Source organism: Simochromis diagramma, unplaced genomic scaffold (genome assembly GCF_900408965.1).
Source record: "Simochromis diagramma unplaced genomic scaffold, fSimDia1.1 OVJJ01000421.1, whole genome shotgun sequence".
NCBI classification, from domain to species: Eukaryota; Metazoa; Chordata; class Actinopteri; order Cichliformes; family Cichlidae; genus Simochromis; species Simochromis diagramma.
In genome coordinates this window covers 7928163-7999662 of record NW_024387250.1, presented here as the reverse complement: position 1 = coordinate 7999662, position 71500 = coordinate 7928163, and the positions used below count along the sequence as shown (strand labels likewise).

At 38.7% G+C, this 71500-nt stretch overlaps 1 protein-coding gene across 1 annotated transcript; it reads left to right on the top strand.

Moving 5' to 3' along the window:
- Nucleotides 1–21555: 21555 nt before the first annotated feature.
- LOC120714903 (VPS10 domain-containing receptor SorCS1-like) lies at nt 21556–70093 on the top strand. The gene is made up of 27 exons (XM_040001499.1): nt 21556–23352; nt 37442–37509; nt 39640–39739; nt 39926–40084; nt 41431–41504; nt 47846–47910; nt 48446–48564; nt 48893–48982; nt 49807–49986; nt 52464–52610; nt 54319–54421; nt 54730–54806; nt 55449–55540; nt 55707–55814; nt 56137–56254; nt 56419–56552; nt 57582–57695; nt 58441–58612; nt 58901–59087; nt 60033–60166; nt 60269–60392; nt 62011–62123; nt 63029–63163; nt 66395–66494; nt 66844–66952; nt 67981–68135; nt 69429–70093. Exons 1-27 carry the CDS (start codon nt 22663–22665, stop codon nt 69485–69487), a joined length of 3726 nt encoding a protein of 1241 aa, XP_039857433.1. The 5' UTR covers nt 21556–22662; the 3' UTR covers nt 69488–70093.
- The last annotated feature ends 1407 nt before the right edge of the window (nt 70094–71500 follow it).

Here is a 71500-nt window from a genome sequence, read left to right as displayed (position 1 = left end):
ACCCACTACGCTGCTGTTGTTGTCTTTGCGCAGGCTGATAAAACATTAATTTCCTGAGCTTTCTGCAATCGCAGAGCCACACCCACAGGACGGCCCCAGTCAAAGAGCGCACGGAGGGAGGTCAAAGGTCGCAGTCGGATGAAGTAAGCAAGTTATTAAAATAATCATCTATATCGTGCGGCTCAGAAAGTTCCTTCAGAGGCGTTATTGATTTTCTATCCTACCTGCACAGACACACTCATGGAGACACTGAAACAGAGAGACTAAGGAAAAGGGAGAAAGGAGGCCCTAGAAAGTTTCTAAAATGATTCCATGTGTGATAAAACTTGTCAAGCAATATCACTACACTACACTGCCATCTAGTGAAGACTTGGCAAACATAATGACAGTAATATACGTCTCCTCTCCTCCACTGTTTTCTAGTGACACACGGTGTATTTCTCTCTCTCGCGCTCTTTTTTTGGTACATGTTAAACCAGCTATCTGGAAAATCAAGAAAACAAGAAACTGAAAGCGGTGGAAGAAAATAAAACATCACTCTGTAGCTGGTAGCTCTGGGCTCTGAGATTTGTGCTTCAGATTTGGGTGAAACACCTTGATGTTTGTAGAACAGTGTTTGTGTTGTGAGGTTGCTCGAAAAAATTGCGACCAATTTAAAAAGAATATATATATATGTGTGTGTGTGTGCGTGTGTATAAAAATAGGTGATTACTGTGGTTGATTTAGCTGATAAAAAAGGAAGCTGGAATTTTTTTTTAAAAAAGGCACTACATCAGTAGCAAAAGGGCATTAAATTGTTTTCCTTGAAGCTTTTTCTGCAGCAACCTTTCACTCAATATCACATTCATGAGTATTTCAGCGTAACCATGACTTCAGTATTTGAAGGATCGTCTTCAGGTCATAGAAAAAAGTGTTGACATGATCACAAAAATGAACTAGAACAGAAAATTATGGAGATATACTTGCACATGTCAGGTACGCTGACTGAATGGCAAAAACAAAACCAGATAGTTTTCATCTCCCACAGACGCTGACGTGCCTGAAAGAAATGTTAAAAGTGGCTTAAGTTTAAATCAGTTTCTAGTTAACAGACTGTTATAAAGCTGAATCCCAAAGCTTTAAATGGAAAGGAGATTTTTCTGAATAATGCTGCACTGAGGTATTATTACTGGCAAAATGCACAGTGCTGCATTACTAAAACAAAAGAAAGGAAGGAGGAGTTAACAGACGAGTGCAAGACAGTATTTTTTTTAGGAAATTCTTTACAGAGGAAAACATTTGTAATCGTAACTCTGACTTTTCAGAAACACTGGTATCAGAAACCTTGGCATCACCTCAAAATATGTACCCAATCACACACACACTTTGAAAAGCCTTGATCTAGCAGTGAGTGGATGATCATCTGATGGCAGTGGCAGGAAAAGTCTGGGACAAATGAGCTGTTTGGTGTCAAGAGAAAAATAAAACATCAAAGATGAGAGTTCTGGTTGTTTCCTGAGCTTTCAGTTTGGCACCAACATGAGCGTGCACCACCAGTTTTTGACTCAGCTGCTGTTACTTATCACAGAGCCCAACAGTTTGGAAATAAATCAAAGCTTCTCTCTTGGGGCTACAGAGTTATGGGTCTTTGTATTCAAGAATCTTTGCAGCGTGCCATTCTACGCTCTAGTCGAGTCGAGCGCTCGCCACAAAGTTTGCTTTGGTAATTTACATCAACAGCTCCTTCGAAGGAAATGCAGACGGGATAAAAATGTTAAGCACACTCCCCCGTATCGATTGGGTGGACCGATCTTGGCTCTCTGCACCTCCTAACCAGAGCTCAGTGCCTGCCTGGCTCACCGCGGAGGCAAAGAAGAATAGCTCTGATCTAAAAGGCAAAGCCCCAGCTGGGGCTTCACTTTATGTTGGAAGAAGGACAGGGTGCTGTCAGACCAGATTCCCAAGTACTTGAAGAAGCTGTCTCAGGCACAAAGCAATTAACTGTTGCTGTGGTTGTGATGGAGCCAACTGGGGATGCGCTGCTTCCTTAATTATAGATGGATTTTATTCTTTATTGATATAATCATAACTGGTGGCACAATGCTCAGCCTCTTTTTTGTTTTTTTGCTGCTTCTTTCATGATTATCCTGAAATATTTGGGAAAACAAAAATCTCCTTCAGTCACTTGTGTAATGGGATTCATTACGTTTGTATTCAGGTAATTTGCTTGACAGTGGGTAGGCTTATTACATCAATATGTATATAATAGTGGGGGATCCACTAAAGTGACCCAAAGTAGGCTATAAGCCGTTCAGTATATAGAGTTGTTTCCTTCCGCAGCACCATAATAAAGATATAAAGTTTCCATTCGTTAAACAATTATGTCTCAGTCATGCCAAACAATAGCAAAGGACACAAACAGACTCACTCAAAGGGAAATGAAGCGCTTTACCTCAGTCTAGCCTTCCAGGTTTAGCCTGTCGTTGAACTTTGTAAAAATGGCTCTTCATTTTATCACCCACTTCACATCAGGAGCTGCCCTCAAACTCCCCTCATTTAATAGAAGGCCTTACCTTCACAACACATGCACACACACACACATATTCTCATGCATATATTACTCCCCACGCTGTGACACAGATTGCCCGAGCTAGCTAGTTTGAGGAGCCACAATATCTCCTTAGGTGACTCCAAACCTTAATTACCCCAGGAACAGAGGCATAGATGGATATCTAAGACAACGTCTTACTGAGTACCGCGCTGCCTCAGAATCCCTGTAAGGCAATTACTACTTCTGCAAAGAATAAGGAGACAGAAGTAAAGAAAGGAAAGCAAACTTCATTAAAATGAAAAGCATTAAAAGCATATCCCCTCCTGTGATCATCATTTTCTTGTCCTGCGGTTCTCTAAACCTGGCTGAAGCCCAGGTTTGCAGAAACATCAGATTTAGCACAATAAAACTTAAGACTGAAGCTAAGCCAAAACCTGCCTGCTAAAGACATCGGTACTATCACATTGTTTATAAATTGGTTCTTTGACCCTGACACCCTCTGAATTTGGAATCAATCCTCTATCTACCTTAAACGCATAGTTATGGATTAAAAATAATAACTGTCTAATGATGGAAATCCCAGACCTGGAGCACTCCCAAGATGTAATCAATTGTTCTTTGGCTCAATGCTCACCTCCCCAACTAATATCACGTATATCCATTCATATCTTTTAAGATATCAGACAGAACATGATAATGGTAATAAGAAGAGGCAAAGACATAACCTTGTTAGTGCAGGTGATGGGAGAGTTGATTTGAGAGCACTTGCTGAAAAACTTTGCCTATTTTCTAGGTCAGTTTCTACCATTTGCTTTTAAAACATAATTATTTCTGGTTATTTCTTGTAGAATAACAGGGGAACATGTCATTAAAAGTTACTTTTACTGACTTTTAATGACTGCGATGATGATGTGGATGATGAGTCCACTGAGAGCTGTAATGCTCGGATATGTTATATAAGTTTGCCGTAAGAGTGGTACAAGAACTTTCTAATGTAAAACAATGTCAAAAAGAAATTTAATGTTAGGACGCGAAAAGCCGGTTTCCCCCTCACAGACAGCATCATTTGTTACCTTTTCGCTATCCCCAGAGAGCTTGATTATTTGTTTGATCTTCATGGGCTTTTTCAAAGGAACAAAAGTATTTGTGATCTTAAATTTCATGCTGTGTTATTCATATAACAAACCCGGTCATCTGGATTTAGATCTAAGAGATCAAAAAAATGCTTTTTGATGAGTTTCGACTGACAGGGAGAAAAAAAATGAATATTTTAGACTTCTTTGGAGCACAAAGTTCTCCTAAGATTCAAATAAACACATCCGTTCTTCTTAGATTAGATTAAAGTTCTTGCAGAAGCAATGACACGAGCGCATTTCTCTCTGCAATTGCTTATTTTCTCTCCAAAGTCCTTGAAGATGGAGTTCAGACCATCCAGCTAATCACAGTGCGTGTGATTTGCGCCTAAACTTGATCCCAGCGTGGCCCTTGATCTAATTGTTATTGAATACTTCAAGCTTTTAACAGTGCTAGAGGAAATAATATTACTGGAAGAGCATCTGGTTTGGATTTCGTGAGGGAGCATAGGCACATAAAGCTTATCTAACCTTAATTTTAGCTTCGCCACCCCTCGTTCTGGCGCTTAGTGAGAGTTTTCTATGAGGTTCTTTGAGGTAAATGCAACCAACACGTTAGGTCACAACGCAGTTACACCAAGTTTCTCATTTGAATTTCACGTGCGCTTGTGCAAACATTTAATTAGCACTAACAGTTAGAATTTACTCAGCGGGATGCATGAATATCTGCCAAATTTCAGGGCCGATCCATTCAACATTTGACATTTAATTAAAAACTAAAACGTGAATAAAATTGTGCCTTTAGAGGAAAAGTTACTAGACTAAATTAAATTAAGAAAATAGTGCGTGCCAATCCATCATGTTCACTGAATAAAGATATTTCAGTAGGAAAGTGAAATTTTTGATCCGCTGACTGACTGTCTAGTGTGCTGTTATTGCTTATGAAACTTTAATGATGAAAGGAGGAAGAGAGAGTCGTATACTTTTTCGAGCAGAGAATAGGCCCATCATTGCAGAATGCAGCAAAAACCGGAGTCTCGGGCTTAACTGACAGTTCAGATTTGCAGATACAATTCATCTCTGGCTGCGCAGTATTCACACTCGAGTGGAAAATATAGAACATGCTTAATTTGATTTTTTTTCCCCCAACTTTTGAAAGGTTTGTTAAACCTAGTGCGAAACCATTCAATATCAATATTCTGGAGATTTTCATTATTCACAAAGCAGCTGCTGAGGTGAAAGAACTGCCTTTTCAAACAATATAAAGAAGTGGACATGAGGTTATTTTTACTCTGGCAAAATATATTGTGAGGTACTTTTTCCCCCACAAACACAGAGAATCTATTTAAATCAACTGTGAATAGATGTTTGAGGTGCATTATCACACAAAGCTCAATCATCTTTTAACAACACCTATCTGCCTTGCGGCACATTACTAGTCTTTTTGTGCGTGTCGGTGTTTCAGATATTGTATTTCAAGAAAATACACTTTTAAAATTGTTTTCCATCATTTCAACTTGTAATGAAATTCTGTCCCGGCTGTATGCACTGCTGTGTGTCGTGAATATTTGTCAGCTATACTGTTATACTTAAGAGAATGTCTACAAATCTACTGCTTATTCTACTATTAAATTAGGGATGCTCGGTGTACAAGCGCATTCAACAAAAACTACACGCTGTAAGTCGGATAGCTTTGCCGCAGGTCTTTCAAAAACAAGTCGATCACACAGCTGCAGCTTGTTCAAAACGCTGCTGCTGGAGTCTTAAAAGACAAGTGCAATACTTACTCTAACTCCACTTCTCGCTCCTTTGTACTGACTTCCTGTGAATTGATTTTTCAAACAGTGCTACTGGTTTTGTAAAGCACTAAATGGTTTAGGGCCAAAATAAGTTTCGGGTCTGCTGATATTTTATGCACCATCCAGGCCTGCTGACAGTTCCCAAAGTGAAAAGAAAACATGAAGCTGAGTTTAGTTTCTGTGAATCACAGACTGGGATAAACTTCCAGAAAGCCTGAGCCTCACTCCAACTCTCCATTTTCAAATTGCTTTTCTTTTGCCGCTGCTTTCAGCCCTGTTTTCGTCTTTTAAAAACAAAATGTCACTTGGGTTGTAGCAAAAGGTGCCACACAAATGAACTTTTCTTACATTTGCTAATTTCCATACCTTCAAACCACTTAACACTTGCTTGGATTATTTTCCTCATTTGTGATATGAGAAATACTACAGGCGGTTAAAGTTCAGGTTTAAAGAAGGGAAAGTTTCAGACCTTGAGCAAGTTTTCCGATTGATATTGGGCTGGTCAGCGGGGTAAATACTTTTTAATCGACATTTGAAACCCTGCTTGTACCGGCTGGACTTTCATTGACATTGTGTGCATCACTGTGTGCAGTGTGTCTCTTGTTTTTTTATTGACTATCCTTAGAAAGGTGCTGCAGAAATGAATTAAACTTTATATTTACCTCGCCTCTCTGCTTGCCTTCCACCTTGCCATTCCGTGCTTGGAGCTCTCCAGAAAAAGAAAAAGTGAAAAAGAAAAAAGACCCTACAAGAACAAGACGATATATTTGTTAACCTATAATTCACCATAATTAATGTAACAGGTTAAATTAAAGTCCTTTAGGTTCATGAAATATAACCAAGGGTTGGGAGCCATATCAGGTGCTGCTGCTCAGCATTGCCGTTATCAAAGAAGAACACTGTTAAATGAAAGAATTAAGGTCATGATTTCAGTATCTTGGCTCTGATTCATGTTAGCCTGCTGATCAGGGATTTGAAAGGTGGCTCTTTGAAGACCAGCTTCAATCATTTTAATGAGTTCATCATATCATTGCAGACTGAGATGTCCCTGATGTCATGGTGGGGTCTCCACTAAATATATTCCATTGTTGTAACCATCGATTTTTCTCCTCTGATACATTCATTTTTAACGAGGCACGTCTCCTCCCTGCTCCTCGGAGGCAATCAAAACTTGACAGATATTCTGCAGGATCCCCAGTGGTACTCAAACACCACACAGCTCTACTGGGTGAAAAGGTGGGGGGGAAAAGGTCAGTGGAGGTATGTACGATAATGCCCTCAACAATGAACTTATGTGGAGTAAATCGTATGTTACATGGACTCAGCATAGTCTAAAAGTCTGTAAAAGCAGGGTTCCTAGAATTAAATTTATACCTATAGCCACTTCATTTGGTTAAAATATGTTTTTAAGAACGGTTCACGCTGCATTTGAGTCATGTTTACACACAACAGATTTTCCAACACAGTTAAAGCTTCCTCTCAGGGTGGTGGCTGTGCGGCACAAACACAGCACATGGATTGCATGTGGGTTTACAAAAGTACTTCAGTTGAGGTTAGCGAAAATGATGGTTTTCAATCAATCATGTTTAACAGTCATGTGTCCATAACAAGACTAAGGCCTGGTGCAGTAGTAGCTTCTGTGAGGTGATGTTTAACTGGTGCCCGTTTAAAAGAAGGGGTGAAAAAAACCCAGCTGATGCAGTGCAGGTGTGATATTGGTTAAATAGATCCTCTCATACACACTCTCTCCTGGTCCGATTGATCGCATCAGACTCCGTTGTTCACATAAAAAGTGACAGAAGTAATTGTGTCTTCGGATGAGAATAGCGATCAAAACCTGGCTCTTTTTCCACCTCTGCACAGCTGACTAATCACTGCGTGAAGCGGGTCTGAATGTTGGGTCGCCACAAGTCTCAAACAGAGAGGGAGGGAAAGGGGAGGTACTATCTGACAAGCAGTTTCAGCAGAGTGTACCTATTGTCCCTTCATTTGAATAATGCGTTAGAGCTAATGGATCTGTGAGGCTGTTGTTAGGCACAGTAGTGCTGATGTTTATCATTTAGTGTTTTACCATGCCAGCTTTGATTGTGATAGCAGGATTTAATCTTAATCATAGTTTACAAAAACTGGTCCTTAAGCAGCACTCAGTTAGCCTCATGCTAGTCATGCAATTATTATAATGTCTGAAGGCCGCTATGACCGAAATATCTATGAGTATAATTCATGTCCTATAAATCACCACATGCCTCGAATCTAACAAGTGAATCAAGTCTTCCTAAACCACTGCTCTGGCTCTAATATGCAAAAGCACAAGAACCATATAAATCTTCACTTTTTATTCATTTCTTTACATGAGGGTAATATGCTCGCAGATGCTTTGATCATCAAAAGGCTACATACTTTGAAAGTGACAGTGGGTTTGTTTGTGCCTCTCACCGCCCCCCACCCCCCTCACAAAAGATCTTCTTGAAATCATTGTAGAACAACCCAGAGAGTGTTTCTTTTTGTTGCTTAAGCACACCCATGTGAATGTCATATTTTATTCATAAAGTCTGAAAAGTGTGCCACAGAGAAGGCTCAGCTTCCTACGTCAGGCTTCAAAAAAACTGGATGGCGCTCATAAAAGTTTCAGCTCCTTTCAGCGTGGAGAGTTCAGACATGTTGTCTTCAATTATTTCATTTCACATTAAAAGTTTTAAAACATTCGCTCCGTGTCCAAAAATGGGGATATTTCTTGGTGCATTCTGAGGGTATGTCCCCTTCCAGACCTTCTAACCCCATTCATAAAACATATGAGAAAGACTGGCAGTTCTCCAGCAACCATATCAGTCTGGCTTTTCTTTTGGTTTTCATTCTTGCTTTATTAGATACAAGCTAAGTTATGAAATGCTAACTTTTCCTCCCCTCCAACAAAGTACATTTCCTGCAAAAGGGGAAAAAAATAGTAGTGTTTACACTGCAGGGGCAAATGGCTTCTTCAAAGTCACACTCTGCAGTACTTTCTTTTATAAAAACCCGCTGCTAACAGATCTCTGAGGACATGCAACTGGATTAAAGATCAGATTAGAGCTCCTGGAATTAGGGAGTAAATTGAAACAGATGCATACTTATGAATTTGTTATGAGGAGATGCACTTTTTTTTAAAATCACATGTGCTTTTTGTCCCCCCACTGTCCGCAAATGCTGTATGAAGCTGAAGAGAATTATGAAAACATAATGCTGGAATTCATCGTTAGGAAGAGTTTGCCCCAAAATTTGGAGCTTTGATGCCAGCAATATTTCCAATGCTGTCACATCAAAAATGTTCTGAGCAGCCACTGAACTCTGATAGTCTCCCATGTGAGACGCTTGTACCTCATTTGTGACATGTTTCTTATTTCAGTCTTTTCACAACAAATAATGATGAAGTCATGGAGTTAAATAAAGCATCGGTGTTATCACCCTAACAGCCAAAACTGAGACTTCCAAAAATACTCCATTGACGTCACCCTAAAACTGCTCAAACAAATTAATGTGAACCTACATGAGGTTCGCGAATGCACTTCTGATGGCCCTGATTACTGTCTCTTCCCTCACACCTACGATAAAACTCGACTGAGGAGTTTGCAAGCCTTTGTGTGTGCTTTTCACAGAAGCAAATCTCAGAGGAGCAGCGGTACGCTGTGCTATGACAGCCGAGCATGGGACGTCAAGAGTCTCACACTTTCCGTTTCTTTATCTTTCTCTTTTCTTTTTCTTTGAGTACTGAGAATAAGCTGAGTCTTCCCAATTAGCACGTTTCTGAAGAGGTGTTGTGACAGCCAGGGAATACAATTTACAGTTGTTACAGCTTAACTGAAGTCACTGTGAGTGTCTAACAAAGATAATATTAAGCTTGATAATAATTCAGAAGACTATATAAAGCAAAGTATCATGATGATTGATTGGACATGCTCGGATCAAAGGTGGTCTAATCCATACAGCACATCTGTCCAAGCTGCTTAAGCATCCCTCCTGAAATTGCTGTCTGCTGCCAGATAATGTAGACCAGTCGCGAGTCACACCTGCCTATTGTAAGCTTGTGGGAGACCTGAACAGCTTAGCGAAAAGCAGGAAGGAAGTTTGCAATGTGAAAACTCAGAAAAGAAATGTGAGATATGCGCTGATGTTTCCTGGAAGGCTCTATTTTTTATCTGGCAGGATACAATGAGCAACGTGTGGGTGAAAAATGGAATAAATTTGTTTTTACAAAGCTTGCAAACTTGCATTATGGAGTCTCTTCACTATGCTCCTCATAGTTATCTCTCAAGCAAAACAGAAGCTCTAGCCACCTCATTTTTCCTCACCTCATAACTAATTTCTTTCACACTGAGAGAGCGTCTGTGAGAAGTAGCTGTATGTCTTCATTTCCATCGAGATTCTTGGGAAATAAATGATGCTACTGCTGTAGACTATATAGGAAAGATGGATGTAGCCATTGTGATGTTATGCATTGGCTTATATATGCCTTTCTGAAGCCTTTAGCTATTACCACCCTGTTTTTGTTTCTTCTTTTACAGATTTTTCTTGTTCTGCCCTAAAAACACAAAAGAGCAAGTTGTGAATCACAGTCACACTACATGAAACTATATCCTAATAAAAAGAACAGTTTGCTTTATTAAACAATCCCGAACCCTTCGATTTCAAATATAAAACCAACAGGAAAGTGTTTACTAAGGTTAGACTAAGTGAGCAGCAAGCTTGTTTGGGCATAGGTTTCAGTTCGATCAGTTTTTAAGCAACCAGAGCAGCTGCCCCCTGCTGGCTATTAGCAGAATTATTGAGAAACTTCACTCTTTCAGACTCAGAGGCAATGTCCTTTGTTTACATACCTTCTATGACTGGAACACCTTAAAAGACAAGGAAATATAAATCAGTTTGCAAACCACTGGCAACATGTGGTTGCTAGGTAAATATGTGTATTCCCCCATCACTTCATGAGTAATTGATGGCTGCTATGAAGAGGGTGCTGCACAAAAAAAACTCTTTTAGACTGCTCTGCTCTCTAGCAGATTGCTGCATTCGCCTGTAGTTTACGTGGAAGATGCCAAGTTGTCTGCAATCACTCGCAAGCTGCAATCACTGGCTGAGCGAGTATTGACACACATTCATATGTGGTGCATTGTAATGTACATTATCTCTGTGAATAAGTGTATGTGGTCAAAAAAAAGCAGGCAAATGCAAATGTGCAACTTTTATTTTGAAGGCCAACAGTATCAGTTTCTTGTTTGAGTTCCACTTTTTACGTTTCAGTGGGTGTTTGCAGGCAAGTTGACATCTTACATGCAAACAACGGATGACTGCTGCAACCTGCTTGTGACCAAAGCAGTCAGGAGGTTTTCAGTGCAGTACCAACTTTGTGACCCATTTCACCTCTGGTAACCACTCGCCAACTGTTCAGAAAATCTCGCTTTGCACTAAACATCTGTAGTTGACAACAGGGTTACTAGCTGGTCTCAGAGTGTGTGAATCTGTCTGTACAGTAAAGCCAACGGTTTGGCTAATCCTATCAAAAAATGCAGAAAAGCAAAATCTTGAAAAACAAGATGGTTTTTCATGGATTTAAAACTCAAGCTGTAACATTAGAGGTGCAGATGGGTACATCATTGCTGGAAGTTCAATTTTAGCTAACACAGAGATATAAAGATGGAAATAGTCTCGTCTGATTCTCAGCAAAGAGGCTTATTTTTAAATGTCAAACATTTTATATCACTGGCATTAAACTTAAAACTTTAAGTATGTGACCTCAGATAGCATTAAGACAGAAGGCTTAGGCCTTCCTGTGTAAAGTAGCAGTGAGGGATATTAAGATTTGGCTCCATGTCTGCTTTGAGAAAGAGACAAGATTCTACTGTAACTCCTTTAATAAGTTGTCATTAGTTTGTTCTATAATGCATTACTTATAAGCTTTGCAGATTTTATGACTTTTTATTGTTTATTGTTGTAAAGTGGAGATGGCTATACATACGCTAACATATTGTTGGCTATCTAAAGACACTTGTTGTTCTCACATTGTGCAGATGAAGCTGTGATCACAATATCCTGTCGTTTTGCTGTATCCCATCATTTATGTTTCTCAAATCTCCAAGAAAATAGAGGGAAACGTGACAGTATCCTACAGAGGCTGACTAATGAAACCGAACTCATTGTTCTTTCTTGGCGACTCTGCGCGCTACTATCTTCTATCGCATCTTACCAGTGGCATCGGAAACAAAAAGACTCAAAAGTATCGATTTCTATTGGTGCCTTTAATCTTAAATGACAGGTCTCTGTGAGTGCCATTATCTCAAAGAAGCTACAATGAACTCCATTGATTAATTTTGTCTTTTGAAATAGTGGTCTTGAGTCCAGTAAGTATACTTCTTTTGTGCTGATACAGAGAATCGATATATGGCCCTTTGTAATATTGTACTGTTTTTTTTTTCCTTCAGTCAACTTCTTCCTCCACTCAGATTTCATTGAGTCTTGGAAACGATGTAGTCAGATAAAAAAAAGTCTGTCAACAGAATGCACACTGGCATGTTCACAATAGAATCAATTTATTTCACTTACTCTTTCTTCTGATGCCATTTATGAGCATCACCTTTATCATACTGTCATCCTCCTACAGATTTTTGATGCCAAAAGATTTTAGATGTAAGTACACAGCGATGCCGTTGGAGCGTGGTAAACTATGCTGCAGTGCAGACCACTCCATTATACCTTGGAGAACTGGGAATTGGAGTAAAGGGACTGAGTTATATGAAAGGAGCTGTGCATTTTAGACCTTCAAGCTGATAAATTAAACCTTCATAAGTGGAGATTGACAGCTCAGCTGCCTTCTGTGCTTGGGGAATTCTTGAGGAAGTGCTGCAAAATGCTATACCTGTGTCCCTGAGCTGCAGTGCAGGGTCAGCGCTGGAGGTGGCCACCTCAGCTAGGTGTAAAATGGCCAGTAAATCACAGGCAAAACAGGACAGTGCTTTTGTGTGAGTCCTGTGTGTGTGTGTGTGTGACTGAGTGGAGAATGTGTGTAATCTTTCGCATTTCAATGCGCTTCATCCTGAGAGTCCCGTCTCCACAATGAATGCATGATCAGCCAGGAGATTATGTGCTTTCGGGTATCAGGGTACTTTGTGCGCTGCTGTATGTTTGTGCTTATTTTTATGCGTGTGCATGTGTGTATTTTCGTGAGTGCGTGCAGGTCACCCTGAAGCTGCCAGACCAGATGTGCAGGAGTCTGGACTGTGTGGAGTGATGAGTGGCTCTCTAGCTGACTCTGCAGACTTGGAACAATGCACACAGGTCTCTCCAACTAATGAGCTCTCTATATAGAGAGCATACAGAGAGAGGCTCAACTCTGCCTACAGTTTCAATCAGGGCCTCCATATCTGGCGAGCTGAGCTTTTTCTGCTTGTGCTGGCACTGGACCAAGGAACCTGATACAAAATGCAAATCAGCATCCAGTACCTGAGGTGGTTCCATTTAGTTTGTGTCACAAGGTGGAGAGTGACAGGTTCTTTGGATCAGGATGGAGTAGGCTAAGGAATGCAGAAACAGCTAGGCTATTTTTGTCTAGACTTTCTAACACATAGGAATACACAGAGCCTTGCTTCACCAGATTTTGTTGCGGAGCACTTTGTATAACTGGGACAGCAACCAAAATCTATTAAAAAAATTCAAATAACAAATTTCTAACAATAAAGTTTAAATGATTCATTGAAACAACACTGTGTCACATTTATAAATCAGAGCGCAAGGACAAAAACGAATAATATGTTTCAACATTGCAAGCCTGTTGTATAGGAAAGTTCTGCTCCCCGATGGGCTTTTAAAACTGACTCCAACTAATATAGGTTACAGGGGCAGAGAATGACGCAGCGCCCCTTGGGGCAAGTGTCCAGACTTCTTACGGAGAAATGACTCTACATTATTCATTTCACCTCTAATGTCTTTGTTTCGCAACAGTGCCTGAAGCAGAGCAGTACCACTACCTTGACTCTGAGACTTCCAATGGGAAGCTTCTAGAAATATCTGATAAGCTCACTCTGTGCTTTGAAAAAAAAAAAACAGCTAGAAAAGGATTTTTTTGTTTGCTGGAAATATGCAATAAAAAGTGCTGTGCTAACGGTGTCTTGTCATGATTAGAAGCAAGCAGGGAAAAAGCTTTATCATCACTACTAGCAGCATAATAAAACAGGACATGAGCTGAAATCTAGCCTTCCCAGTAATAAGCATGACTCTAATGAGACCAGGAATTGTGGGCTTTTAACCTTGAGTAAATGTTTTTACCTGCGTTGTAGTTTTTAACCTCAGGGGAAACAGCAGAAAACACCACATCGCATGTTTTTTGGACTTCCAGGTACATTAAGACATATCCAAGGTAGGATTTTTTTGCACAACAGGCAGTTTAGAATGCAAATCTACTCTTATGCTAGAAATCATAGCCTGGTAGCAATGTCATAAAATATTCATTTTTTTTTACAGGAATCCTATTCTGTGGTGGTGCAAAATCCTCAGCTTCTGAGAGAGAAGTACAAAGATAGACTCACATACCCTACAGTCTTCCTCTGCCATATCATGTACCTGTCAGGGAAATTACAAAGACTCGTGAGCTCATGTCAAATTTTCAAACGCCTAACCTTTTTGTTTTAGGTTTGTGTTTCTGTGGCAGCACTAAATATATGAGATGCCCTCTAGTATCGTACAAGCTTTCCGTTTTGATCTATGAGGTTGTGATATAAGCTTTGGTTAATAATTGATGTCTGGAAGAATGTCTCTCTCCAGCTGCTTCATATGACTCAAAAATGACGTTCCTGAAAATAAGAAGGGGTCTTTTGCAGGATGAAAATGTTCACTTTATGAATCACTGATGCACTGTGTGGGAGTTCCTACCCCCCCCCTTGCTACCTTATTATTGTGCAAAGTTCAGTGTTTTTAAGTTTGCCATGGCCTTTAGACTAGTAAGAAAAGGTTGAGATGACCTCATTAGTGGTTACTGGCTAGCACCTGGAGCTAGTAATGTGTGCCCTGAAGTTTATATCTGTATGCTAAACATCAAAAATGACCTTCTCATTTTCTCTTATGTGTCTCACCATGGTTAATTAATGTCAGGAGAAGGTGGTACCAGAAGACACCTGCTCTGCAAGGTGAAACATGAGAAAAGCATGTTGCTTCCAAAGCTAAGCTGCTACCAAACATGGTGTAATCCCCACTGAAGAGAAACAGCCAGCAGTCTGTTAGTTTAGTTTAGCATACAGACTGGAAGCAGCACTAAACAGCTATGTGTCTCTCTGCACCAAACAATGCATCTAAAAAAGGATTCTTGGAGTGGAGTCTCGGGATACCTAACAGCCTACGGGTAGCCGAGAGGTCAGCAATATAAACAGCTAAAATCCTAATATTATACACAAATACAGATCATTTATGACAATTACGCCCAGATATGTTATCTTGGGGCCAAGAGACATTCTAATTTGAGCTGACATGAAATTACTGAAGGCCTGTTCCTGCTGCTGTGTAGCTTAGCATGTTAACCAGCTTGCTAGCTAGTATTTGATTGCCCCCCACCCATTCCACTGGACTAAAGTACAGGGTGGGCCATTTATATGGATACACCGTAATAACATGGAAATGGTTGGTGATATTAAAGTCCTGTTTGTGGCACATTAGTATATGTGAGGGGCAAACTCCTCAAGATGGGTGGTGACCATGGTGGCCATTTAGAAGTCGGCCATCTTGGATACAACTTTTGTTTTTTCAATAGGAAGAGGGCCATGTGACACATCAAACTTATTGGTAATGTCACAAGAAAAACAATGGTGTGCTTCGTTTCAACATAACCTTATTCTTTCATAAGTTTCTCTTTGTTCACAGCCATTGACACGTCGAAGAGGTTAACACGTGAGGAGCGGATCGAAATTGTGTTGATATCTGGTGAATGCAGTAACCGAGTCATTGCAGCAGATTTCAATGCAAGTCACCCTACGAGACCACACATCTCCCATGCTGCAGTTAGCAAACTGCTTGCTAAGTTTCGTGAAACTGGTTCAGTGTTGGATTTGCCAAAATGTGGATGCAAGAAAACTGTCACTAATGAAGAAACATCAGTGGCTATCCTAGCTTCATTCAGCAAGAGCCCACAGCGTAGCACTCGCCGCATGTCACTGGAGAGTGGCATTAGTCGAACATCTCTTCGGCAGATATTAGCTACTCACAAATGGCACCCTTATAAACTCCAGCTACTGCAGCATCTCAACGAGGATGACCCAGATCGGCGCACAGAATTTGCAGAATGGGCAAAACAAAAACTGGAACAGGAACCTCAGTTCACGCAGAAGATTTTGTTCAGTGATGAGGCAAACTTTTATGTGAATGGTGAAGTTGTGCACCACCACATTATGGGTGCCAGGTCCGAGCATTCCTAGATGAACAGTTTCCTGGAAAGTGGATTGGTCGTCGTGGGCCAGTTGAATGGCCCCCATGGTCTCCCGATCTGACCCCCTTAGACTTTTATCTTTGGCGTCATCTGAAGGCAATTGTCTATGGTGTGAAGATACGAGATGTGCAACACCTGAGACGGACACTGGATGCCTGTGCTGGTATTTCTCCTGCGGTGTTGCTATCAGTGTGTGAAGAGTGGGAGAAGAGGGTTGCATTGACAATCCAACACAATGGGCAGCACATTGAACACATTTTATAAGTGGTCAGAAACTTGTAAATAACTCATGAAAGAATAAAGTTACGTTGAAACCAAGCACACCATTGTTTTCCTTGTGATATTACCAATAAGTTTGATGTGTCACATGGCCCTCTTCCTGTTGAAAAAACAAAAGTTGTATCCAGGATGGCCGACTTCTAAATGGCCACCATGGTCACCGCCCATCTTGAGGAGTTTGCCCCCTCACATATACTAATGTGCCACAAACAGGACTTTAATATCACCAACCATTCCCATGTTATTACGGTGTATCCATAAATGGCCCACCCTGTACTGTTAATTTGCTGTGACCAACACCACTCATTGACAGCACAGAGCAGAATGAATGTAACTATAGATTTACTTGAGTAGTTTACTAGAGTATAGATGTAATGTAGTATATTTAGGTTTTCTCATGGCATGAATGGAAATATTGTACTTTGTACTTTAACAAATGAGACAAATTACATTATTATAGATCAAGCTACCCAGGAAGTCATTAAAAAGCCATCCACATCAAGTGCCATTCTACATAGTGAATATATTAACTTTAGATAGGGTTATACAAGTTGTGCACTGCTAGTAGATTTATAACTCAAGTAAACAAGCTTTTTTAAGAAAAGAAATTCGACTTTGTAAAACAAATAACCAAAACAGTGTTAGTTATGTGCAACTCATGTGCGGCATTTCTTTTCATGTATTAATCCTATCTTTGATAGGACAAAACACAACACATGACATCATTTTAGATCATTTACATTTTTTTTTTACACTTATTTCCTATTAAATTCTCTGACAAAACACTGATGTCATCCTGTTCTTGTCCCTCTCATTATAACCCTATTAAAACAATCTGGAAATGTCCCTGATGAGGAATTTCCCCTAAGGAATCCCATACTTGAACATGTTATAGCTAATGTGTTTATTTGTATAAAAGCAAAAAGAGAGTGAGAGACATGCTGTCTCCTCCTAAGAAAGTCAAGTGAAATGACATTGTCTTGCCAAAAGAGGTATCAGATGAAACAAACTGCCTATGTGTCATTCTAGAGGTCATAGACAAACCGTGGATGTATTTCGTTGATTTAGAGGGCCTGTTGTCATGAGCCAATTTCCAAAAATAGAGCGTATCTTTTCTGCGTGTATTCATTTGTACATTAAACATATAATACCAGAAGCAGATAGATAGATAGATAGATAGATAGATAGATAGATAGATAGATAGATAGATAGATAGATAGATAGATAGATAGATAGATAGATAGACTATTCAAATCCTAGGAAACAGTTTGAATGTGAGCATATATAATTGATAATTACAAGTGTGTGTCACAGTTTGTGGTTCTGCAGCTGGAGGCTGATGAAAAGCTGATCAAAACCGTGACTCCCACTGTGTTGAAATTGTTTGCTTCACCCAGCTAAAGAATAGCGATCAAGCTTAGCTTAAACATTCTCTGAGAACAGTTTCAAATTTTTATCTAGTTGGTATATAAAAATCATGTGGTATTCTCTTACTTGAGAGCTTCTGTCCAGTTGTAAATTACCATGATGATGTCTAAATTAAGCAACAAAAAAAGAAAAAGACACATCGCTTTAAGGAGGGGATGCTCACCAGGACGCCTGGACATCTGTCACTACAAAGTGAAGTGGACATGAAATACTTCTAAAAGTTTAATTACAAGCTACATCAGGAGAACTCCAGACCTGCTGTGCCAACATTTCAATATTTCTCTCAGATATTAATGTTTACAGCCAGCGTGCCCTCAACTACAGGTTCAGCTTTTTTTTTTACTTTTCCCACTTTCTGGTTCCTCAGACCACCTAAAGTCATCCCCCAGGAATCAAATTTGTTAATCTAATGGTGGGTTGAATCACCTAGACAGCAGTTTCCAAGGAATCCATTTTTATAAAAGACTAAAAAAGAAAAGACAGAAGGAAAAAAACCATGGGGCCATTGTCTGCAAACGTGCATGAATTTGCTATCGTACAATGAACTTTTTCATAAAATGAACTCTCTTTTTCCTGCCTTTTTATGAAGTGTACCACATAAAGATGACATTTGTTAAAGGCTATACACTCACGCAGAGAGAACTCTCATTCATTGCTAACATTTCCTTTAACTCCAACAGGCAGGTCTGCAAAAACATAATTTAAAAGATATTTCATTTCTGAAAATGGATGCATATTCTATTGAAACGGGATATTAGGCTTGTACATAATGTGATCTTTGGCTGGGTTTTGTTCCAAAATAACCTGGGGAGGACACCTTTGTCATCATGGCTGCAATAGTAAACGTGCACTATGGATCACTTATGGTAAAAAATTCTTTACATTTCAAAGACTACACTGGCAGTCAGCACAGAAGCAAATTACTGAGTCCGTGTCTAAAGCACATCTTATCCAGAAATAACTCTAGGTGTTGTTGATTACATTGTTTTTTTTACTAGCAGACCTGAATGTAAACACATTTTCACTGTACAAGAAATGATGCAGTCAATAATGAACACCTTCAATATTGCACAGTTGCTATCCTCCTCGATCAGTTCCTGAATGCTAATTAGCACCTGCATTATCTTTTAATATTTAGTGCCTCTGTAGTGTAGTGGTTTACACATTAGCCTAACATTCGTCTAACAAGCAAAAGATTCTCCCATGTTTCCTATGGGAGGAAACATAAATCCCTTCTGATGTGAAAATCTGTCAAATCAAAAACATGTGGAGCTACCTGCTGCGGTGACCCTTTGTGAATAAGGGAGCAGCTGGAAGCAGCTCTGTTGTCTTTTTAAATTTTGTGGTTATTCAAGTCCTTCTAAGTACCTCAAGTTTGGACCTGTAATGTTAAAATATTTAAATTAATGCAGGATTCTCCAACAAAAAATTAATGCAATGATAAAGCAGGTAAACATTTACTCAGTACATTTGTCTCACACTGTAAAAATACCTTTACTACCCAAACCACTTATGAAAAAGTAGTCCAAGCTACATAATTGTTGATGTTATTCTTTTTGTAATTTAAATTATTCTGCTCCTAGTCCTAACTGTAGCTTTCAGCTAAATTTCCTGAGACCAATAATGGGGTCAGATCAAACACACTGTAGTTAAGCAATAACATCAATGCATCTGGCTCTCTGGCGGGAGTAAAATGAGGAAAAATCTATGCCCTGTAGCTCAAAACATTTATTTCTTAGCATTTCCTCAAACTGTGTGAAGAATGAACTCTTTCAGATGCGGATTAATGATGCTTTTGTGATAATATTAGGCTGCTGTTGTTGTCCTGAGCTCCAATAAGGCAGATTCTGCCCACTGAAGGTTAAGCAAAACATTAGGAAGAATGAAGATTAACATAATGGTGAAGAAGTATGATAATAGGGAAATCCAGCTCACTGATTACTAAATTTGTGCTGAATAACTAATGGTTTTAAATTAGACCTCATATGCAAGAACCGAAGGTCAGTTAATTAAAGCTGCACCCACCTTACCTGAAATAAGCAGAAACTAGACTTCAGTACACAAAGTATGCATGTGGTAGGTTTCTGTTACTTACACGTTCACAGCATTTTACACACTGCTTCACTTCACTCACAGCAAAGCAGACACATCAAATGATATATTTGAACGATCCACTGAAAGGTTTGAGCTATCAATTGTACATAGCCTATAGCATTTCAGCGTTTGTTTCAGCGTTTTACCTTATCTCTCAATATTGTAATTGAAATCATTATTTGGAAAAGGTGATTTTCTCTTCCTGGTGCCCCCGAGGTGTGTTCAGCATTAATTAAAGTGGATGTCTCAGGTGTCCGTCATCGAACTGAGCTCGGCTATTCCTACCGCAACACCTTATAGCGAGGCACGAGTTGCTGCATAACACGTCTGCACAGCAGCTACACTTTTTTTCACCCCTTCTCTTTTATTTTTAGACGATCACATTTTCATTATGTACATTGAATTACTGTATGCAAAAAAAGGTTATTTTTCTATGGCAACCGTGTGTGACTTTTGCCATATACAGATACTGTTGCTGCCACCCAACACTTTAGGTTTTAGACAATGTTCTGTGCATGAGTAATGTCCTGACTGTCTTTGCTCCCTTTTTAAAGCTATTATGAGGACTGGAGTAACAAGGACAGTTGTGAAAGTAAACCAGACGTCAACATGGAAAAGACTAATTTCAGAGATGCCCTATACAGTGCTCTCTTCTTCTTCTGCTGAATTCTATTTAATTAAAAACACAGACTAATCCAGCAACATAGATAGCTGTCACCTCTTTCCTTTGTGTGCTTCTCACACTGCCGGCTCACAAGTTCCCATCATAAAGGCAGGAGCTCAGGGAGCATAACGCAGTTTGTATTCAGTCAGTGTGACAGGCAGCAAAGCAGCAATCTTGTCTGTCGAAAGACAATGATTCCACTCAGCTGCCATGTTGTGCACACAAATGTGCTATACGACATCAGTCCCGAAATCTGTCACCTTGCAGTGAAATTTAAAGTCTGCGAACAAGTCTAAAAGATCCTCTGCGGATATTGTTTTTTTAATGCACAATTTATTTTTGCTCTCTTTCACACAAAGTTGGCTTGTACTTACCACAGTTTTTCTTTTTCTGAGACATCTGCAAGTTTTTTTTTCTTACACTTCATCCTCCTACCGTGGCTTCAACAATGCGTAAAGAAAACAAGACTTGCAGCTCAGGGTTTAATGATTAGTTGGCTACTGCTTTATCCACAGAAAATGACTTTCTCCCTGTGACACAACTGCTTGTTTCATTTATATGAGCTAAAATCAAATGACCCCTGGGTTTGGGAGATTTTTTTGAGATCAAGCAAGTAATTTCAGAATGTCACCTTAGACTAAGATATTGTCATGGCCTCTTTTCACTATTTTCTGATTAAAACATTTTTGAATAATATGACAAAGTAATCAGTAAACGTAATAAATCTGCTAAATTGGTGATGCTGAGGATAACTTTTTAGCATTATCTATCACAGAGACGTTACAAGCAAAACAAAAGCTAACTAAGCAGGAACTGCTTATCCACATCTGAACTAAGCAGATAGGTCAGGCATTATGATCACTGGATTATTACTGTGAACTCGACAAAGTCAGAACAAGCACAGAAACACACGTGTAAACTTGTGGAAGTGTCACTCACACACACACTCGTACCTAGAGAAAAAAGAGACCAGTTTTTTCCATTTTTAAAGAAGGTGTTCTGTATTGAAACAGTTGGACTTTGCTTGAGGTTTTCATTACAGTCGAAAGTTGAGGTTTTTAGCCAGTGTTCTCTGTGATTGAAATTCTCAGTCAGCCATCAATCTGCATTATAGACTGGTTTCCCCTTGTCTGGTGGGGGCTAACTGAAACAGATTGAGACAGCTCTTGCTCACTGCATCACTAATGGCTGGCAATGAAAGACGTCTCTGTGCAGTTGACCCGTATGTGGAACAGGATCACGTCGCAGCTCAGAGCGATGGGGAGAACGCAGCTCAATATAGGGAGTCTCTTCGGCATCACTCACCAGTCAACAGCATCCTCATCCTATTGACTAAATGTTGCCCAGAAATAGAATCTAATCACAGAGTTTGGACAGGCTCTAGTTCTCCTAATGGTCCACCATTAGCTGACTGGAACAAAGCCCAAAGTATAGAGAAATATATATAAATATATATTTTTGCTGTATGCACTGCATGGCAATAATGGGATCGTTATTATTGCCGTGACACCTGCGCACTCTTCTGTACTTATACTCAACAGCAGAGATCAGAGATGTAGCAAGACTGATTACTCACTCACCTCTGCTTTGAATTCTTCTCATTATTTCCTGTTATTCAAGCCTCCATTAACCCCAAGAAAGGGCCACAGAAAACAGCAGGTAAAATTTGGGGCATATGCATTTTCTCCATTCAGCTGTATTGAATGGATAATACAGGAGCAAAGCCTAAGTGAAACTATTTCCAGCCCATTTTGCAGGCAGGCCACAGCCGGGACTTTACCTGCATGACATAATTGACAGTGAACACAGGCAATCTTGTTAATTGATTACTCAGACCTGCTAATGGAAAATGCAAAGCCTCATTGTATCTTCCATAAAGCTCCTGTCAGTAACATTTCCTCACAAAGACTGCCAGTGGCAGACCCACTAATGTTTCCAGACTTCCCCCCCCAGGGACCCCATACATCACCTTTCAGGCTGTTTTGATTCTGTGCAGAATTACCAAGACATAAGATGATTATTAAATCAAATGTTTTATAATGACATACTATCTGTCACACTGTTGATCAGAAGTAAACTTAAGTTACACCCAGCCCCTATGCTTGTTTTTATTATTTTGTTGTTCCTTCCTTCCTTCCTTCTTCTTCTTTTTTTTTTGTTTTAATCCAGGTTGAGATGATGATGCGGGGTATCGGCCCCGCTCCCCTCTTGTGCAGGATTCAGCCTCCAGCTCCTCCTCTGATGCATCGTTTGCATCAGTACTTGGGAGCACTTGTCCGCGCGCTGCTGCACCTCCTCACAGTACATTCAACCACTTTACCAGGTGATGACAGACACTCGCTCAAGACTAAAAAAATGATATGTTTTTAAGTAGGAATCAACGTAGAATGGAGACGCGCCTCGGTCACTGCCTTTTTATCATTTTCTCTGAGTGGATTTGGATCTTTACCCTAACTTCCATCCTGGGCGGAACAAAAGCGGAGGTAAGGTGCATTCCGTCTTGCCAGCTGCCGCTCATTTCCGCAGCCTTTCCCCGGGAACTCTCGGCGCTGGATTTGACAAATTTTGGAGAGGCAACAGCTGAAGAGTTTCTTAGATTTACCGAGGGGTCGGTCACCCCCCGAAACGAAAGGCACTACGATGCAGAACTGACCGCGAGCGAAGAAAGTTCGTCCAAAGTACAGCCACGGTTTGGGGGAAATATCTCAAGTTCTCTGCATAAAGGCGCCCCAAGCAGTAACCAGAAACTTTCCCAATCTGAAGTGTCTTCAAGCGTGTCCTCCCCCTTTCTCAGCAATGTAACCGAGAATAACACAGACGATGGGGGAAATAAAATTGGTGATGTGACGGAAAACGAGGACAGGAATGTGACCAGTTGGAGACGTAGTGCGAGGAGCACAGAGACTTGGTCCGGATTCAGACCCGAGGGCGGGGAGGATGCCTCGGTTTCGGACCAGGAGGAGTTTCACCTCACAAGTTCGACATTTGCGCTCACCGAGGACACGGCTCATAACCAGGCGATGGTGCACTGGTCCGGACAAAACAGTAGCGTAAGTAGTTAATGTGCTCCAGATTTACGCACGGACCTCTTTTTGACGCAGTGTGGTCATCATTCATCCACAGGTCTTACGTGGCAGTAAGACTCATTCAGATGAGTCTGAAAAACGCGATGAAAGATTAAAACTGAGAGCTTGCAGAATTTAAAGGAATCAGTCTCTGCCTTTCAACCTCTCCCTTGCTCTCCCTCTCTCTTTTTCTGTCTGTCTCGCGCACGCGCACATACACGGGCACGCACACCCTATTCATGCTGTTGTTTATTGATCGGCTGACTTGGCAGATATGGTAAAGAAAAAGAAAATAATGTTCTGCACGCATAGTTTAAGGGGATTATGCCCCATTTGCTCTTTTGTGCGTGTTTCTCCCATTTAGTCACTCACAGAAGCTCATTTTGCTTTTCCCCGTTTTGGTCAGTCACTCATTTGTAAGTTCTCTGCATACATATTATTTGCAAGATTAAATCAATAAAACTATAATTCTCCTACCACCCATTATATAAGAATGGCTCAGATAAAGTATAGGACGAAAGTTATAATAGCGTAATAATTAAGAATCAATATAATTACAATCATGCAAAGAACCTAAACCTGGAGTCCTTTAGACTAAAAGACAAATTAAGGATAAATGAAGCATGAAATAACATCATAATACAATGACATGCTAAAATAAGGACTTGGAGACAAATGGATTTACAGGTTGAAAGATAACAGAATGCTCAGTGGGGGTTATTCCCTGATATCCAGAGGGACATACTTTCTACAGTTTGGACAGATCCAATTTTCTTGGGTCTGATTGTGGTTCTGAACTTCAAACAACCTACATGGAGGATGTGAGTAAATGTAAAGACACTTAAAACAACAGGGAGCCTTGAGGATGGAAGCTGGTGAAACACCGTCGTGCTTTATAGACAAACAAGTTATTTAATATCTGTAAAATATATATGGAGCTATACCGAGTTCAGCTAAAACCAGAATCACTCAGTGTTCTCTTCTTCTTGTTCTGGTCAATATCACAAGCACCCGGATTTGAATGATTTATAATTGACAAATCAAATTCTCAGCAAGACCACTGAAATACACAGTAGGCTTGTCTAGTCTACTGAGAATTAAGCACAAACTGGGTTTTTGATATGGCAATATTACTCAGCTGAGAGAATTCCAATTTTATGGTGTAATATAATGCTATGATCAAAGTCCAACACACTCTCACTAATGTCTTTTGCTTAGGCTTGAACTGTGGAAGCAGAGAGCTAAGATTTTTGGACAGTACATCTCTTGTGGCCCTGAGGCAAAGCAGAAGTATTTTTACCTTGCTTGTCTTTCATGAGTCTCACAAAGTTATTACTCATCAGACTTATTGTATCATTTGGCTGCACAGGTGTGCATAATTCTGTGTCATCAGCATAGCTGTGGAAAGTTCCTATTTGAATACATTACCTCAGTATTGCTCTGCTTTGACTTTAGGGCAGTTACACCTATTGGCTTTTTTGCTCATAGTTCTGATAAGGATCCTCTCTCCTCTGTACATAAACACTAGTTAGGATGCCAGAGTCAACTGGTGGTTAGCCGAGTTTAGCAGTAAGCCTGGAAACAGGGGAAAGTGTTTCCCCAGCTTATCCAAAAAGTAACTGGTATAATACATCTTGTCTACAACAACAGCAGAATTTTTTTGCTTTGTGGGGTGACTAGAGTGATTTCTGAACAGTTTCCTCCCAGTTTGTATTCATTATGCTAAGCTATAAGCCTCACAGCACACAGTTTTCTACCTCTTGCCAGAAAAGTAAATAAGCTTATCATCCATAATGTAGTATAGTTACAGAATAAGATGGGGAGTATCTTGGGTTACCAAAGATCCAAAAGTCACACAGTAATAAAAAGTGATTAAAGTGCTTTTTTGTGTATTTTTGTCTGCTTTTAATTAATAGTATTAGTTATACTCCAAAACCTATTATTGTATTAAGTCATTTTCAGCAGGATTTGGCACTATCGTCTTCACAGTTGCATGGCGAACTTTCTGCTTCAACAAATTTCCCCCTTATGCAGAATCTCATCTCGCCTACTCACAGTCTAATGTGTTTGTGTGTGTGTGTGTGTGTTACTTGCCACACCCTCTCCCCTTCTTTCTCTCTTTCTCCATGTGTGTAAGTGGAGGCCAGGTGGTCAGTAAGAAAACGTGTACATTTTCCAGCTGGTCTACTTTTTAAAATAAATCTATTTAAAGCAGTAATCTATTTCAAAATGAAGCCTTGTCCTAATTAAACATCTTTGCTTAATCTATTAACACTTACAGTTTAGTCATAAGGGCTTTAATCAGATTCCCTGGAAACAAGAAGACATTTAGTATCACACATCACAGGCCTAAGCAGCCTTGTCTTACAGGCTGAATAACACATTTTGTATTATTGACTGTCATACAAAGAAAGAAGAACTGTTTAGGGACCCATGTAACTCAGTTTGTATGGGAACCTGCTTTGAGAATTTACACAGTTATCACATTATATTTGTCGTCCATGACATTATATTTTTAGTAGTGCTCAAAAATGTAGATATTTGTTTGTTGTGCTTGCTTGAAAACTCTGAAATATAATAACTGATGAAGCATTACATCTAAAGAAATTCAGTCAGTTTGTACGGTTTGTTGCACACATTGTCCGAGCTTGATGTCGACATGCCTTGATATCTAGTTTTTCTGTCCAGCTCAGGCAGATGCTTTGCTACTTATTTGCTGAAGCCTAGTTGATGGATGGTGCCATTCATTTATCATTTGTCCAATTATCACGGTTCACAAACGAAGCTGCAACATCATTTCAGCTTTTCAATCAACACAAAAAAACAGGCAAAATCAAAAGTAGTGCTCAGTCCACGCTGCTAATTCATGTGGTTGTTGTCTGTCACATTTAGCATTTCAATACCAAGGCTGCCTTCATTAGAGTTGAACAATTTAACTGTAGTGGTTAATTAGCAAGCTTCAAGGACTCTATTAAGAAGAAACTGCAATAAATTGAGATATATTTGAATGTTTGCTTCACGCTGAATTGTAGTGTAGCATTAAATAACTTTCAATGGTTTACCTGCATTAGATTATTTCAATAAACTCTTCAGCACTGGGTTTTTGAGTGGAGCCAAGGGCACAACGTGTTTTGCAGGAGGAATTATAACAGCTTAAATATCCACAGGTGGATAGTGTTTGATAAACCATATTTGCGTTAGACTTTGTCGCTCTTTATTTGAACAAACGAGGTGTGTGTATCTCCAACAGGCTGCTTCTTATAGTCTGCTTGCATCTTTTTCAGTGCACTGGGTCTCTTCCAACACGTCCTCCGGATAAACGATTGTGATCAATCTGTTGTTTCAGCCCTCATAGCACAAGTCATCACCATTCCTGGCTTGAGACAGGGACGCTGGAGTAAGACTGTTATCTAATTTTCAGAATTTGCTTTAAAATAGAGCCTTTTAAAACATTAAACACATATTTCAAAGTTTCATTTTGTAGGTTATAAGGGTGCCTAAAGGTAGCGACTCTCTCATTTAACAGCTGTTTTCCAGGGGAGGACTGTCTCTTCTCCTCTGTTCAGTAAAATAGAAAAAGCATCTTAGCTGAGAGCTTAGACTGAATTTTGGAATCTACAATATGGATGGAAAAATTGTGGGTAAGGCTTACAGCAAATATTTCAGGTCACTGGCTTATAGAACATGTATAAACTGGACAAAACGTATACATCCACAGAGCACAGGTAAACCAGCGATATATAAGGTAAATCAATGAAAACTAGCAGTTTTAGTCACACTATATAAAATACTTTTTTTAAAAACATGCTTGCTGTAATTTATAATGGATCTTTTCATGGCAGCCATGTGGAAAATCAGACTGGAATTTTGGTGAGCAGTGTTGGTAAAAGTGCAAGACAGGTGACCAGAAGTTAATCAGGTAAATAATCGGGCATCGTGAGTCCCCATCAACTAAACATTTAACTTCAAATGATGTGGAAAAATCACAAAAACAGTGCGACAGAGGCAGCACTGCAAATTACTTCTGCAGAATATTGCAGGATTGGGCTGTGTGGGTCGCACACAATTTATCTGAACAAACAATGTGTTAGTTTAATGTTGAACGTTGTAATTTTAGAGGGTATGATGTTCAGGTTGCGTGTTGTCCTTGTGTTCGAATGGCTTCATTCAGGTGCTCTAGTTTCCTCCCACAGTCCAAAGACTAGCAAGGTGAATGGGAAAGTCTAAATTGCCTGCAGGTGTGAAAGTGCTTGTCATTCTGTTTCCCCTGTGAGGCTGTCAAACCTGTCCCAGGTCTTACCCAGGTTACGCTGGGATACGATCCAGCATCACATGACCTTGAAAACATCTGTTCCGTTTTATTTTCACTTTATCCAGCTGTTACACAGAAGAAGAAGAATGCAGGATGCACATTGTGTTATTTGTTTTGTGAAGGAAAAAGTTAAAAGCAGAAAATTATTGATAGTGTTGTTAGTAGAAAACACATTTTCCCCCCACCCTTCCATATTTTCAAGGTCAGGATAGGGAAGAGTGCTACGACGTCCAGGAAAATTCTCAAACATTTTTGTCCAAAAGAATGCTTAAATTACTAGTAGATAGATAGAGAGGCTCCTAATAAATCTCCCAGTCCTTGAGCTTTTTAGGGGTTAAGACATTTAACGTGGTTCATAACTATTTTATCATGGTCAAGCTTGAAGCCTTCTGTGCATGTAGTGTTGAATTTCTCTGTGCTTCTCTGCTTTGAGCAACCTCGAGGAGAAGCTTCGCAGTTCATGACAATCCATATTTTCAGCTTTCCCATTTTTGTAGAGGGCGTCCTCCTCTTCATAGATCACGTTCTTGATAGCTTGGTGCGCAGCTTCTCCTCATCTGCCTCATTGAGTTTTTGGTGAATTGTCTCATCCGCTACTGCGAAACTGGAGGCTGGCCAGGTATGCAGTCAGTCACCAGTTTCATCCGAGTTTTTAGTCGTTTCTATGACTCACTGACTGAATCACAGATAAAATTTTGTCATTCTCCAGTTCCACTTTATGACTGTCTTCTGTGCCCTTGAAAGTCAATATGGGTAAGCATCACTACAGTATCTTTTTAACTGTAATGTTGCTGAGCTGAGTCTTTGTGTTTGTTAGGTTTGGGCTATAAGAATGATGAGATGAGCAAGCCATTTGTGTATTCACAGTCAATACAAACATCTGTCCTATAATTCACTTTTATATGTATATAAATCTCTGCTGTTACATGAAAAGCGTGAGTCTACTGCACCCCAACTACATAAACCTGAAAACGGAAGATAAGATTTAGGGTTACAGATATATTTAAGTTTGCCAGCACCTGTTTTTTTGAGGATAAATTCTCAGTTAAAGATGAGGTTATGTGGTTTCAGTCATACTACCAGTGTGAATAAAATGATGTGATTTCCCAAGATAATTAAGGAATCAAAAGCAAAATGTTGATGTTAGAGCACTATGGAGGTATGTAAATTAATACATCAAAATTAAGGCTGGAAACTTCATGCTAATAAAACAAACAAATAAATCTTGAGGGTGCTGAAAAACGTGAAAGTCATATCTCTTTCCTTTCTAACTTCCAGGCCTCTTCTTCTCTGTTTCCCCATATATACCATCATCCTGGAGCCACAGTGAGAATACTGTGTTTGCCCAAAGTGCGATATTTTCAGTACAAAGCTGGCCTCACTTAAAGAAAATGCTAATGTATCAGCACCAGGAATATGCAGGATAAAATTGGATGAAATAAGCAGTATATGGTGAAAAAAAACTGTTGTGTGGACCTGAAAAAACAGTCAAAAATAAGTGAGACATGCAAAGTGTTGGAAGGAAAGTAAATAATCATATTTACCAAGATGTTGCATTTTTGGTTTGATGTAAAGGACAGGAAAGGCACAGCAAACATACAATATGCCATGTTTTTAAGAAAATGAGCACACGGGTCAGAAAAAATTCAGAGGTCTTTGGACCTTATCCAAAATTAGCTCATCATTAATAAATGTAATAAAGCAAAAATAATGCTGTCATTCTTTCTTTCTTTAAATCTATACTCATATAAGTCAATGCTAAATTAAATCTTAATGAATAAACAGTGACATGAAAGGGATTTATGACTTCACATCTCCCTGTTGATCAGTTTGACACAATTTCCTGTCCCACTTCTATCAAATGCCATATTGAAGTAATTACAAGAGAAAGTGCAGCTTTCTCTGCAGCAAACTCTAATCTTGATCATATTGTTGCTGTTCTGCCATTTTTATTTGTGCTGGGTTCAAAAACTAGTCCGGTCATTAACACCTTTCCACTATTTTATCTCACCTATGTAAATTCTGTCTCTTCAGCAAAACATCACAAACAGCAAACAGCCTGTTGACATGCTCAGACATCCTCAGACAGCCCACTGACCGACGCAGCCAGAACGGACCTCCACCAGCTCTGCTCACTCCTGGCTGGGATGTGGAGCCCGAGGGGCTTGGTGTAACATTTCGGGAAGGGAAACATCACACACATAAATAAATTCATGAAATACATAATGATAGGAATCGAAACACCATGACTTAGCATAAGACAACCGAAGACAACAAATTCATTTTTCCTGACAATTTATGGCTGTAGTACTGCCTGTACTGCATGGATAAACAGAGAGACTGATTTTTTAAAGCTCAGCACTGCACAGAAACTACTGGCAGGATGAGTTCAGCTCTGCCGAGCCACCAAGCCTTCCTGTGGTGAGGTTCTCTTACGCCTTGAAATCCTGCTGAGTGTGTTTTTTTTATTGGCAAGCTGCGTTCCCCTCCTGGGTTTCCTTTCTTCTGCACCGAGTGTGGTCTAACAGAGCAGAAATTCCAAATTCAAATCAGGTAACGATCTTATTCTAGACAAGGATAAAGTTAATTTGCCGGGAACAATGCATAATGAGATCTCACCTCTTTCTTTGTTATTTTTTTTCCTTTTTTTTGTCACAGAGACATCTTTTTGTTTGCACTTCTTTTTGTTTGCTTAAATACAACTTATGCTGTGCAGGTCCATGCTATTGTTATGTGTGCTCTGGCTGTTTCCACTGTGACTCAGTGTTGTTTCATGAGCAGCTGCTAAAGCTTCAGAATAATTGGAGTACCAGTTGGTAAGCAAAGAGTTGGCCTATTCATTTGCACAGATATCTTCACAATTAATGTTAAAATTACTGCTACACTGTTGAAGTGCTATTTGAGTTGTCGGCTGCTTGGTGTGCCTCAGCGCCTCAGTGCTCCAGCTCAAACACTCTGCCAGTTGGTTGCTGCTGTCAATATTCTTTTGTCGACCATTGCTCAGTTTGCACCTCATTTTGTGGTTCAGAACACTTTCATTTTACAGTGGCCACCTGCATTACTTGTTCATATACCATCTGGCTGCTTCAAGAAAAGCCTTATAATCAAAACCATAACTTTGATTTGCTCACTCGAGCTCTCCGTTTTGGATTTACAGTGATGCATTTTGGCAAACAGAAGGATCAGCTGTTTTACTTTATTTACGTCAGAGGAAACATATTGAAGAGTCCAGGGAGCTTTTAGGTTTGTCAACACACTGTCAATTTTTTACCTTTTCACTCAGCACTTCCAAATTTCAAAGTGAGTGCTGAAGATTTAAAGGGAGTTTTGAAAAAAGAAAAAGACAAATCCTCCTCGCACAGCGGGCGTAACTTTTTGGCTGAGTTGGAAACCTACCCACTTGCTGTCTAATCTTGCTTGCATTGATCAGACCCCCTCCTCGTGCACACTGACTCACAAGCTTAGCATGCTGCTGCAACCCAGCTGCTGGACTAGCCTGGGCGTTCATTTATGGTGAAGAAGCAAATGATGCGAGAGCGTAAGCTGAAAGAGTAAGGAAGCCGTTTCAGATGACTTGCCAACCGAGCTTCTACTTCGACACAGTTCCGTTGTCTCGGCAAGAGAAGTCCAATAAAGTCACATACTTGCTGCTCTGCTCAAAAGCCGAAGCTGTAATGTGAAGCTGCACTTAAAATGCTGATTATTTGATGTTTTCTGTCTGCCAGAGGAACAGAGTACTGCCATCAGGTACATCATAGATGAACTTTATTTCTGCAAGAATGAAAGTAAAATGTGCATCCTTGTTAAAGCAGCGGTCAGAAAGCCTTTAAATTTAAATTTAAAATTTAAATTTAAATTCCCAAGCAGCACATTTACTCCGATTAACACCTTCTTGTATTTATACATCATTCTCATCAGGACACGGATAGTTTATGTTGTGCAAAGTGCTGTTGAGCAGTTACTTCATAATTTATGATTGCAGTGACCTGCAATCCACGGGAAAGCCAACAGCCTTGACTTCAAACAACCTAGCTCCAGCGCAACATCTGCTCTACGAGGAAATGTTGCCTTTGTTAATGAAATGATATAAATTGATGTGGCAGACAAAAGGCTCTGTACATTGTGTGTCTCACTCAGGTGGTATTGAAGTGTATGACGGCATGCCCTCCTGGAGGCTTTTGTTGCCGCGCAGTGTGTCGTAGGGCAATAAACACCCTAATAAAATTAGACAATGCTTTCTTTTTTGAAGGTGTTAAATGATGCTGTTTAATGTGGTAATTTCATAAAGTGAAGTTTCATAATTTCTGCTGTGCTTCCTCTGGGAGCTTTGAATTTGCTTGCTAAGCTTTGTTTTTTTTTTCCATTCCTTAAACAGCGTGCACTCTAACATTGTTATCACCTCTGTGGTGTGGATATCTAGGTGTTCTCACATTTCTTCTCCCAATTAGTTTGCCTTATTTGTGAAAATCAGTGCCACCAGTTGTCACACCTTTAAGCGTCATCATTACACAAAATCTTGATGCCCTATGACAACATGCAGTAATTAAATTTGCTTAAATTGTGTATTTGTGTTAACGGCGGATCGTATGTTTACTTGTGATGCAGATGTGTTACATTTGAGCATGCAGCAGGGAAAAAGGCTTCGACAGTGACCACTTTTTGATGTGTAATATTTGTCTTTATTATTAATATTCCAGTGAGTAACTCCTGTAACAACTGCTTTTATGGAATCATCCATCTGTTTAATTGCTGTGGCGAAATGTGATGACAGTTTTATTGATGAGGCGTCTTAATTCCAACAGCTGATAAGGCCTGATCAGCGGGTTGGTTAGAGTAGGAATGAATTGCAGTGTGCACTCTGTTGCTCATTTCATTTGTCTCAAGTGTTCATCCTTCAGTAACCGAATCCCCACACTGCTTTCTACCACCACACCGCCCCTACCCCTCCGCATACAACGCCTTCATTTCCCACCAGTAATCTCTTCACCCTAAGCTCTTTAAGTCACCATTAAGCCTCCATTCATTCTTATATAATGATCAAATTCATCCCAGGCCATTTACCTTCAAGGTTTAAGATTTACAAAGGATTAAGAGTTGAAAAATCAATTTGCTTGCACTTGGATGTCAAGTAATCCACTTTGGAAACATGCTGGAGTTACTGCAGCCTATGTGCCACACCTTAGCTGCAGGAGTAGGTTGAGGTTGATTTGCAGTGTAAACATGCGTGGTTTGTCTGGTGGTACACGATCTCGATAAGCACTCTGCAAAAGGTTTTGATTATTATTATTAAATCTGTTATTTAGACACTGACCTTACACATCACGCGTGATTCATTCACAAATAAAGAAAAGCAAATGCAAGGTTAGTTCAAGATAAATAAATATAACCTTTTAAAATGTTTCTATTAAATCAGAGAATGTAGTTTCCTAGCTTTTTGCAGCTCTTTCCATTTATTGACAGCAAAGTATTTAAATTCAGTTTTTCCAGTGCAGTGTGTGAACAAGAGGTCCAGCTAATGTTAAAATTATTAGCAGTCCTGGGATTGGACATCGTAATTACAGTGTTTAAATTTAATTAAAGAGCATATGCAAGCAAGGAGTTTTTACAGTAGGGCCTTGTAAATAAAATCATAGAATGATGCTATCTTTTCTAAGCTTGTTCATGTAAAATATATAAAAAACAATCCCCACTGTGATACACACAATCAAGAGGACTTAAGGTAGATGAAGAAGCTTGCATGTAAACAATATCCCCATAGTCAAGCGCAGACAGATTGCTTAATGATTTTACGACTGCTGAATGAGAAGCAAGATTTGTTTATCTGCAAAAATCCAATTTTTGATTTTGGCTGTCTTGGTCCACGTGGGCCTAAAAACTGATTCCAGCATCCAGCCACTGTTGTAAAAGTATTTATAACAACAGCTTCAGTTTTATGACCATGAATGGTTTGAATATTGACTATAGTGCTGATACTTCTTTATCTCCTCCAAGGAGGTTATGTGGTCTATCTGTTACTCAAAAAATAATTCAATTCAATTCAGTTTTATTTGTACCAACAACAGTCACCTCAAGGCCACTGATGTCGTGCTTATATACAGTTGTATATGTTTGTATATGGTTGTTGTTGTTTTTAAAAGCTGGTAAAAACCAAAATGAACCATTCCACCTACCAACCTGCATAAGTCATAAACCTAAATACAGTCCAGTAACATTATCTATATGGTTATTGTAAAGCTGAAGCTGGTTTACTATTCAGCTATTCACCATTTTCATTTTATTGTTTGTTAGGTTTATTTATGATCAATTTGCTGTTACTTAATAATAGTTATTATAATGTGAGGGCTTGAGTACATCAAGATCTGCTGCGTTCAGGATCTAGCATGTCAAGTTTATTTTTCTTTCATTTATCCATCTGTTAATCTATAGGTGCATTTCTATTATATCCATGGGAAAAATTATTCTTCACCATTTGTTTCTTATTCACCCCCTCTCCCCTTTAAAACAAGGGAAAGGACTGAACCAAAGCCAGAGTACCTTTGTTCAAACTGAAAGGTAAAAATGTGCTAAAACAGATTCTTTTACCATTTTCAGAGGATAAATTACCATGTGGTGTATTCATTAAAAGAAGAGCCTTCATCTGGTGGTTTGAAAAAGCAATTTAATAGCTTCTGTGACATGTTAAGCACCTTTCTGACACAGACATGCCAACAAAGTGAATATTGTATCACTTTATTGACGTGTTAACTGCAGCCATCAAGTTTCACCTTACTTTCAGCATCACTCAGAATACAGGACTCTTTTTCAGCCAGCAGGAAGGTAGATACACATGACATTTTGCTGTAATCCTGGAGTCTTTCCAAGGAAATGCATAAAGTTAATTGCCATACAGAAGAGGGGGTGGGAGTGTAATTTGTCCTAATTTTCAGACTGCTGCAGGTTGTTTTATTGTGTATGACAGTGTCCATGAGGCTATGACTTTTGGAAGGCATAAAGGCCATTTTATTGGAAGACCATAAATCTCTGCAAGCCAGTCTGGACACAAAGTTATAACAAGCTGTGGGGATTATCTTAGAACTACCTCCCATAAAGAGAATTTTTATACATTCAGCACAAGGTAAGAGCAGAGTCAGAGTTTTCTGTCTCAGCCTATGCATAGGGGGAATACAGTCTGGAAAGAAAGTAAAACCGTGAATTTACAATTTACTGCATTAACGGTGTGGTGTTAGGTAGAGGCAGTGGGCTATTGGTAATATTCATAATATATCAGATAATGAGTTTTTCTCTTAGGAGAAACATGAGCAGAATGAACTAAATTTGCTGTTTAGAGGTTATATACAGTAATTGCAAATATGATATCTCTGAGAGGATCTTCCATTCAGCTCAGAGTAATTGTGATAAAATATTAACCTATCTGTAGACAGCTAATCAAAGCAAATGATCACTGATTTCAACCCCAGTCATATAATGTCCAAAGTAAACTGCAATCGCATAATAACACAATAATAACAATAACAATATGTACTTGAAAAAAAGTCCAGAATTTGTTGAAAACATAACTACTGTACATGAATTTTGTAGTTTTTTAAAAATATGTACACCACAGTGGATTTTAATTAAAACAATTGATATGTAACCAAAATGCAGATTTTTAGCTTGATTTATTTATTTATTTTTTGTTAACGAATCGCAGCCATTTGAATACTTAGTCTTCCATTTGCACAGACTCAAGTAACAGGGACTGGATGACTGCCTGTCTAATGCTATGTTTCCTCCTCTGAGATGCTCTGCCAGGCCTATACTGCAGCCACCTTCAGTTAATGCTTGTTTGTGGCTCTGTCTGTTTTGTACATAATAACTGAAAGCATTCTCTACTGGGTTGAGATCAGGTGACTGACTCGGCTATTGAAAAATGGCCTTGAGAAACTCTTGGGTTGCTTTGTAGTATGCTACAAGTCATTATCTGTTTGCACCGTGAAGCACTACCTGATCAGTTTTGCACTATTTTTCACGATTCATCTTGGTGCTTCTATCAGCAGTCACATCAACAAACACGAGCAGTCCAGTTTCATATGCCCATGCCATAACATTACCATGATCCACCAAATAATGTGGTATGCTTCAGAACAGGAGCTGCTGTTCTCTCCTTCTCTATACTTTTCTCTTCCCATCATTCTAGTACAAGTTCATCTTGGTTTCATTTGTCCAAATATGTTTTTCAGATCTGTGCCTGCTCTTTTAGGTGTTTTCTCAGAAAATCCAATCTGGCCTTCCCGTTCCTGAGTGTAACCAGTGGTTTGCACTTTGATTGTCTAAACCATCTGTATGCCCATTTTTGAAGGCAGGTCTTGATTGTAAACCTCGGCAATAATATGCTTACCTCCTCGAGTGTTCTTGACTTGTTAGATGCTCTGAAGTTGCTTTTCTCCCAAACCTTTTGCTATCTCTCTGTTTATTTTGTTGTTTCAACCTAATTATGGTCTCGCTCGCTTGCTGTGACACGTCTTTGCATCTACAGTATATTTAGGAATTATAAGCATATTGAGAACAAACTTGATTTGACTTCATATTGAATAATTTAGCTTTGAAAAATACTATTTTTTTTTATTTTTTTTTAATTTTTTTACAGAAAATATGGTACATGATTCACCTGAAAGTGCACATTTATCAAATAGAGATGAAAAGGATTTGTTTGATTTTAACCTGGAAAATGAGTTCTGTCTGGCCTTTTTATATGCAAAAGTTTAATAAAAAAAAGTTAAAAATTCCTGTTAATATGATGAAGTTCTTAGTCATCATAGGGAATGTCACCCCAAATGCTCATAACGCTTGATAATTAGAAGGTAGCGGTGAAAAGCTCAACAAGATGCCTCAAAAGGCTTCCCGAGAGAGTTATATGAGCTGCTGGTTTTATGATTCCCTAGTGCACAAAGGGCACTGCTTGAGCAGTTAATTTGCGTAAAGGATGAAGGGCACCATGTGAACTGCTGTTCACGTGGTGCCCTTCATTAGCTCACAATGACTGTTTAGCAGACATTATTTTTATTTCTGCATTTGTTTGTGCTAAATATATATAATTATATGTAAAACCGTTTCTTCACTAAAAAAAAAAGTAAAAAAACAAACAAGTAAAGAGCATGTAAACACGCCTTCATGCATCAGTAATTACATGCACATACAAACACACTGGCTTTGATTAAGGTTTGATACGTTCTGAGAAAAGCAGGCAAATGATATTCCACAGCAAGGCGTTTATTAATATTAATTTGAAAGACAGCAGGAAATCTGTAGTTTTTATGTGTTTGGTAAAGCCCTGTGAACTGTAAACCACACATGTAAGTGACATTTTTTATGACTCTCTACAGAACGGATGTCCTATATATTTTTAAGGTCTGCCTTTCTATGCCAAGAATAAATTATAGTGTTTACTGATTTATTCATTTAGTCATTGCTCACCAGTGGTAGCATTTCTTGGTCCTCTACTCTGTCTTAACAATATATAGGTATATAAAACGCAGTATATCATACATATGTGATCAGATTTTTTCCCTTGAGAATATGCACAAGGCTTCATGGCGTACGGGGGTAGTGGGTTGACAAGGCATCACGGTTTTGTTGTGTTTTTAATAAAGCATTGTCTGTCAGGGAGATTAAAAGACACATGCATGGGCGGCTTTTGGTTTGCTATCTGACACTTTGTGGCTGCTGTTGAAAACTGATGATACACACCTTCACAGCTGGTAATCTGTTTGATCTGTTTTCTAGGTGATTCTCATGTTGACAAAATACTACGACTTTAACTCTGGCAGAGTAACGGAGAGTTCTTTATGGAGGTAAGATCTCCTCTCTGATATTACGCTCTGTAGTTATACAGCAGGACACATTGATGTTACTGTTATGTTGATGTTAATGTAGTTGCACAGTCTAATGTCCTGTTTGGCCCCTTGGAGAGATCATTTAACAGCACAAAGGCATTAACACTGAATCATTAACTTAATGTCATTGTTGTGTCCACAGTGACGCAAGTTACTTTCCTGTCAGTAAAAGGTGAAAGATTTAATTTCGTGTAATAGAAGTTGGTAAAGTCTACACTTTGTCATCAAATGCTGAATCTATCCATTTCCACATATTTATGACAAGCATTTTAATTTTTGTTGTTATTAAAATAAGTGCCCATTAAAATAAATGTTGACAACAAAGAATTTAATGAAATGGGAGGAACACAAATTACTGACAGAATAGTTGAAGGATGAAGCTTTAGCTTATCGTGCCTATCCTTTATACAGAGCATATTTGAAATGGCAATGCTTTTCTAACTCGATTTCATTGAAACAAAAACCAAATGAAAAATAATACATTTGAAACAAATGGTAAACAAGGACAAAAACGAATGTTTCACAGACAATAGTAATAAGGTTTTACATTTGTTCATCACCTGGTTTTTGGAATTTAAAAAGAGAACTACACAATCTTAATTCCTTGTCATACCTATTCCACAATGGTTACACCTATTTGATTTAACCTTTGAATACAGTTTGGAGGTAGATTATTTTGTGCTTTGTATATTACCAGTGCAGTGTTGAGATGGACTGAATAGTAACATTTTAAGGCATGTAGTTTAATGAATAGTTGCATGGTTGGTTTATGGTTGGTTTTTAAGTCCTGTAATATTTTTCCCCTGTACCATACGCACTGTATTAGCTCTTGTTTTGAATGTGTTTCTCCACACCTCCACACAGTAAGTAATGCACAGTATGTATAATGATTTTGATTTATGTAAAGTTTTATGTATATTTAGTTTTGGACCTTCATATTTTTACATTGTTTATATTCGCCTAACAAGTGAAAGTTCAATCCCTTTCAACTTTGGGAACATAGATCTGTTTGGGCTTGTGTCAAGAACGGCATCTGTCGTAACAAATCTGCCAAATCTGACATGTGGAGTTACCCGCTGTGGCGACTCCTTTGTGGATAATGGAGCAGCCAAAAGTGGTTTTCATATGAACCTTCCAACATCATTTATATACAATTATCATGCCCCGAAATACATTTTTCTTGCCCTCTTTATACTTATAAATTTACTTTTTTTATTTGCCTGTTACAAAACATCCTCTGCTTTATTTTGCTTTAATTTAGTGATAATATATTTTTTTAATTTCAGCCATTTTCTTTCAGTTTTCTTTCCACTATATTGTTCCAAGTGTTCCTAGGGAAATATAAATTAATCATCAGCAAATGAAGTGAATTTTAACAATTTAGACATGTTACATGTCATTTCTATACAGCATGTTATGTTGGTGTTTAATACAGTCATCAAGAACTGAAGAAACAAAGTGATTTTCTAGTTATTATCATTCTTAATTCATGAAGTTTTGTGCAACATTTCAGTGCATTCTCTTGCCAGGATATCAAATACTGGTGTTTATCCTCTAAGACATCCTAAATCCACAAGTTTTTTTTGTATTATGCAGTGCAACGGCTATTTTTTACTGAAATGTCACCAACCACCTAAAACCGATATCTATTTTGGTGAAAATAATAGGCATTCAAAATGAAATCTGAAATAATGCCTTTGTTTTGAGATGAAAAAATGACTTCAAAACCCCATTATTAAGCTTTCAGGCAAATATGTCCTTTATTTGATTTCTAAAACACGACAGAGTGGTAATTAATTGTAAGCATCAATAATAACACAATAATAACACTTATAATACCACTATTAATTAAAAGGAATAATAATATCATGCCCCAGCCACACATGCAACACTGGATTTATTGTTTATTTTAATAATTTAAAAAATCTCCATTCATTTAGCAAATTGCTTCACGACTTCTGCTGTGGTAATTTTCTGCTTCCCTGAAATGCTTAATGATACCATCAGCATCTTAACTAGTAGGTGTCACGCTGTTCTTCTCTTCTCTCCAGCAAAACCCATTTACTTTGTCCTATAATTGAATTTTAGGTCAACTGATTATGGGACCACGTATGAAAAGCTCAATGAGAAAGTCGGGACAAAAACCATACTGAGCTACTTGTATGTCAGTCCAAACAACAAGATGAAGGTAAGTGTGAACGTGCATGTCGTGTACGTGGATTCATAAGTCTGTCAGCAGGGTTATTATGATTTTTACCCTACACAGCCCTGCAGGAGTCTGTGCCTTGCGTCTGTTGCACAAGCACTCTTTAAGCCCTGTGGAATGGATGCTGTCATGGTGGGCTGCTGATTCCCTTGTCTTGTCTTGTCTTAGATCATGTTGCTGACCGACCCAGAAGTGGAGAGCAGCTTGCTCATTAGCCTTGACGAGGGGGCGTCCTATCAAAAATACAGCTTAGCCTTTGATATCCTCAGCTTGCTTTTTCACCCCGAGCAGGAAGACTGGATCCTGGCTTACAGCCATGACCAAAAGGTAGAGTGTAGCTGTCAGATGGCATGAAATAGTTACAATAAAATCTGAAAATGTGACAGAAAAACATCTCCATATGAGAATGTGGGCTGTTGTATACAGATTACTTGCTGCTTTTTATTCTTTTGTTACTTTTACTTGAATGTTCTGCCAGACTGAAGTCACCGTGGGGTCACATTGCAAGTAATCTCTCTATAAAATGATACAGAACATAGGTTGCCTTCATGGCCAGATGCATTCATTTTAATGCCAACGTTAACTCTCATAACATGGTCTTCACAAGCACAGATATCTGCCGCTTCTGCAGCCCTTAACAGGTCATAAGGTGCAGCTACAGACAGCTCTGAATGGATGTGTCCTCAGAAAGCACAGGGGAAAGTTAACAAGTTAGACATGCCCAAACAATGCACAAACTCACTCATACACAATAGCGAGCATAAACACACACCCTCCATTACTCTGTGTGAGAACCCTGCTGTCTGCTTTACTCAAAACCAGAGGCATCAAACTCGGACTCCCAGCCTGCTATTGGAAGACTTGATTTTCAGAGAGAAAAACGGTCAAGGTCTGAGAAGTGAGATAAATGATGCAGGGAGGAAGATGAAAGCTGAGTTGAGAGCCACAGATGGGTCAAAATAAAGATGCTCCAGAGACGTTTGCCTTTAGGTCATTCTGTATGTCTTTGTAAAGCTACATTTCAGTGGTTTTCCTTGTTCCTTTTATCGCAGCTATAGCTGGGTTTCATTTTACATTTATTGATTGCCTGTCATGTCTTTTAAAAGTTGTAAGTACTTAGATAACTCAAAAATGATATTGCCGATCCTTGTAAGGCTGAGAGCTTAAGATGCACGCTGCTCAGTCATTAAGGAGAGATGACAGGCTTTCGGACTGTTTGAACACAAGTAAAATGGCTTTATGGAGAAAAATTACAATGACAGCTACAAGACGGATTTTAAGATGTCAGGTAGGAATCCTGCTGTGTTACTTTAAGAACAAGACGCTGTGGTTTTTAACTCAGAGACCACTTTGTATATCACTTCCCTCTTATTTAAGCCATCACAGTAGATATACACCATTCCCTGTTTTATTTTTAAAATCTGGCTTCTAAGGGTTACTGCATTTTTACATGAACTGGTGGATCTCTGCATAAAGCATGCACTTAGCAGTGCTGTATTTTTTTAAAAAACAACTAAAAATCTTAATGCCACAAAATTTAAAGATTTGGCAGCTGCTTGGAAAAAAAGTTGGACATAAATCTTGAAATAATCCTTTTAGAGATTCTGAAAAAAATCATCTTTATACTGTACCTCATGCCGTAGACATTTGATTAATGCCTTCCCATTTTTCAGCTCTATGTCTCCGTTGAGTTTGGAAGAAGATGGCAGCTTGTGCATGACAATGTCGTCCCCAACAGATTCTACTGGTGAGATCAACATCCAGTCATTTGTCATTCTGGTAGAAACATGCTGCATTATTTTCACACAAAATATGTAAATTGAGTTGTGTGCATTTTTAGCACTCTGCTCACAACAGTAGTACAGAGGGGAATGATCAGTCAGCAGCTTGTTTTCAGTAATGACAAAGAAAACAAAACATTAATGTTATCAAGTCAGATTTAAACCTAACATCTAGAGTCTCAAGTGTGCCATTTTTTTTTAAAGTTTTAGCTCGGGCCTGCCATTTTTATTTTGTCTTGTAAAGCACTTTGTGGCTTTGTTTTCAAAAGTGCCATGTAAAGCATTTTTTTAAATAAAGATCTTTGTAGGAAGCGCCTTGGGTTATAGAAAAAACAACATGTTTGCATTTGTCCTTTCAGAAATGGTAAAAATTAATTAAACGTAAAGCCTTTTTCTTTAAATAGCAAATGCCAAGCAAGGTTTCCAGGAAGGCAGAGCTTGGCTTGTATTTATAAATATTTTATATTTGCTTGTCGTTCTTTTTATTTTTTACATAATGCGCTGTGTCTAGTTTACACACACTTATAAATATTTGATCCACCGAATGCAGTCTCCTCATGAAATATTTTTGGCATATTTTTGGGTTACCATAGTATGTTACAAATCAGGGCTTACCCGAACATTATCCATCAGATTTTCTTTTTTTGGTTTCCTTTCTTTCTTCCTTTTTTTTGCATGCATGTACCTGATGCATAGAGTCAGGACTGAGGTTGTGTCCTGGGGCTTTTGAGCTTCTCTTAGGAACCGATACAGGGACTATGGTCGCTGATATGTGTTAAATTTATGACAGTTTTTATAGTAGCTGGCTTCACACTCTTCTCTAAATAAATAAATAAATAAAGCCATATTAATCAGGAAGTTCGAAATGACATACAGTGGAGTGATCTGCAGGTTTTTGTTAGTCTTAAATCATGTTGACAATATTATGGTAAATACAAATCTGTAGGGAAGAGGTAATGACTAAGTAGAATTCAGGGAAAGTCATGAAAAAGGCATTTTTGTGCCTTGTTTAATGATGCTGATATTTTTATCCTCAAGCCTCATTGCTTATGGTTGTTCAGGAGAAATAGTTAACTTTCTAATTTGTTTTTTTCTAGTCAATACAATTAAATGCAGAACGATGGACATCTTTGGGTTAAAGGTACTTCAGTTTGCAGCTAGGTTGGAAAATCTTCATAAGCTAAAACTGCTGCATGAAGTAAGCCCACAGGATTTAGTGACTGTGTGTGTGTGAGTTCGGTATTTATTGCGTCAAACTCCCAGCCCACAAGGACTTAAAATACACTAAAAATACAATTTGCAGTGGTGAAGGAGCTTGTCACACAAAAACATTTTATTGCCAACACAGAAATCCTGTCCCATGTTCAGGGCTAAAACACAGCATTATATTAACCACCCTTCTACAAGAGTAGGTTATAATCCCTTTATAATGATGTGTAAAACATAAAGTAGACTGGATCTTTCCATGTAACCTAAATAATGAACTACACACAGTACTGTACAAGGTCTTTCATAATTTTCCTATAGACTATAGGCTATTTTTCACTCATTTTCAGTCCAGTACTTTTAGAGAAATGCTACGTAACACTGACCTAATTATCATCTAAGGATACAAAAAAACTAACTGAAGGGATGAACCAGTCAACTTGACAAATAAACAATTTTATATTGTATCTTTAGGCACTTTGTTACTAAATCCTCTCTCAAACACATTAGTTCCCATTTCTTGAGCTAAATATGTGATACATGTCAAACATAAAGCAGTTTTACAAATGAAATTGTATGTTTGCACCAAGTTGATTGCCAAATTAGCTGAAAAGTTGCCATATCTCGATGTAGTGTGCAGTGTGTACAGGTGTAGTGCAAGGATGGGCCAAACTAATTTGGGCTGGAACTTGTAATCACATAAAATTAATGTCTTTGATACTATTCTACCACTTGTGTTTATTACGAGTGAATACATGCACATGCATAATGTATGAAAACAATACCTGATCTATCACCATTGTGAAGACCATCATAGAGTATTCACTCTCTTAAATACTGACATTCAAATTTTAACTAAATAAATAATATAATAAAAGAAAGAAAGAAAGTTTATCCTCACTGTATGTACACAATTATCAGTGTTTTCATAGAATTCACATTTAGCCTTTTGTGCATTTAAATACGTTATTCTGATCATTAAAAATTAAAAACAATATTCTTATGGGCAGTCAGAATGGGCTCATTGTAGATGTGGGTGGGCCCTCTCCCATTAGACATTAAAAAATGATGAAATGCAGAATCTATGATCTAGAAAGCATCTGACTGACAACAGCTTAATTTTTCAGCATTAAAATGATCCCAAACACACAGTGAAACACGGTCAGTTATGAGTGGCCTCCCCAGATCCAGCCAAAAAACAGCCAATATTCAAAGAAAAGCTTTAAATTTCCATCAATAAGCATGGAAAATTATTCAAAAACATTACAAGATAGCTTGCCTAAGAGGATTCAGGCTGTGGTGAATGTAATCCTACCAAATATTGACTTTCAAGCTTGTTAGAAATGTGTTTTTAGGCAGTTTACCTTATACACTGTAGATCCATGTATGTTTACTGCACCTGTTCCACATCCCCTAGCAAAATATAAAGAAATGAGGGGCAGCTGAACATTTTTGCACAGTAGATTAGTATATAAATACACATGTTTGACTTTCAAATTCTTTTTTACATGAGACTGCAGCTACTCTTCAGCAGAGAATGTGTTCATAATTTAGGTTTGTACAAGACATCAGCAGATGGTCTTTCTTCACAAATCACCCAAGGTTTGGTGTGAAAATCACTCATAACAGTTGTTTGTTTTAAAAAATAAAAACCAAAAACCAAATAAAGAATTCACCTCACTAACACAGAAGCGTTAATGCAACAAATCCCAGTTTTAAAGATATGTTTGATTTTTTCCCCCCCCATCATCTGGAACAGTGAGTGATGCCAAAGGATTAATCAAAAATCTAATTTACAGTGCTCAAATGTGTAAGCACATCCTTTTGTCTTTAAGGAAATACATAAACCCAAATATGCAAGAAAAAAACATCCCACACTGCTCAGTTTAAGATGATTTGCAAAAGCATATGGTAACACTTATCGTGAATTCATGACCTCTTGCATACTGATATGAAAAGTTGAATATGATTTATTTTCTGCTGCTATTTATCATTTGCTTTGCTGTGTTAAAGAAGGACAAGGCTGCCTCTTTATCTGAAAGGCCAGGCTAAAGATACGAAGAATGAAAGCTCTGATATGTAATTATAACATTTGGAATTCAACCAAAATCGCTCAATGCCATTACTTCAGTTTCTTTAGCCCATCCTACACCATGATGAAGACATTAACATGATTTGAAAATTCACAAATCTTTGCCATTAAAATTCCCTAAATTGTTGCATTAGATACTATTAATTCAGGTATGTTACTTATAGTTCTGAAGGTTTTAATCAAATATTTTAATCTAATGTGTTTACTCAACCACAAAGCGGTCTATGAATTCCTGAAAGGTCTTGCGTCCTTGCTGTAAAATGCTACCAAAAGGCGTTAGTTATTGGGGGACATAGTGTAACATTGCAGGGGTTATTTAAGACCAAGTGCTGCTGTTCACTGATAGAATTGGATGAAGTATTTGACAGAAAGTCCATTAAAAGAGATGGAGCTGTGAGGCAATTACAGAGTGCTGAGGGAAGCAGGATTGGAGCTTTTTATATTGTAGTTCAGACACAGTATGGAAAATGAGAAGAAAACCCATCTTCTGTCACAACAGCTGCTATTAATACAAGAAGTGGTCACTCCAGTCACTCTTCACTTAACTGCTACCGTGAAGAATCTGTAGTGAAAGTGAGTAAGATAGCTAAGTATACTTTACAGATAACGAGTGGTACAGGCCAAACGACCCATCAGGTCTGTAGTTATGGTTGCTATGTTGTTGCTCCTGGAAAATGAAACCCTAAAAATCGCCACTGCTCCTTCTCTTATTTCTCATGACCACTAATGAAATTTAAATGACAACCAACTAATCTAAGACAAATATTGCACTTCTAAGAGCATTAAACCCCCCACCAATTACTGTGAGCTCAATGCGCTTACTAAGGAGTTTTCTCAGTTTTCTTTGTTTCTGTTACAGCCTGATTATGTACAAGGCTCCACTTTATTCAAATATATTCAGTGCTTTTTGTCTTGCTATTTTACTAAGCTACTTGATACAAAACACTGAATGTTAAAATTGGGGGACCTACAATGAAAGCCTAATTTAGGGCTTCAGGAGTCCCAAAATAATTTATTAAGGGGATAAAAGAAAAAAGAAAAAAAAAGAAGAAAATTCTGTTCTTTAAGTTAAACTAACTTTTAATCCTTTGCAAATGTATGCAAGTCAGTACAATTATATTAATATGTAAATAAGTTATTTCTCAGTTGGCATTAGTTGTTCTCGTGCAGTTTATGAAAAAAACCATGAACTGCATGAACATATGCAGCAACTATCAGCACTAGTGGTGACAAAAAATAGTAATACTCCAATTTAAATGTAACAACTTCTTGATTTTGGAACTACTGGGAATAACTGGGAATAACTGTTTAATACATAACTTAAATTCGCATGCAGTGTAATGCTTGCTGCTTTATATTTTATTGTCAGTCTGTATTGTAGTAGCTTTGGAGGAATCACACCAAAAAAATCTGATAAAATATAAATAATATAAAAGCTGATATTACTTTTGAACTTTTTAAGTCCTTCATCTCAGACAGCCTGTTGTCTTCTGATTGGCCAACTGGAAGCCTGGGCAGCTCCAGGTGCTTTGGAGCAATATCACATCTGTTTGGCAGCGTGGAGTTTCCAAATACACATATGTGTGTATAAAAGATAGATGTACCCAGCATGTCATTGTTTTCTGTGCTCTGTGTTATGAAGCCTCATTTTGGCTGCTGCCGTGTTAGTTTTTGGACCCAGAAGTGACCAGATTTAGAGAAGAAAGCAAAAGTTTAACAAACCGCCACCACAAACTTACTGGACAGACATGTGTACCTGCTAATTTGTTTAGTAGCACACTAGTAAAATACCAGAATTTAACTCTTTAACACTAACGGGCAAATTTCTAAACCTTCTTGCACAAGCTGTACCACAGCCATAATGTCAGTCAGGTTATTTCATGAAAATGCTCCAGAAGACACTAGCAACAGACAGTGGAGGGCTTGAGTCTGTGACTTGAATTAGTGGCGATGAGGCCAAGCAGGCAGATATAGTGTTCAGCAGGCTGCATCAGCACACGTCAGTCAAAGCAGCCACGTCCAGAATCCAGAAGGATGAGTTATAAAGACCCAGTATATATTTGTTATGATGGAGGAGACTACCTCTAAAGACAAAAAACAGTGTATTATGTATTTTCTGTGCCAGGCTGTAAACAAGGTTTTTATTGCTTCTAAGTTGGCCATTTTGCTATAGCAGTCTGTGGGGACTGACTCGCTTCAAGTGGCCTCGGCAGTTTTTTAAACACTTTTGTGTTGGATTCATTTTTCTAGCCTGGAGGTTGTAAACCTTCTAAACAATGTACATTGTTATTTACAACTTTTCAATATTCATGTCAGAGCCAGAATCAAATATGATTAATCAAAAAACCCATTGCTACAAACATGACATGAACATTTTTTTCTGCATCTTCATAGAGATGAAGTAAGCTTATCACAGATTTCTTTTATATAGACGTCTCCATATATTGCTTGTGATTGAAACTTCAGTGTTATATCATACAATCAGCTGGTAATTAGCTTAACCAGTCTGTTTTGAAGCATAGATGCCCTGCTGCTGTCCTTGTTGCTGCAGATCTTCTCATATACCAGACTGAATTTGAACATGTGAGAATAGATTGGAGAACTTGCCATTTGTAGTTAAGAACAAGACATTTGTGTTCATCTCTGTTTTTACATTTTGCTCTTGGAATCTCCTCACCAGGAACAGGAGGAGGCAGTGCTCACAAGCAAAGGATGGTAACTCACTACAGGCACCGGAAAGCTGGCCAGTCAGAGCACAGTAGGCTTATAGAGAAGAGGTGGGGCTCAGTGAGCCCAGAGCTAATATCACCTTTTTCATGCGGAGGCTTCAGCAAAGCCCATACATCAGACGAAAGTGGGCTTTTAGGCAGCCTGTAGCTCTTATATCTGCTTCAGAGTAAGAAATAAATGAGGAATTCTTCAGACAATGTGAAACATTCACTTTTCTTAAGGGTCACGGGACAGACACTGATTATAAAACAAAAAGTAATGTTTATCATGATGTTACAGGTCCAGACTGGGCTTGGACAAAGAACAAGGAATGATTCATCTGGAGATCAGCGTCTCTGATGGGCGTGAGTAATAACAACATGTTACCTTGGCAACACAGAAAAAAAAATTGATTTATCACAATTTAGTTTAACAATGTTTTTCTTAATATAATAAATATATATGAATAATTTCATTTAAGTATATTATTATTATAGTGAGAAACAAAGAAAGTAGTCAGTGCTGAAATTCTTCTTCCCATCTGGCTACATGAAGTCTTCATACAGTCGAGCTTATTCATTTTGAAGGGCTGGGCTGTGACTTGGCGCACTCGGCTCGACTTTCTTGGCCACAATGCAGAGAGGGGGGCACTTCCATAAGGGCCTTGTGTGTTAATGCCCTATCTCTGTAGAGAGTACTTCATTTGGCTGATGTTAACAAACTGGGACAGCTCTCTCTACTTTATCTATTAGTAAGAATATTGGCTTCCAAATTTTTGCTTCTATGCTTCACTTAATACTATGAGCATAGGCACTGCTAAGCCTTGACTGTAGGCTACAGAAGGTTGTTTGTTCCTGTATTATGTTGTCTTTTTAGCACTAATTTCTTGCTTACCCACAGGATCGCAGTACATAACTTGTAAACTTCAGAATTGCTCTGATGGAAACAAGAGCAAACCTTTTCCTGGGTTTATCATCCCTAATTCCCTTGTGGTTCAGGATGAATACGTTTTTATCCAGGTGGGTTTTTATTGTGAGGTCTGGTTTCATTAAAAGACAATTAAATGCTGTAAAACCAATGTGTTCAATCTCGTCTTAATGTACAGTCATGTTTTTCATTAACTAAAAGGGGCCATTATCCTGTGAAGGGATGGGGTAAAAATTAAATTGCAGCGTTGTGTATTACTACAATGCCACTCTGGCATGATGCACAACAGCCTAATTAGCAACAAACCCAGAGTTTTGATGGCAGCATAAATTATTTGACCCGAGCTTCGGGCAGTTAGTGTCTTCATTTATGTTTATGGATGTTTACTATGGATAAATGTACTCTATTCTGCTTTTGTAGGTGCCAGTAGGTGGCCAGTCTGTCCATTATGTGTCCTATAAACGAAATGCTTTCTACCCGATGAAGCTTCCCAAGTACACTCTGCCAAAGGTAAGGTAACTGGAAAGGATGCAGTGTTTGATTGAGAAGAACAAGTAACATTAATTTAACTATGAAACATTTATTCCTCTGGGATATTTTGTTCTATGATTATAAGTTTTAGTTGGGTGATTATTTCCAAATACTTTCATCAAGTTTGTTTCCAGTATTATTTACTGACGGATCCATTAAATTGTTTTCTGTGCTTTAATCTCCTGAAAAATGATATAGGATTGCATAATTATGTCTCTGTTTATTTAATAGCATTGCACTGATTTTCAGTTTTCTCATCTATATCTACTTCGCCTAAATTACATTTACTTAAAGAAAGCAAATCTGGAGTTCCCGAGGGCTCCCCAAAATGTTCTGAAGCAGAAAATGTCAATTTAGCATCTGCACAAAAATGCACTGACTTCCATTTACTGCAAGCACAGCAGGGTGGTTTAGCAGTTTGAGAGACTGTGTTAGAACAACAGGAGAGATTTAGTTCCAGCAGTGTTGTTTCAATAAATCTATCCATCCTGCCTTGTATTCTGTGACCATTTTTTCTGGGAAGGGCACATCTTGTGCACCATGCTGGATAAGAGATTCAGTAAAATTAAAAGGAGCTTGGCTTCATTTTTAGTGCACAGCGTGAAATGCCTTAGGTCTAATTGCTACAGACCCAGACTGAGTGATGTCAAGAAGTGACAAATTGTTAGCTCGCAGCTTTGTGCACATCGCTAAGCGGATTTACACTTACTTGTTCTTTAAGCCATTTCCTAAGAAACATATTGGCAAATGAGTAGTTAAGTAATCCACACAGAGGCATCCACTCATGAATTCTGCTTATTTAGGACTTACAGATAATCAGTACAGACGATAACCAAGTGGTGGCAGCGATTCAGGACTGGCACCAGAATGATTCCTACAACCTGTACATGTCTGAGTCCAGAGGGCTATTCTTCACCCTGATGCTGGAGGACGTTGTGAGCAGCGGAGGTCCCGAGGGAAATATAATGATAGACCTCTATGAGGTAGGCAGTGAATGTGCTGCAGGGGTGGTGCTTTTATCTGACTACATGGTTTTGTAATATTAGGGCAGTGGCTTTTTTTGTAGTTTCTCCTTTTATATATTTCATATATATATTATATTCTGTCTGTCTGTCTGTGTTGACATTAACGCATTACTACTTAAGAATGCTTTATGGAGCACTAATTGAGCTCCTTCAAAATGTTAACCCCAGAGTGTTATTGGAGCATATGGTTTTAATTTTATGTTCCAGATTAAGGTAAATGAAGGTACCATATATGGTTCCTCGTTTTATTTTCTGAACATTTTCTTGACTGGAGTCTTGTCCAGTCACAGGCACAGGCTGCTGTAAGGTGGCAACATTTGCAAAATGTGGCTAAAAATATATACTTTTCTTCAAAGGTCTAAGTTCATTTGAGTTCATACACTGAACTGAGCATGCGTATACACACAAATACAGGTTGTGCCCAAACAGAATACTTCAAGTGAAAAAACAGTATTTTTTTGAGTCAATACTGAGCCCACTTTGAAGAAAAACAGTAGCAGTGAAGTATATCTCTACTACAAACAAAAAAATAAATAGCATGGTGAAACCATGTGAAAATCAAGGAAAACTAAATAATTCATAAACATTGAATTACTAAATCAATTTTAGCAGTAATAAAATATAATAACACTATGTAACTGAAGTATAATAAAAATACTATAAGGGTATCAAAAAACCAAAATCACACATTTCACAGCTTGAAAATGACTAAAAGCGGGATAAATGTCTCACTGGATCACTGTATGATGTTATAGGAACTTGTGGCAACATTCAGTGTATTATTCACTACTACTATCCTATATTTATAAGAGTTTTTTTTTAATAACACAAATATGGCTCTTTAAATGCATCTGGTGTATGTCTCAAAGTGGACTTATGGAAATATGATCAAATATAGTGCCACCACTTTTAGCCATAAATTCCACTAATTTCTAGAGACAACACCTATCTCAACATTTAGAACAACTATTGAAATACATAATGTAGAAGACTAAAGTCTGAAATACTCCCAGCCACTGCTGATTGGATGCATTAATGAGCATTGCATTCAAATGCATTTTTATCACTATGTGTCACATACATTAGCCTGATGTTTGCTGACTGACTGGGAGATGTTTATATGGTTCCACAACCTCACAGTGAAGCCAGTTTTAACGTCTATTTAAGTTACCAAATGTGGTTTCTTGCCCCAACAGAGGGTTTGCTTGACAGAAAATCAAAAAGTCACAAACTTTCATCACATTCATCAAGTCAAAATGTCAGATATTTACCGCGTTAGATTTCTTTAATTTGTTTTCTAATTTGGGATTGTATTTGTTTCCTTAAAAAATGATAAAAAAAAAATTACATTAAATAACATTAAATTGATGCTGCTTAGGAATTATTTTTTTTTAGATGAATAATCAGAAAACCACTTTAATTTTTTTTTTACCCATATACTGAAACTGTTGACTATAAGAGGACTCTGAAGGCAACATGGGGAGAGCTAACGGAGACACTATGTGTCTCTAAGAGTACCATACAAAAGTCAAATCACTGGTTTGGGATCTTTCTTGAGCAACATAACAGACTCTGACAAGTAAAGCACCAACAGATGGACAAAAACTTTCATAAGAGTTCTTGTGAATTTTCTGCTGTGTTTTCCTTAAGTGCACTGAGATGTTTTAGATGCCCCTTCTATAATGAAACAGATGTTACACTGCATTCATTGTGCAGCATCTGGGTGCTTCTCTCATATCTACTTTATGGCTGCTTTATCATCTTTTTCATGCAACATTACAGTTTCACAAGAAATCATTTAACAGGTTTAGTCATTAGATAAGGTATCATTCATATACACATTTCAAAAACACAGTCAGTGATGGTGCATTGGCACAGTGCAGAATACTGGCTTTAACTAGTGCCCTGAACATATTATATCTGTGCTGACAGATCTACTACGAGGTTGCAGCAGCTGCACATGTATACATCAGCCTAGATTATCCTCATCCTTAGCCAGCAGTAAAAGCATCATGTTGTTGAAAGCTAAGATAGCCATCAGCAGTAGTTATGCTGCTCTCTGCCCAGAAACACTTAGCTGCAGTGACCAGTAGAAGATATGAAATGGTCATTCATACTTTGACAAAGATTTGTGGAAATGAAAGAGAAATGTGAGCTCAAGTGATAGCTGCAGGTGAGAGTCTGCATCTCTCTGCACATAAATACAAAGAAGAAGACATATCTCAAGGCTGTGCCATATGTTGTTTTGATTTTGCAGAGTCCTACAGATGGTCCAAAATAGTGCTCCATGTCAGGAAAAACTATCACTTTCAGACATCTCTTCCTTTCCAAACTAGGTCTTCAGCTTTACTTAAGTTTGAATAATTTACGGTTATTTTTTTCCTCCCTTTTTTGTTATTTTTCCCCCCACTGCTCTCCTTCTCTCATGTTCTCAGGTTGCCGGGATTAAAGGGGTGTTCCTGTCAAATAAAGTTGTCGAGAACCAAGTGAAAACTTATATCACATACAACAAGGGGAGAGACTGGCGTCTTCTTCAGGCTCCAGCAACCGATCTCCAAGGAAACAAGGTCTATTGTGAACAAGTAAGTGGGCCACTGACAAGAGGTACATTTGGTTATTTGGATTTTCATTATCTGCTTGCAAAAATACCGCAGTGAATCATGCTAGACCATGGTCAAAGTCTGCTGATAACTATGTGCCATAGCAACGCAGTTCTGAATGTGGCAGTAAGTGAAGAGACCTGTTATGATTAGGTTTACCTTCCAGTATTCATTTATATTCAATACATATTACTACAAGTAAAGGGAACATACCATACCTTTCCTTATTTTTAGTCATATTCAAACATGTAAATGTAATCCCTATGAACCAAAGCTCAGGCTCCAGACTGCTCTGAGTACTAGGTTCATGTTTTCGTCTTATGTGTTGCTCAGTTCCTGGCACAGAACTTAGATGAAGTCAAACATGTATGTACGCACTCTCTCTAGACAGTATTACTACAGCACTGCGTACGCAGTAGGGGTACAACATTTGCACAAATCTATATGGGACTGGGGAATGACTGCAGGCATGAGCACTTGATCATCGTAAATCACGAACGAAAAATTGTGATGCACTTTCAGGCCACTCTTTACATTAATCCCCTTTAAAAACTCCAGTTTTGCACTCAGATGTTGAATTTTAGAGTGTGTCTGTGTCCCGGAGAGGCTTATATTATTCATGCAACAAGATGTTAGCAGCAGTGGGAACGAATAGGGTGCAAAGCACTGGATGATGGAACTACGACATGAGTAAATTCTGTAAATTCAATATAAGTTTTAGTATTATTTCTGTAGTATTGAATGTGCAACATAGACATTTTACTTGCTGCCTAACCTTTGGTGTTTCCTGACATTTTCCTGCTTTTCCATGTCAGTCACATGTTATTATAATATTATGAAGATGATTTAATCATCAAGTTCTAGCTTTAAACATGTGGTGATTAAATGATTTAAAAATCACTGGATTTTATTTTTATTCACGTTTTGCATAGCATCCCAGCATGCTTTGAAAACCCGACTTTAATGTATTGCTCTGTACCATAGATTTTTGGATAGCTTTTTGTTTGTGTGCTAAAATGCAGCACATTATTGCATTTTTGCTTTATTTTTCTTTCTTTTCTTTTAAAAAAATAAATCAGTACAAAGCTTCACATTGTTTCTTATTCCACCAGGGTAGGCAAATACAAATCATAAAAGATAAGGAGTACAAGCATAAGTGGCAGACTTAGTCAACGAGAAATTAAAGGAAAATTAAAACTTTTTTTTAATTTAGAGAGATTCTAGATTCTATAAATTAAATCTAAAGAGGCACTTAATCCAAAAAGGTCCCACAAACAATTTCTGTCGTCCAAACTGCCTTTTAATCTACCAAGCGTACACTCGTAAGAGATTTATCTCTACTGCTGCATCTCTATCTCTAGCCATTTCCCACTAATTCTGGGAACTGTAATAAGACAATATTTACTAAGCATTACTCACTATGTGAAATAGCATTAGTTGGGACTCATATTGCTTCATGAGCTTTGATTCCACTGGGCTACAGCTGCAACTAAAATGTTTTTTTTTTTAGTTGTTGTAATTATTTTTGATGCTTGTTGTGTCTTTTTACAACAGACAAAAGCCCAAATATGGGCTTTGAGTTACTCATGTATATAACAATCAAATCTTCACGTCATCTCCTGCGCATAGATCTGATCTATATTAACGTTTCATTTTGATTTGGAAAACTAATGTCCTTCGCGTTTCACAGCCATACTGTTCGTTGCATCTGCACCTTCACGTATCAGAGAATCCTTACACCTCGGGAAACATTGTCAGCAAAGACTCAGCTCCAGGAATCATAATAGCATCAGGTGAGAGGATATTTGATTATTTTGCACATCCATACTGTTGTTTACGCTCTGCCTTAATGCTGGTCTTTGCTCACATCCTTCAGCACACAGTCACATCTGTTTTTTTTTTAGAAGCAATTCCAGCTCTGTCTTTCTTAGCTGACAACAATTTAGAATATAAAAGGAAATCTGTTTGTCCTGCACATCTGTTGCATGTTCTTTAGTGGAACGACTAACAAAAGCACTTTTTTGTTGGTTCTGAATTAACGATCGGATCTGAAAACGTGACATGCTTAAAATAATTGAGATTAAAAATCTTTTGTATTCAGGCGTGGTTGGACCTGAGCTGACCAATGCTAATGTCAGCATCTTCATCACATCTGATGCTGGGAACACCTGGAGAGAGGTACATTACATTAACTGTTAGATTAGGGCTATGGGTACATTTTGTGATATTAGTACCTGTACAATGTCTTCATCTCGATAGGTAGTGCTTTCTGAATGTATTACTCTGTTGAGTATAATCAGGTTTTCCTTTTGAGTCTTTTTATCCATTCAAGAAACCAGTGACGTCTTCCCCATGACTATTCACTGAGTGTAATACGGAACAAAAGTTTTAAAACATATGACTTTAGTGAGCTATTATCTGAACAAAGAAGAAGAGAACAAAACAGGGAATCTGAGCTTTCATTGCCAACTTTTATTCCTCAGTTTTCAGCTGCTGTTGCTGCAGTCACATTTTCAAAAAAACCCCCAACAAAACAAAAAAAACAAAGGCGTGAAGTTTGACAGCCAGCCTTGTGCATATCTGATCTTTAAAACAAATAAAACAAAAGGAGCATTTAGACTTTTTGCCATTGGCTTAAGTCTGAAAAAAATATCAACAATAAGAGCAACGCTCGCTTGACGCTTTCCTTTATTCACACAGCTGAGACTCTCGTGTGTTCCTGCTTGTTCGTTGTATAGGTGTGAACATGCATGTTCTTGTACTTTGTGCAGACTTGAATTTTTCTCTGGAGTTATGAAGTGGAGCTGATTATGTCTGCAGGTTTTTCAGGAAGAGTACAGTGTGTTTTTCCTGAATCAAGGAGGATCTCTGGTGGCCATCCGACACACACCTCTGCCAATTAGACACATATGGTAAGGCTCTCCAAGGACGCACCACATCTTTTTAGAGACTGTATTCAATCTTCAAAACAAGGGAGTTTGGGGGGGGGGATTGCTTCCCCTCTGATGCTTTTCATACAGAATTCAGCTCTATTTGTGGCTGGTCTGTCTGTGATCCAACCATTGTTCTCTCCCTCAGGCTGAGTTTTGATGAGGGCAGAAACTGGGACAAATATAGCTTCACCTCCTCTCCGCTCTATGTTGATGGGGTGCTGGGGGAGCCTGGAGAGGACACCCTTATAATGACGTAAGATTTGAAGGAACCATGAAGACTCAATGTGTTTCATTTTAGTTAATTACCGTCCTTGCTAATTATATTTTACCCAGATGAAAACTTAGAAGAGTTCACAATATTCTTGATTTTATTTGATATGGATTTTGGGTTTCATCAGCCAAGATGTAGAAGAAGGGTTTCTCTGCTCCTGCAGAACATGGGTTAGAGTCAGTGTATTGTTATTATTATTATTATTATTATTATTATCAGTGGAGTTACAGGTTTTTCACATATTTCTTCTCAGATCTACCCCACATTTGATTAATTTTCTTGCTTTTCTGACTTTTTTGTGTAGAATATTCGGTCACTTCAGTCATCGATCTGAGTGGCAACTCGTCAAGATCGACTTCCGGTCCATTTTCCAACAGCGGTGCACATCTGACGACTATCTGACGTGGCAGTTGCACAATGAGGTAAGGGGGTCTTTCTGCTATTTGACTAATGATAACGCGAAGATTCATCCATTGATTAAAGCCAAGAGAATCACTTTGATTTAGCTGCACAATAAAAGCAAGATGGTAAAAAAGAAACAAAAAAAAGAATTTCTGAAATGTTTATGATGCATTATTAATCACAGGGTGAAGTGTGCATCATGGGAATGAAGAGAATCTTCCAAAAACTGAAAGCAAACGTTCGATGTGTCAAGGCCAGAGATCAGTATATTTCCCAGATGTCAGATTCCTGCCTGTGCACAGAGGCGGATTTTGAGTGGTGAGTTCCCTTCTCTGCAGCTACACTCTTTTCACTTCATTAAATCCAATGCACAACACTTTATCAATCTCCAGAGGCAGAGTCTGTGAAGTAAACCTAAGGCACAACAAGAACAGTATTTGAAAAGATCTATTTTATAATTCACTACTTGTTATTCCTATTTCAGTCATGTTCTTTTGTAAATTTAGGACATAACTTGGTAATAATAATAATAAAAAAAAAGTTTCACGGACACAGATGTTTTTCTGCTTCCTAGTATATTGTGCAGTTCATTTATCATGTCACTTTTACCACACGGTGTTACCCAAACTTATATTTATGATAATATGCATCGCAAAAGTATGAAAAATCTCAATTATAAAAAGTTTAAACACCAGTCCGTGACCACATGATCACGAGATAAAGAAAAATGTGGGTGCCCGGCCTTCGCAATCACATGAAAGCAGGTTCATTGCTGCATGATTCAAGTGCCCTTGAATAGATTTCCATAATGAATAGCAGTAGTGGTTCACTCTAGACTCTATTATTAGCTACTTCTGTACGTCTAACAAGTATTGCTTCGATACTTGTTTATCACTTCAGACTGTCTCATCCTTTCTTTTATCTTTCTCATCTAACCGGTGCTGATTGAGCAGCACAAACTAATATAACACAAGCTTAACACCACTTTATTACTAGATGACTTCTGGCTCCTGAGAGAGTGTTTCCCTGATCATGATGAAAGATTTCTGACAGATCAGTCTTACTGATGAATACTTTGCAGAGGTATTATAATTGTGTGTTTGTGTTAACACAAACAATGCTTTTGCTGCCTCAGAAATTTGATGCAACCCCCCCAAAAACATCAAAACTTCAAATACTGCTTTGCTGTGGGGACTTTTCTCTAGCCCAGAACATTTCTGTTTGAAGGATGCATGTAGTTATTGATTTCTTTTATTTTATTTTTTGGTGTGGGGCATGGGTATTTTTTTAAGATATAAATAAAGATCCGTAATCTTGATAACAGTGTCTTTTTCCCTACTGAAACAGCGACTATGGGTTCGAGAGGCAGATCGATGGCACCTGTGCTCCAGCTTTCTGGTTCGTTCATTCAGCAACATCTAGAGACTGCATCACAGGGGACAGCTTTCTCAACACCACAGGGTATGCTTGAGTCACTTGTTCATTATGTTTTTGATTTAATTCAGTTTTATTTGTCAATGCAGTTTACATTGCACAGTAAAGACCATCAATAGTAGAGAGATCAAATATCCCCCACCGAGCTAGCACTTGGTGGCAGTTTTCACAGGATGAGATTTCTGGTAGAACCAGATTGAAATGATGCCAGAAAAACAAGCAGCAGATGCACAAATGTTTTTAGTTAGTTTCAAATCAGCCTTCATGAATCACCAGTTGTTGTGTTAAAATAGTAGTTTTCATACAATGTAATTTCCAAGGTTAAAAACAGATGGAAAACATGCTTGAAAGAGACGTTTGTGGAGTTTAGGTAATTAAAAAGATCAAACCTCTGATTTTCTTACTTCAGATTAAGAGCGAGGCTTGCTTATATTTATTGCCACTATTTAACTGTCAGCCAAAATAAGCCAGCTGTATAGCACAGGCTTCCCACCACACTGAACATCATGTCACATGCTGCTTAAAAACTAGTCATTAAACAAGACTAAACCAGCAAACATATGTGGGAAATATGATTAAAAAATATCCAGTAATAAATCTGTTTGCATTAATATCTATTCCTAACAGGCTAATTAAACTCACCTAATACAGCAGTTAAATATGACAAACAGTCGTATCCACTGTCTACATGGGTTGTGCCTGCTTTTATGCTCATGCCATGTCTGACAGTCCTTTATTTTAGATGTCCTCTCTTTTCTTTTATGAATTCTAGATATCACAGAGCTTTGTCCAACAACTGCACCGAGGGAAACCTGTTAAAGTACAGCCCCAGACGACAAAAGTGTCCCAGTCAGGCTCCCAAGGGCCTCCAGCTCTTCACCAATGAGGGAACGCTGGTAGCAACTTTGGGAAAGAATGTCACCTTCTTGGTGTTTCTGGAAGAGGTGCTGAGTTCACTTAAGACAAAAAAACCCCATGTAGTTTACATTATAGGGTGAAGCTTTTAGGGTGCATGCTCTTTTATTGGTGTACTGTATACCAAGATGCTGTCATGAACATATCACAGAGGACCGAGCAGCAGCACATCAAATAAATATGCTGTGACATGATTTACAACATGACCTCATTCCAGTAGATATTAGAGAAAAAGCACACGGTTGTCTGTCAGCAAGAATGCTGACAAACAACCAAGGTTACAGCGTGAGTGACAGTATTTTCTTTTCTTTTGCAAGGGTCTTGGCTCCATGACAAGTATAACAGTGGACTTTGGTGATGGAACCGCTATATCGTATGTGAATATAAGCTCCATCGACGACGGGGTCAAGCATATCTACAGTAAAGTTGGCATCTACCAAGTTTCTGCTACAGCAAACAACGCTCTGGGCTTTGACAGGGTCGTACTCTACCTCCATGTCTCCTGTGAGTGGAAAAAAAGTAACTTGTCCTGGATAAGCTCCTGCTAAAGCATACAAAATCATATAATGCATACAGTTCCACTTCCATGCTAGATTTATAAGCATCATCCATAATGCAATGCTCATATTAAACCTTAAAAGTTCACATGATTCACGCAGTTTTTTTCTGATCTTGGTGTTGTATGATGTCAGTGACATCTTTAATACAATCAGCTCAGGCGATACAGTTCTAGCTCACAGATGCCCCACCCACCTGCTGTTCAAACCTTCTGTTAATTGTTTACATCAGACGAAAGTTGGCTTAAAGGGAGCTAAAACAGCTTGAGGGTCTACACCATGGCCAAGTGTAAGATAAATGAGGATTATTTTGAAATCTGAATCATGCAAAGCCATGTCCAAAAATAAAAATATGGAGCTGGAATATACACGTATATAATACAGCTAACTTTGCACCAGCCTTCAAATAGATCAAAACACTTGGACTTTTGAACCTTTAGAGTGAAAAAGTGGTTTGAAAATGCACTTACGCTCCTTCTGCGGGTTCAGATCGGCTCATTAAAGTAAGACTTCACCAAAAAAAAAAAAGAAAAAAAGCTTTGAGTGTCATTCATCCAGCGTGGGTGTGAAAGACAGCTGTTTGTTGTCTCCTTGTTGACAGAAAAGAGCGCCACTGGTCAGCTTGAATTTACCTCATTATAACAGATTCCAATAGTGGCACTTTCATGGGTGCAAAAACATCAAAACATCTGCAGACACTTGTCAAACCACTCCTGAAGCGCATTCAGCTCCATCCTGCCTGTCAATGTGTTCCAGGCCGCCATTGTTGTGCCAGAATACTGTGTGATCAAATACGTGGTTTCTCTTGAAATTTGGAGCACCATGAAAGCTTTACGTTTACGCATTTTAACAAAAGGTACGACTTTGGAGTTTCTGTATTTTCCTTCTAAAGGTCAACTCGAGCAGGTCCAGCTTTCTGCTCCGTCAGTGGTCATCAAGAACAAAGCAGTAAACCTTACCACAGTGCTACAGCCCAGTGATGTGGGAACAGTCACTTATTACTGGTGGTTTGATAACAAAACGGAGGTAAGCCATACTTTCTCCTACTAAACCATGCCGCCTGTTTACTGAGCAGCATGATAGATAGTAGACAGTTTCATCTCATCTCATGCCTCTATGCCTTTTTAGCCTGTTGTGACCCTCAGTGGCGCAATGCCCTTCACTTTCTCCAAGGAGGGAACTCACACTGTTACTGTTCAGGCTTCAGTGGGCAACACTGTCCATCAAGATCAAAAGAGGGTATCAGTTTATGGTATGTATCTTTTTTATGTTACCATCATTTTCTTCACCTAATGCACTTAAGTAGCCATTCGATAATTGTTTTGCCTCTAGAAATTGAGAGTGAATAACTTGAAAACTTTATGGCTTCTGACAGCACAAAAAAAAGGGTTCAGTGATGCTTCTTTCAGCCACATCTCGTGCCATTCATGAGTGAAGGACGCTGGCTGTGTTGCAGTGGAAATTGTTTAGTTTAGTAACTACAGTTTTGATCATGTGAAAGCTCTGTAGGGGTTATGAGATGTGCCAGAAAACATAAAAGCATTGCTGCAGTGTTTCTATGATCCAAGTTTAAGCCTGGGTAAGCAAGTGAGACCAGTTCATTAAGTAAGAACAGTTCTTACTTAATGAACTTAATTCTATTTTTAATGACTTGGAGGCATTTACTTCAGGCTCCAGGTGTTTTGCCTGTTGTTTCTGGAATTACAATTACTTTTACAAAGATATTCATTTTTTACAGACAATCAACTTTATGAATTTTGGTTGTTTCTGTGTTTTATTTTTATTTTTATTGCTTGCAATTAACAATGTGTGTATAGTTTTGAATGTGTATGTGCTACTAAATTATGCAACTTATGATTGCACTGTTGTCTTTCTTGGCCAGGACACTGCTATTTTTTTCTAGTATAAATGAAGGTAATTATAAATAATGACAGAGCATTTCTTTAAATTTCGTTCACTTTTTATGCTAGTTTGCAAAGTTAATTGTACCACATATGGAACTGGCACATGAACAGGACCCATCACTCAACTTTAAATTTGCATGCATATTCTTCTGCTTATCCAATTAAAGTTTCGAGCCTATCCCAGCCATCACAGGGTGAAAGGCAGGGTGAAAGGACCTGGACAGGCCACCAGAATATCGCAAAGCTAACACAGAGAGACAAACCATTCACACTCACACCTGTGGCCAATTTTACAAAGAATTTCCAATCAACATGCATGTCATGAGCTGTGGGGGGGAATTATACCTGGAGTGTACCTATGGAGGCAAAAGGCGAACATGCAAACACCACACAGACACACAGTGGATTCAAACCGAGGCCCTTCTTGCTAAACAGCAGTGTTAACCACTGCACCTCTGTGCCACCCTCGCCATAAATAATAAAAATACATGTAACACAGACAAAGACAGCAGAAACTCTGCACAGAATTTCTATTTATTTTCTTTTTGATATAAATTGTTTACTAACATTTACAAAGATGTAAATTTTAATGAAAATACAAATTTTTGAGGAGTCCTGGGGCTGCTCTTTGAATCTAATGAAACACTTAGCGCTATAGCAGATCTCCAGTGTTCATTTTACATTCTGCCAGTAGTACAATCAATACATTTTATCACTGGCACTCCGACTGTCTTTTCTTGTAGCAGCTAATAAACAAAGTCGAGGATTTAGCTGCAGCTAATGATGCATGCACAGGAATAAACAATGTATTCTAAAATGAAATAAGAAGGTCACCAGACCAAAAAATATATGCAAGAAACGACACTTTTGCCAGTCAGTGTAAGGGTTATTTGAAGTGTGTGAAGTGGATAATTGTTTAAAGAGTTTTTTTTTCATGAAGTAAGAAGATTTCTGCCTATATTTCAGATTATTTCCGCTCACACGTGTTGGCATTTTCATCTAATTTGGATGAGCTGAACCCCGGGGTGTCTGAGTGGAGAGAGGACATCGCCAGAGTTGTGAAAAACTGCATGGTTCAGGTCAGTTTTTCAGCTGCTGGTGTTATAAAGGCTGTAACATGAGTAGGAATAAACTAAACTTCAGAAATCTCATTTGGATTCTGGCAATTAACAGCTTTACACTAGTGTGGAGGAGGGAAAAAAAACTCTAGTCACTGTCTAGTGAGCTGATAACACTTAAGATTTTGGTTACGCTACATTTGTAATGTATGCATGTGATCTTGTCAAGTGTTTCACTCCAATAGCTGCAGTGTCTTTAACCTCAGTAGCTGTGTAATTAGTCGTTTCGCTCTGAACGCTGACATAGCGCATCACTCGAAATCATTATTACGAGCGCAAGCTTTCAACTGAACATGTCAAAACACTAAAGGGCAGTAAAAGTGCTGCTATGACACTTGCCTTTTGCCTCTGTGAAGAAGAGAATGACGGTGAGAGAACACCACAACCTCTAGTAAAAAAGAGCCACACTGTGGTTAAATGTGCCTGGTTTTCTCTTTCAGACACTGTGGGGATGTCATCAAAGCAGCGGGTTATGTAAAAGACCTGGATACTGAGCTCTATATATATCCGACAGTAGCCCTCAGTATGAAACATTCACTTTGACCTTCTGTCTTGTCAGATATGACCACAGTTTGCACCAAGAAACTGACAGCAGACCTCTGGTTACGGCACAAATGCACTAAAAGCTCTGGCCTTTACCAAAGACTGTCATATTGAACTTGCATGTTTAACTTGATTCGTGCATTATACCTCGACAGTGACTGGTGCTTAGGCAAATGATATATGAAGCAGAAAGCAGAAAGAATTTACTCATTAATACAGATGACCCCCAAGGATCGTATTTCAGGGCCGGAGTGCACACTATCACCTCACAGTGTGTCAGTTCAAAAACCTTTTTTAATGAGGTTTTGTTGTTATTATAAAAGGTCACTGGAATCAGTGAGGATCAGCTCCTGGTCACAGTGCTTCCAGGGCTACCAACTACAGCAGAGATTTTCATTGTACCTGAGAAGAGGCCAAGTGACAGAGCCATGGATGAAAAGTGGGCACACCTGGATCAGGTACTGTCTCATAAATCACTATAACGGTCCTTGACAGATACTCAGTACACTTTGGTTTTCTGTAATCCACAAAAGAAAATAAATAAATACAAGAAGTTGAGGAGTTAAGAGACCGCCTCAGGAGAGAACATCTCAGGAGAATGCCTCCTTTCCTTCAGAGTGTCATACAGGATTGTTGAGCTATCAGTATAAGCTAAGTATTAAAAACACATCTTTCTATCACTGCAGCTGTCTAGCAGACAGGAGAGGACCCAAAAGTAGCACTCTAAAAACACCACATAAACTCACTGACTGGACTGAGGACATAAATACACATGAGGTAACAAGAGCACAGGCCACAGGTGTGAACACAGGTGACACTAATCTAGACAAATGAGACGAGGGAAGCAAAACTGAATGTGTTAGGAGACTATTGAAGTAAAACAGGAAGTAAGATAACCACAGAGACAAAACTAAGACTCACAGGCTTGACACCGGGACCGGGGACAAGACAGACTGAGGCTGAATCACAAAACTCTTGATAACCTAGAAAATAACGTTCGGAAACCAGACATCATTATCTCCTGCTTTCAAAAAATACAAACCCAGACGAAAACTCAGAACAGTTTCTGTCACCACAGGGTTGCATCTTGCTTTGCAGATACACAGAACATTGTATTTACCATACCATAGTCTTAAGCTAAAGGATAAAAATGAAAGTGGTCTGCAATTTTTTTTCACCACACTGCCTCCTGCATTGATTTTTTCCCCCTGAGAAACTCTTTGCATAAATTTCAGTTTCTCATATATTGCTGCAATCATCCTTAATTATCTAAGATTCTTTCTCCAATTTCCGATTGATGTGGAGCATCAAGCTGTTTTTAGAGTCCTTGGTTATATGTATTGGAGAAGTGTTTTAAGGAGAGTTACATCTTAACTTCACTTTCTCTCTGTTTGTCCACAGTACTGGAAGTATGTGTGCGCTGAAATGAAATTGTATTTGCACAAATTCCCCTGCTCTTATCTCTGACTACTGACTATTATTTCCTGTTTCCAGTTTTTCTTTTCTTTTATGTGTTTGACAGACAGAGTCTGTTCTGCGAGAGACTACCTAATTATTATCCAATTATTTTATGCTTTTCTTTATTACTTCTTAAAATATCTTCTGCCTTCTTTGGTGCCACAGTTTCCCTTTTTTTTCCATTCCAATCATCAACTTGGGGAGACTTGAAACTTGTTCTGGCAAGACAATACATCAAAATGAGCATAATGTCTGCTCTTATTTTTGTCAGAGTTACATTATAGTTGCATAGTAACACAGTTTTAAGTGCAGCTTGACTTGGAAAGTCTGCACTCCATCACCACCTAACATTAAGGTTAACTCTGACAAAAATAAATGCAGACATGATGCTCATTGTGATGGATTACCGAAGTCAGCCAAGTTTAAAGTCTCTGAAAATGCATTTTCATACCATTGTGAAATGAATGGATGCCACTGGCTGCTTGGTGGTGAGGAAAAATATGATGTTATGCCTTGGAAAAGGTCAGCCGTAATGAGGACTGTACATTTTTTGTGGTAATTGGGCTAAAGCATGCACAAACTCTGGTGTAGTCCATCAAGTGAGAACTCAGTGAATAAGAGGAATGTGTTCCATATAGGCTCATTGTTATTATTATATAGACCACATAGGCTCTTTTCTTACACGAGCCAATCTTTCAGTAGCGTCTCAATAGTCTGTCCTCATGTACTTTCTTGTTTTTTGAGTATACCCCTATTTAATCAGTATTTCTCTTCCTTATCACACGTATTGTTTCACAGAACCTCCAAACTGATTTTAAATCTGTATCACTAAACTGTTAATTATTTCAGTGTTTCCACAGATGCATATTGTATTTCAGGCACTCCTAAAATGTAATACTTTATGTCAACACTAGAGGGCAATGCCTTCCCGTGTAAAAGCACTGCTGCATCCATCAGCGCACTGAAATAACACTCAGAGTATCTCAGAATGTGTAATTGGACTGACAGTCACCTCTGTGAAGTTTTGAGACTTGCATAAACCTTTGGGTAACGATAACAACTTTATTTTAAGCCGCCCGGGCTTCGTGGTTGTTATTTTCTTGCTGTGAAATAATATTCCTGGAAATGTATCGCGCATCATGTTCGGAAAAGCTATCAAATAGGTAAACAAAGCAATAAAACAGAGATGTTTTTTAAAGCTAGACAAGCTCATTTATTCATAACGGAAGAGACTACAATGTATCACAAGTAAACATAATTTTGCTGGCTCACAGTCAGTCTTGAACTACGTTAATAGGTATTTAATTACATTGATGCATCATATAATTGGCACCATCGAGAAAGGAGACAATCTGGGGCAGGCGGCTGGGATTGGGAATTAAAGAGATGTATTTATCTAAAGCCTGTCTGATTACCTGGCAGAACCTCACAGACAATAGGGTAATAAATCTTCAGTTCACTGTTCTCATCTCCAGTGAATGACTTGCAATGTGGAGGCACTGAGTGAGCGCCAACACATACACATGTGCATCGATGAGTGCATGTGTGGAGGAGCTTATTAAAATGTGTAATAGATTTACTGACCCTGATATGCCACTAGAACAAAAAGTAATTATTCATACTGTGTAGAGCGGTCTAATTTTAACCAGTGGAAAGATTTTAGAAAGAGCGAGATGGAATTAGTGAGGCATGGCTAAGGAGTCAAATGGGCACTGGGAAGGCATTTTGGTCTCTTGCTAAATGACTGCTTCATCAAGGTGTGAAAAGCAGGGGAACTTGAGTCTCTTCAGGGAGAAAAATTAAAACAGCAATTTTAAGATATTAGAACACACTTTGATTTCCAATAATGTTGCCTCACTGAACCTATAAATGGGCAAATCACATTCCCTTTAAAAGGAAGCATGACAAGGAAATAGTTTGAAAAACTCCCCGCTGTGATGGAAATGGCAGAAGATTATTTTTTAATGTCACCGCCACACCATAAGCAGAACACCTGGTTACCTGATAAGGTTTTTCCCCCACCATTAAAGCCTGTTAGGTTTCAGTGCAGCAGGTTTGGTTTTCCCTGTGTCACATCACCATTTGCTCCTCTTTAGAAGGAAGCAAAAACTCTGATCCATAATTCAAGCTGTTGGATGGAATGGCTGTGGTTGAAATATTGATGACTGTGAAATATTCCTATACAGCTGCCGCTAACTGAGCCTTCTCCGCTCTGCCACTTCTCGTCATAGCTTTCTCAGGTTCTGCTAAGTGCTCTGAACCAAGACCTCATCCAGTTCACACTCAAACCGGGGGTGCAGGTAAACGTGTACGCCACACGGCTGTCTCCAGGTGAGCCTGCTGCGTCTGTCACACACCTACCTGAACAAATGCCTGATCCATTTTTGTTAGAGATGTGTTCCAGACCCCATTTCTGGGGTCGTGTCGGGGCCAGACTGTGTGCGGTTCTTCTAGTTTGAGGCTGAAAATGAGATCTACATGTGAACGAGCTTTCAGCCTTTCAAATGCTTATTAAAAATTAAACAGAAGTCTGGAAAGTACAGCTTATGTATTTTGTCTTATTGTTGTATTCGTTTTCCATGTTCTCTCTGTTTATACTGCGCTGACTGATATTTAACAGAATTGCTATATAATCTTGGCCTGCATATGTGCTCATTTTCTCCATCTTTCTGCTTCAAAGCTCCTCTCGTGGACAGCAGTGATAGTGGCCACAGCGGCACGGCGGTCATCATGCTGGTGTCAGTTGTCCTGATGGGCCTGGCTGCCTTTGTTATATATAAATTTAAAAGGTACAAAATACTTGGGTGACAGAGCACAGTCAGAGAAAGATAAGTTAGGCGGAGTCATGAAAATAAGCCCTCTGATTTGCAGACGCATCCATGAAGTTGTCTGTGATAAAATACGTTATTGCTTTGTTTGTTTGTGTGTATTCGCACGGCCCTATTTAGGGTTGCTCCCATTATCTAGAAGCAAGCACCTAACTGCCGAACTCCTAAAACTTTCCAGAAGTATTCAGACTCCATATATCTCTGAGTTATGGACATCCACGACACAATAATAGCTTGAGAAATAAGACAATTCCCCTCTGTCTCAATCTGCAGAATATTACAGGGAATGACAGGCTAATCAATTCTCCCAGAGCGCTGAATGGGTGTCAGAGTCCTGCAGTTATCAATATTCATCTATCTGACAATGCGAGGGTTGACCTTTCGGAAATGCTAAACACAGCTATCCAAGGTGAGGCATACTCTGCAGAATGGCAGGAAAGGTTGAGAAGATGAATCCTGAGACAACACACATTATACAGTGAGGGACATACAGTAAATAGCATCCTCTGCTGGAGGTAATCCCATGCCAATCACAGGGGGATGGTTTTGTTCGTCAGTAGTTTGTGGAATTTTACTCATTATAAAGCAAACACTGCTGAACTTTATGGATAGTAATTACTACATTAAGAAATCAACTTGGAGTTCTTAAGCTCCCCCAAATGTCACAGCACCAGCTGCAGCACAAAAACACAAGGGGGTGAATCTGAAATTAGAAATGCAAGATGTTAGTTTTAAGCAGAATTGGGGATGCATCTGAGGGGATGAAAAATTGATTGAAAAGTGAGGTGAACAATACGAAAAGTGAGAGAGCAATGCCCAGTGGAATGCAAAATGCCCTAGTTTCCAGCTTTCAAGCAATCCTCTCCCATCCTTAACAGTTAAAAATAGTGCGTGACACATTATGCCTAGTGAAGGCATTAGTGAAACAGACCTGATGGCAGGTTTCCATTAACTTGCTTCCCTTTCCCCCCCTTGTGCACGACCTGCAGGAAGATCCCAGGCATGAACACATACACGGCAGAGCAGCCTGACAAAGAACAAGAGGTCATCCCGTCAGTGACCTCCATAGCCGTCCCAAACCCTGAGGGGGACAAGCTGACCGCACTGGATCACGTGGATGTACAGCTGGACTCAAAAAGCAGAGGTGTGTAGCGCTTTGTTAAAGCTACAGGCTTTATTCAGCTTGTATCAGTTTTTTAAGCAACAAAATAGGTGTCATCTTCCCAGGCAGCCAAGCCGGCGGTGTACTTGTCACTAAAACTGCATAATTACTTACCTGATAGAATTGAGGTAACTGGAATTTTATTTGTAGTGCTAAGAGCAATAACAAAAATGACATTTAGAAGATTCGTTTCTTTTCTGGGACATTATCGCCATTAATTTGGAGATCCCACAGAAAGCACTGTCAACAGTTTTTTAAATTTTTTTTATTCAGAATGAACTATAAAACACGGTTTACAGCAGTGTCTGTGAAGAAGCCAAAAAGGGCACACTTACTTTACGGGCTATAATTGAAGGGAGCAAATGTAGACTTTGGATAATGAGTTCAAAGAGGATGCTCCTGGTGGAATCTTCTGGACAGTCATGGCAGGAGCGAAAGTGAGAGTTACTTAAAGTGGAAATTCACAGAGAAACTGAAATAATGAAACTGTGCAACATAAATCTGGTATTTCTTGTTGACTAGTACGCTCTTCCATTAAGAATCATAGTTTTGAACATGTACATTGACAAATGCATAATGCTACACCTGATACATTTTCATTGTATGATTCCCAGAAGACGTCTTGTTTGATACTGTATGTAGCAGTGTCTTCATTAAAGATGAACCAAATGTTTGGCAAAAAAAATGACTAGCCACGTGCTAGGAAATCAGAAAGCTATATCTTAATCGCGACATGCTAAAACTGTGTTCACTGAAAGGCATCGTGTCTTTATTTGTAAATAATAAATATTTGAAACATTAAAGAAAGTTGTCGCAGTCAGGAGCGCTGGCCACAAGTTAAAGCTCGCTGACTTGATAGTCGCTTACTGTTAAGTGCCAATTCTATTTTTCCTCCCCATGTATTGTCAGACGAGTTGCCAAGACAGAGTTATTATTATGTGTTATGTATTTATGTATTTGCCAGCCTGACTTTGGCACAGTGAGGTATTAGCATGCACAGGTAAGCGAAGCACAACCAAGTGTGAGCTAAAGTGATGAGAATGTCTCGGTGAATTATTTGACCCAATAAAATAATTAGTACAGCTGCAAAGAAGCAGAGTGGTGAAAGCATTTTCATCAAGAAATATATATGAAGTTCTGGTTGATTTACCTCCACGCGTAGCTAAACAATCGACCCATCCAAGATAAATGTGTTTGCCTGCAAAAATACACCCTCATGCAAATAGCATACATAAAATTCCTCCCGTGTCGCTTTCCTTTCTTCTCCCTTGCCAGGCTACCTGCCATCTCACACAGACATCAAGCTCTCTGATGAAGCACCCCATGTGTTTTAATGTTGAGAGTCTATGACCGACTCGAAAGCAATACATCTTCTTTGGCAGTTACTTCCAGCAAGCTATGAAACCACGGTCACAATGAATGGTCTCGAGTGTTTTGCTACCCATGCATGGATGGACCAGTTCACACTGTGCTGCCTAATCCCTCTGAGGAGACTGTACAGATTTATACTTGCTTCTTGAAAAGGAACACTTTTTGACTGAAATACTTGTATTTTTGCAAGGACACTGATCTTTTTATGTAAATAATGTACATCCATAATGGAAGAAGTCTCAGCTGGTTACAGCTGCGCCTGCCCAAATATGAAAATATCAAATGGGAGTGATGTGTAATCATATCTCAAAATATTCTACCGTTTCTGTTTTTGGACTTGTGTTTGTGGAGTTTACTTTATTTAACTATGTGGAAATAGCTTATCTGAGTAAGACAGTGAGGGAAGCAGATTCATTAAGCTCTGTACAATCAGTAAATCTTATCAGGAGATTCTCATCAAATGAAAGCTTGCAATATCCAGGAGATGAAGGAGAGCTCCTAGTCCCAGATCTGTGTATTCCATCAAGCCTGCCTCTGTGCCGCTCAAAATGTTATAATATGTGTCATAACAAAAATAAGAACAGAAGATTATAGTAGATGGGTATGCACAGCAGATGAAAATCCGAGCAATCCCTCTTGTCTAGTAGACTCAAATAAGTCATTTTGGTGACAATGAAGGCAGCAGAATGAATGCTAACGTCATAAATGTTACCCTGCTTTAACGCGAACAACACATTAGTGCTCTAAATCATTGTTTTGGGCTATTATTGCAACGGTAGTCTTATATTTGATTGTCATACGGTCAACTTTAACTGTTGCACAAAACAGTGACTTTTACACTTTGTATTTATTCATTGCCAGAAGCATTTCTGGTGTATTCGGGTTTCTATACAGAGAACAAAATGTAAATTTTCAGAATAATAACACTGCAGCAGACACTCACTGTAATGCAGTAAAAAAAGCGCTAAATTTACACTTTAGTTATTAGATCAAGGTTTATTTTCAGTTTGTCGCCTCCTTGACACAATTATTACTTACTTTTAATATTTTCTTTGAACTGCTGGTACTGTGAAGGATGTGGTGCCTTTTTATAGGAAAAGAGTGAAACTGTGGATTTTTGGATTATTGTAATTCACTTTTTATTTACTCTGGACTGTTTATGATATTAAGATGATACCGACATCTACACATAGCATTTCCTCGGTTTACTGCAATGCACGGGAGCCTGCAGTCTGTTTAAGGTTTACCCCCAAGGACTCGGCGGACAAAAGCCTGCAGATTTGTTCATCTCGTTCGCTGCAAGGGACACAGAGATAGAGAAGACATATCTCCTGTCAACAAGGCTCAGCCTACGCACACTGCTTTGGTCAGCTGCTGTCTCTTTGGGATAAGTACTAAAGTTCTTCTTCATCAAACTTTTCTTTTTAAGTGTTGTCAGCATCATATGTCAGTAAGACAAATTGACTAGAGGCTTCTCCATACTTCTTCCCTCCAATCCTCCAATTGAGCCTGAAGCATAAATAAACTCGTCTTCAGACAAACTCTCATCTCTCCACATGGTCATCTGAAGATTTTTTTTTGTGCTTGTTATTTATTTAACAACTATTTTTGTTAAGTCCGAATAATTAACCTGTGAATACGATTGTGAACATATTTGCATGACCTTTTTTTTTTTCTATTTCAAGCTACCTAAATATGTCTTAGGTAAAAAAAAAAGAAAAGAAATGTTAACAATGTGAACTGGAAAATGTTATGTTTCTCAACGGGCTAGACTAATCATTCATTATAAGTGATGTGATTATTCAGTGGGTTGTTACTGTGTTTTTCATTTGATCTTGCAGAAGTAACCATAATTACATAAATAATAAAGAAGAAACACAAAAGGATTGCAGTGTGGCTGCTATATTTCTGCTGTTTAAACCACGTAGTTAACTCGCAGGCAAGTCAATCAGCAAGGCTCATGAGGAGCAAAAGTA

Excerpts from the sequence above, each read along its gene's own strand:
- LOC120714903 (XM_040001499.1), top strand. The coding sequence starts at position 22,663 with ATGTTTTTAAGTAGGAATCAACGTAGAATGGAGACGCGCCTCGGTCAC. Across the intron at positions 60,167-60,268 it reads GGTTTGATAACAAAACGGAG|CCTGTTGTGACCCTCAGTGG; the intron begins GTAAGCCATACT and ends ATGCCTTTTTAG. Across the intron at positions 66,953-67,980 it reads GTTATATATAAATTTAAAAG|GAAGATCCCAGGCATGAACA; the intron begins GTACAAAATACT and ends CACGACCTGCAG.